The sequence below is a fragment of the Phyllobates terribilis genome, unplaced genomic scaffold (genome assembly GCF_046119375.1).
Source record: "Phyllobates terribilis strain yellow unplaced genomic scaffold, ASM4611937v1 Scaffold_565__1_contigs__length_1073536, whole genome shotgun sequence".
In the NCBI taxonomy this organism is placed as follows: Eukaryota; Metazoa; Chordata; class Amphibia; order Anura; family Dendrobatidae; genus Phyllobates; species Phyllobates terribilis.
In genome coordinates, this window is record NW_027363325.1 from 892694 (window position 1) to 964782 (window position 72089).

Sequence of the window (72089 nt, forward strand, 5' to 3'; positions counted from 1 at the left end):
GCAATTTTCAAACTTTTAATTCCAGAGAGTTATGTCACACAAAATAGTTAATAAATAACATTTCTCATATGTTTACTTTACATCAGCACAATTTTTAAAACATTTTTTTTGTTAGGAAGTTAGAAGGTTTAAAAGTTGACCAGCGATTTCTAATTTTTCCAACAAAATTTACAGAACCATTTTTTTAGGGACCACATCACATTTGAAGTGACTTTGAGGGGCCTTTATGACAGAAAATACCCAAAAGGAACTAAAGCAATGTGGAAAGAAAAATGAACATTTTACTTTTTTTCACAAAAATTTTGCTATAGCCCCAATTTTTTTATTTTCACAAGGGTAACAAGATAAAATGAACCACAAAATTTGTTGTGTAATTTCTACTGAGCATGTTGATACCCCATATGTGGGGGAAAACTATTGTTTGGGCACATGACAGGGCTCGGAAGGGAAGGAGCACCGTTTCGACTTTTTGAACGCAAAAAAGACTGAATGCCATATCACCATATTAAAATGAATGCCGTAATGCCATTATGAAAACAAAATGCCATATGAAAAAAGTGGATGCCATATCACATTTGGAGAGCCCCTGACATGCGAAAACAGCAGAAACCCCCCACAAGTGATAGCGTGACGTCTCTTACTCGAAAAAGCCCTTTTCTTTACCCTGGGAGATGGGGGACTCGGAGTCGGGTCCTGTGATGGAGAGATGGGGTGCAGCCGTGGCCCGGACCCGACCCGTGCTCAGGGCCGTCACATTAAAAGAGATGGTGTGGGCTTATCCGTTTGAGTGGCTGATTTACGACTACGCCACCTGTGGCACCTGGTGAAGGCCACCAGCGCCGCTGCAGTCCGCTGAGGCATAGTGTTACGGCGGCCAGAGTTATTACTACTCCCCACAGGCGGAGCAAGGCCTCAGGGCAGAGGGACAGGAAGGATGGAGGGGGTAGTAGTGGAGGAAGAAAGGATGCCACGTCGCGCGGTGTAGCGCAGAATAAGCAGTCCGGAGGCCATAGGGGTGAACTTCCAAGGCTTTACTCACATTAGAGATGGCAGAAGGAAGGCGACTCCCTGATCCCCACGGAGTCCTGCAGTCACCAGGGATGGGGGTCCGACAACCTCCGAGCAAGTCCAGCATTCAATCGGGACCCCGCACCAGAGTGTTCCTGAACTACAGACCGTATCCTCTCCTGTCTGTGTGTGTAGATAGGCCGGGTCTCCCTCTGAACTCCTCTCAGAACAAGGGCACGGGTGGCAGCTCCGCTCCTTCCGATACCCGATGGGATCCTCTGGGCCTACCAGGCTTTACCAACCAGGACATGGAGAAGCAAGGTCGGGTGTCGGGGCCGGTACCCCTCTTGCAGCCGGACTCCCTCTGAATATATCAGATGGTGAGGACAGGTGGCGTACACTGCTCCGTCTGCATCCTCCCCGGGATCCATTAGCTGTGGAGCTACACTCTTAAGCTCCGGGCCTTCTTGGTCGTGGTCCTTGACCGGGTTGAGACATTCCTCGTCTGCAACCTGCCCCCCGTCCCAAGGCTGGGGTATGAGGGCTGTGTCTCCATCCACTGCAGGTCCACACAGGATCCACGTTCAGGGTGGGAGATCACAATACCTCACAGTAATTAACAGCACAAAGACCAAAACCAAAGATGGCTTTTTATTAAATATGAAATTTAAAGTGTCACTAAATTGTAAGTCCTCAACCCTCACCCACTAACTGGTTCCCCTCACTCTTGGTTCCCCAGTCTCCCTGTAACCAGGAGGGCAGCACCTGGTGCATACTAGCCCCCCTGGTGGAGAAATGTGGTGTTGGATGCAAAGGTTGGGTCCCGACCATCACGCTGTTCTTACCTCGGAGGAGGAACACTACACTCCATTACAGAAGTGCAGCATCCCTGTGGCGGTCGAACCTTCAGGGGCGCCACAGTTCTACAGTGGGATGTGCTACATAATGAAGTTTCTCTTAAGGGGCACTTGGAAGATGTCCTTATCACCCCGGTCAGTAAAATCTTTATAGTGGTGGCAGGATGAGCCTAACCTATCTCGAGGGGTTCCCTGGGTACTTAGGGTCACTAGAACAATTACCACAGATGCGAGTCCGAGAGGGTGGGGAGCCCATCTGGGAGATATGGTAGCCCAGGGGACCTGGTCAGATATTGAAAAGGGTCTCTCCTCAAAAGAACTTCTGGCGGTAGACAAGGCGGTGAATAATTTCTTACCTTTCCTTCAGGGCCAGAATGTAAAGATCCTCTTGGATAATCTAGTTGCGGTAGCATATGTGAACCACCAGGGGGATATATGGTCAAGATCGCTGATGAGAGTGACAGATCATCTCTTCCAGATTACAGAAAGTCACCTCCTTTCCCTGATTGCCCTCCATATAATGGAAAAAGAAAACATGAGAGCAGATTTCCTAAGCTGCTATCCTCTGATGCAAGGGGAATGGGAACTAAATCAAGGAATTTTTACCCAAATAGCCGAAGATGGGGGGGCCTCCGGTCAGGTAGATCCGTTTGCCACAAAACTAAATCGGAAGACAAAGATCTTGTGTTCCCTAAATCCTCTAGCTGTGGACGCTTTCCTGATACGTTGGTATTTCAGCCTGGCGTATGACTCCTCCCCCCCTGGTTGGCTGTTCTTCTCATGGTAATAAGAAAGATCAGGGAGGAGAAGGCCAGGGTTCTGCTGATCGCACCCTTTTGGCCCAGGAGGCCCTGGTTCTCATGCCTGAGGAACATGTCCATCTCCGATCCTTGGGTTCTTCCAGAGATTCCATATCTCCTTCTCCGGGGTCCGATATTCCATCCTCAAGCAACTGGCCTCCACTTGACGGTGTGGAACTTGAAAGGACACTGCCAAATCAGAAAGGTTTTTCCAAAGGTCTAGTAACCATCCTGCACAGCAGAAAACCTGTTACAACCCAGATTTATGCCACAAGTTGGAGAAAGTTTTTGTCTTTCTCTGGTTCTGGGGTTGATGGGGAAGGGGTGCCAATAGGACAAATCTTTGGAGTTTTTACAAAAAGGTCTTGAACTAGGGTTATCCACCAGCACCCTTAAAGTACAGATTTCTGCCTTGGGTGCCCTATATAGCTGTGATGTAGCTTGTAGCTACTGGGTTTCTCGGTTCATTAAGGCAGCTTTTAGATCTAGACTCATTATTAAAAGCAGCTTGGTTCCCTGGGATTTAAATTTGGTTCTAAAGGCCTTGACTAGCTCGCCGTTTGAGCTAATAGTGAGCAACCCTTAAATCCCTCTCTCTTAAGACCGCTTTAATATCTTTAACCTCGGCCAGGAGCATTAGTGACATCCAGACCCTGTCTATGGCCTCGCCGTTTACTCAAATTCTGGATGATAGGCAGGATCTGGTCTAAAAATCACTCTCTCTCCCTAAGGTAGCTACTCGTTTCCACAGACTTCAGGAAGTCCTCCTACCCTCCTTTTGTCCACATCCTAGTAACCAGAAAGAGGTGGAGTTACATACGTTAGAAGTGAGGAGATGTGTGGTTAGGTACCATTCAGTTACCAAAAGCTTTAGGAAAGATAACTCGTTGTTTATATCCTACCAAGGGGCTAGGAACGGTCTAAGGTCACGATGTCCACCATAGCTAGATGGAATTAGGAGGCCATTTCTCTATCATATACAGTATAGACCAAAAGTTTGGACACACCTTCGCATTTAAAGATTTTTCTGTATTTTCTTAACTATGGAAATTGTACATTCACACTGAAGGCATCAAAACTATGAATTAACACATGTGGAATTATATATTTAACAAAAAAGTGTGAAACAACTGGGTTCAGGTCTGGTGACTGTGAAGGCCAGGTTATCTGGCGTAGCACCCCATCACTCTCCTTCTTGGTCAAATAGCCCTTACACAGCCTGGAGGTGTGTTTGGGGTCATTGTCCTGTTGAAAAATAAATGATGGTCCAACTAAACGCAAACCAGATGGAATAGCATGCCGCTGCAAGATGCTGTGGTAGCCATGCTGGTTCAGTATGCCTTCAATTTTGAATAAATCCCCAACCGTGTCACCAGCAAAGCACCCCCACACCATCACACCTCCTCCTCCATGCTTCACGGTGGGAACCAGGCATGTAGAGTCCATCCGTTCACCTTTTCTGCGTCGCACAAAGACACGGTGGTTGGAACCAAAGATCTCAAATTTGGACTCATCAGACCAAAGCACAGATTTCCACTGGTCTAATGTCCATTCCTTGTGTTCTTTAGCCCAAACAAGTCTCTTCTGCTTGTTGCCCGTCCTTAGCAGTGGTTTCCTAGCAGCTATTTTACCATGAAGGCCTGCTGCACAAAGTCTCCTCTTAACAGTTGTTGAAGAGATGTGTCTGCTGCTAGAACTCTGTGTGGCATTGAACTGGTCTCTAATCTGAGCTGCTGTTAAACTGCGATTTCTGAAGCTGGTGACTCGGATAAACTTATCCTCAGAAGCAGAGGTGACTCTTGGTCTTCCTTTCCTGGGGCGGTCCTCATGTGAGCCAGTTTCTTTGTAGCGCTTGATGGTTTTTGCAACTGCACTTGGGGACACTTTCAAAGTTTTCCCAATTTTTCGGACTGACTGACCTTCATTTCTTAAAGTAATGATGGCCACTCGTTTTTCTTTACTTAGCTGCTTTTTTCTTGCCATAATACAAATTCTAACAGTCTGTTCAGTAGGACTATCAGCTGTGTATCCACCAGACTTCTGCACAACACAACTGATGGTCCCAACCCCATTTATAAGGCAAGAAATCCCACTTATTAAACCTGACAAGGCATACCTGTGAAGTGAAAACAATTTCCGGTGACTACCTCTTGAAGCTCATCAAGAGAATGCTAAGAGTGTGCAAAGCAGTCATCAAAGCAAAAGGTGGCTACTTTGAAGAACCTAGAATATAAGACATATTTTCAGCTGTTTCACACTTTTTTGTTAAGTATATAATTCCACATGTGTTAATTCATAGTTTTGATGTCTTCAGTGTGAATGTACAATTTTCATAGTCATGAAAATACAGAAGAATCTTTAAATGAGAAAATGTGTCCAAACTTTTGGTCTGTACATCTAGCGGCGAGGAAGTGCCAGAAGGGCTGAAGGCTCATCCCACCCCACCCCTCCTGGGCTGAGAAGACAGGTGTCTCGATAGAAGACATATGTAAGGCTGCTACCTGGTCCTGTCCCTCTACATTCCATAGACACGATAGGTTAGATATGGGTGTATCGGCTGACCTCACCTTTGGGAGAAGAGTGTTCCAGGCTGTGGTCCTTCAATAGATTACTTCATCTCTGTAATTCTCTCGTGGTGCTGTCATGGTCGACCGATAAAATCTTAAATTACATACCGGTAATGGAATTTTTCGGAGACCATGACAGCACCCTTATATTTCCTCCTTTCACGTTTGTGGGAACACTCCCCTTTTATTAATTATAATATCACACTCAATAGGTGTCGTCTGGTATGGCAATTTTGTGATTGTTTGCTGTGTTTATTAACCTGGCAGTCCTCTCAATGCTCTGTAATCCCAACTGAGGCGGGAGAGAGGTGGCGCCCTTTTAAGCCTGTAGGTTTCCTCTCCTTGGTGGGCGGATCCCCTCTCTCGTGGTGCTGTCTCTGAAAAATCCCGTTACCGGTAAGTAACTTACGACTATACATTTGATGGAGCAATCAAAAAGTTGTACCCCAAAATGGTATTAAAAACGGTCTTAGAAAATTGAAACACAAGCCAAACAATTTGTTTGCAAAGTTTAGAATTTTTTAAAAGCAGTAAAATGTTTTCGTTTTCTTCTGCACCATTTCACTTTATTTGGAATTCATTGCCCTTTTTTTTCTATATGTTGCACAGTAAAGTGAATGGCGTCTTTCAAAAATGCTGTAATTTTGTCCCACAAAGTACACCTCAACCCTGCTGTATTGAATAGTGTCTGTGTTATTCACTATGTGATATGTGTTTTTTTATTGTATACTAATGTATAGTGACTAGTGATGATTGAGCGTGTTCTATGAACCCATTCAGCGAGCACGCTAACAGCCGTGACACTTGCAGGCATGGCGACCTTAAAAGAAATGCCGAGCATGCCAAAATACTCGGCGAGCACCTGAGCGTGCTCGCCGAAGGGGTTGATAGAACACGCTCGATCATCACTAATAGTGACCAGATGCCTCTAAGGAATCTTTTTTGGCCTCTGTTTTACTGGTGCTTGAAGTGCAAATTTTTGTAGCTCTAATGATTAAGTAATATGCAACTATGTGAACTGCAATTGCCAATTAACAATTTAAGGGTATCCATCAGATATACCCCTCCCTCCAATTCCCATTCATGACCATGCAGGATTTGGAAAGCTAAATCCATCGATTTACATGCTGCATTTCTGAGTGCTCTGGGTGTAACGGAGCACTAACCAAGCCTCAGCCTTCCAAGGTTGCTTCCCTGCCCAGCACCAGCCTCTTTATCTTGATTGATAGCTCACTGTCAGTTTTTTGGGACGTCAGGCACCAAGCAAGGAAAATCAGTGAGCTAGACACTAGCACTGGGAACTTTCCCTCCGTACATAAACAAAACATAAACCAAAAAAAAATCAATTTGGCACGTTACTTAATTTATGTAGATTTATAGAATGAAATGTTGGATTTCGTACGAGCTCGATCCATGTTTTTCACAGAGCTCATATCTATTATAGTCTAGGGCTGTTCACATATTTCTGCGGACCGCGTATTTTTCACCGAAACACGTTGACCTGTCGGACTTTGATCCAAATCAAAGTTTAGAGCTTCTCGGATGCAAAACAAAGCTGATGAAAGTCTGAATGAGGCCTTACTCTATTATTTATTTTTTAAGCAGCGTTCATTCCAGGCTGCTGTACACATGAAGAGGGTTTACACACCTAAAATACATATATAAAACACAGAAACAAGCTACCATTGACAGACTAGTATGGAGGGAGACACTGCCACTACGATCTAACAGTGTGGATTCTGGTGTCTCGCTCCTTCCCTCAGGTTGTATGCCAAAAGCCTCCTCCAATAAGCAAGTTCTGGACAAGCTGCAGGTGGAGAGGGAGTGCGGGATTACGGTGAAGGCCCTGACTGCGTCTCTGTTTTACACTTACGAGGGAAAGAAGTATCTCCTGAACCTGATCAACACTCCGGTGAGTGTGACGTTTCTTCTTGATTTGTTTCTCTGTGGTCTTGTTGCGGATGTTCAACTGGTCACGGCGGTCGCGTGACCTGTCACATAACTAAATGATGTCATGGAAGGTCCTTTCACACCACCGCGAGCCGTACAAGAGACCGGACGCAGTGGAGAAAAGACCGGGGGCCATCAGAAGGTAAGTATAATGTTATTTTCTCCAATCCCCTCCATGACAGCACACCTGGAGGTAGCCTCCCCATCCTAATTAGGGACAGGAAAACAAGAGGTTAAATAGCCCCTTCCCGCTACAATCCCCAGTGTTTTCCTGTCCCTATGGGATGAAGAGGTTACCTGGGGTGCCTGCAGCCGGCAAGCAGGGCCCTATTAAATTTACCTGCCGGGCTGCAGGGAGCGATCGCCTCCGACCTTCCTTCCTTTGCAGCTCCCGTGTCTCCTTGAGAGCGAGACCCCCCACACACACACTCGCCTGCGTGTAAAGCCGAGTAGGGTTTTGGGGGCTGGGGGCCTCCTGTAGCTCCCCGGCCGGAGTCTCCTCTGTCCTCCATGGCGGCGTGCCGGAAGTCAGGCTTTTGGCCAGCGGGACGTCACTTCTGGTGCGTTCCACCGTGGAACGCATGGGGCCGCGGCGGGAAATTCAAAAGGAGAAGCCGCGGTTTGCCCTGAAAATGAGGATCCTTCACCAGATAGGTGAAAATTTGGCACTGGATCTCGGTCTCCCCTATAAAAGACCCAGATGAGAAGACTCCATTAAGGTAGGACAGAATATTCTGCTACTATGGAGGGTGCTGTTCCAAAGCCTGCGTCTGCAGAGCCCAGCGCTAACCCGGCCCCAGTAAGTACTAGGTCCTAGGTTATTCCCCACTCTCTTTTGAGCAGGATCCTAAATATATTTTAAATCTCCCCTTTTTTTATTTTTAATTTAGGGAGACAAGGATCCGGCACCGACAGTGGGAGAAAGCACTACAGTTTGCAAATGTGCCATCTGTATAAAAAAGCTGGCTTCAGGGCATAAGAAACCCCTATGCTGGAAATGCACTGACAACATTGTGAAGGAAGAACAGCCTTCCCTTATGGAAGAAGTCAGGGGAATGGTTCGGCAGGAAATACAATCTTCCCTAGCCTCCTTCTCACAAGCCAGAGCTGAAGGTCCATCTCCCCCCAAAAGGAGAAAATATACGGTTAGGTAGACCTCTGATTCAGAATTAGGGTCTATGGAGGAACCGGAAGAAGGGGTCCTAAGTGAAGATCATGAGGAAGATAGGAAATATTACTTTTCGTCTGAGAATATGGAGGAATTGTTGTCGCAGGTGAGAGACACGATGCAGGTGGAAGAGGAGAAGGAAACCCGTACAGTTCAGGATGAAATGTTTGGCGGTCTGAAATCCAAGAAGAAGGTAGTGTTCCCTGTGCATGACAACATTTGGAGTCTTATTTTGGATGAATGGGAGTCACCTGAGAAAAGGCTTACTATGGCAGGAGAAATGAAGGATAGATTCCCTCTAGATGAAAAGGCGGCTAAGCTATGGATGGAAGTCCCGAAGGTTGATGTACAGGTGGCAAGGGTTGCGAAGAAAACAACCCTTCCCTTTGAAGACTCGTCACAGCTCAAAAATCCTATGGATAGGAAGATGGACAGCCTTCTAAGGAAGGCATGGGAAACATCGGCGGCTTCACTGAAGTCTAATATCGCTTCAACTTGTGTAGCTCGTTCCATGTTCCTCTGGCTCCAACAACTAGAGGAACATCTCTGGAAAGGTACCACTCAAGAGGACCTCCTAGCATCTCTTCCTTTTCTGCAGAAGGCCACTGGATTCCTAGCGGATGCCTTGGCGGAGTCGGTCAAGATTGCGGCAAGATCGGCAGCATTATCAAATTCTATGAGAAGAGCTCTGTGGTTGAAGATGTGGAGTGGGGACAACGCATCAAAATCTAAGCTTTGTTCCATTCCATTTAAAGGAGAGTATATGTTTGGGGCGGTGCTAGACGAGTTGTTGGAGAAAGCATCCCTCAAGAAGAAGTCTCTGCCAGAGCCAAAGAATCCAAAAAGTTTCAGAAAGAGACCATTTCTTCTCCCTCAACAACAACAGCAGCAAGCATTTCAGTACAGAGGCAAGGGTAAAACTGGTCGCTGGAGTTACACAAAAGGGGGAAGAGGTAGGAATATCTTTCAAGGTTCTAGGCAGGACAGACGATGACGCCAAGAAGGTAGGAGGCAGAATTGCGAGCTTCCTTCCTCAATGGCAGCTTATTGATTGGAAAAGGATTTGTCGTGGCAACAGTAGACCAGCCAGAGGCTTACTACCACGTGCCAATTCATCCGGATTACAGAAAATTTCTCAGATTTGCTGTAACTCAGAACCGAGAGGTACTTCATTTTCAATTCAATGTACTCCCCTTCGGCATTTCGTCAGCACCCCGCCTGTTTACAAAGATCATGGCAGAGGTAGTAGGTTTATCTAAGGAAACTGAATATCTGCATCGTCCCATATTTAGACAATTTTTTGGTGATGGTTCCCTCGGTTTCAAGTTTGGAAAGAGACCTCCAGATGACCCTCCAGATCCTGGAATCCTTGGGATGGTTGATAAACTACCAAAAGTCAGATCTGATTCCCTCCACCATGAAGACCTCCTTGGGAATTCGCCTGGATTCTCAGCAACAAGCCTCTTTTCTGCCAAAAGAGAAGCAGATTCAGTTGAGGTCGAAAGTTTATGCACTAAAGAACCAGAGAGGAGTGTCATTAAGATTCGCCATGTCCGTCCTCGGGTCCATGACCTCATTTATTTAGGCGGTACCTTGGGCTCAAGCGCATTCAAGGGTCCTTCAAAACTACATCCTTTCCTGTTGGGACAGATCTCCAAGTTCCCTCTCCAACAGAATTCATCTGCCAGAGAAGGTGAAAGCATCTTTAAATTGGTGGCTCTGTCCAGGAAATCTGGAGAAAAGTTCAGCATGGATTCAACTTCCCTTGTTATCCGTCAAAACAGACGCAAGCAAAAGAGGATGGGGAGCAGTAGTCTCCCACGTGGCCTTCCAAGGGGTCTGGTCGCAAGAAATAGCAGAGCAGTACTCAAACTTAAGAGAAATGAAAGTGGTGGAAGAAACCCTATGGGCAGCCACTACTGTGCTTCAGGGGTCGAATGTCAGAGTCTACTCGGACAATATGACAACTATAGCCCACTTGAGACATCAGGGAAGTACAAGAAACAGGAGGTTACAGATGATCTCCGAAAGGATCTTCCACTGGGCGGAGCATAATCTACTATCCTTATCGGCTCTGCATCTGAGGGGCTCCGACAACTATCATGCAGATCTTCTGAGCAGAAAATACATTCATCCAGGGGAGTGGAGCATGAACTCGAAGATATTTCAGATGATTGTTCAAAAGTGGGAATACCCAGATGTGGACCTGTTTGCGAACCAGGAAAACGCAAAAGTAAGAGCCTTTTTCTCTTTGAAACCCGAGGATTCAGCAACAGGGATAGATGCATTCGCTCACCCTTGGAAAGTTGGGCTCGCTAATGCTTTTCCCCTGATTCTGTTAATACCAAGGACTTTACAAAAAATCAGGTCGGAAGGGCTCAAGACTATCCTAATAGCTCCAATGTGGCCAAAAAGAGCATGGTTCGGAACATTGAGCAGTCTAAGAATGGATGATCCATTGATGCTTCCTCGAATCCACGATCTGCTGCATTAGGGCCAGATTTTCCATCCGGCCCCTCAGAATTTGGCTCTAGCAGCTTGGCTTCTGAGACCACCCTCTGAAAAGCCAGAGGCTTCTCAGTACAGGTGATCCAAATGTGGCGCCCTGCTGTGCAGCCCAGTTATAGTATAACAGAAGGAGGAGGATTGCAGCCCAGTTATAGTATAACAGAAGTAATGTGCATTTTATCCATAGTGGGCATAAACCAAAGTGGGACTAAGTAACCAAAATCATAAGTGCCCACTAGGTACACAATGAGAAAGATCAATCAAATGTGATCAAGTGGAAATGATGGAGATCGGGCAGCCACCCACAGCTTGATGCGTGTTTCACCTATCGCTTCCTCAGGGGGGCGTTGTCATATACTGCAAAACAAAAGCCCAATAATTGCAAAATATCCTACTAATACTTCCATTCTATTAGTCCAAAAAGTAAAAAGCCTATTTGGTACAATACTTCTATTCAACAAACACTCAATCAGGTCAAAGAAGTATAGATGCACAAGTTTGATAAAAAGATTTGGAACTTTTATTGAATTATTTAAAAGAAATTTATAAAACACACATAAAGGGGAAGTGAACCAATGAAGGTGCCTGCAGTGCTAGTAACAAGGGTAGTCAATCATTTATTCTGTTTAACAAGACTTACAAAAGGAGATCATATCAATGAACCCAGTGATAAATACATGAAGAATTAAATAAATAAATAAGTAAAAGGATCAGTATCCAAAATTCATTCATCTAGTAAGCATTAGTGGATAACAAGTACATACCTTAAAGTATCCAGCATAGATAAATGTAGTCAAAATGCCATGAAAGTATATATCTATAAATATGTCAATAGGTCATATAGAGAGAAGCCATAAAGCCCACAAGTGGTAGACAAGTGTCAATATAGGGCAAAGTCAATCATGGCCCACAAAATACAGATGGTATCACCAAGCATAGAGATAAACAGATGGAATCATCAGGCATAGAAATAAACAGAATGTAAATAAAGACAATACAACCTTTCAACTGCAGGTAAGGACAGCTGTATTGTCTTTATTTACATTCTGTTTATCTCTATGCCTGATGATTCCATCTGTTTATTTCTATGCTTGGTGATACCATCTGTATTTTGTGGGCCATGATTGACTTTGCCCTATATTGACACTTGTCTACCACTTGTGGGCTTTATGGCTTCTCTCTATATGACCTATTGACATATTTATAGATATATACTTTCATGGCATTTTGACTACATTTATCTATGCTGGATACTTTAAGGTATGTACTTGTTATCCACTAATGCTTACTAGATGAATGAATTTTGGATACTGATCCTTTTACTTATTTATTTATTTAATTCTTCATGTATTTATCACTGGGTTCATTGATATGATCTCCTTTTGTAAGTCTTGTTAAACAGAATAAATGATTGACTACCCTTGTTACTAGCACTGCAGGCACCTTCATTGGTTCACTTCCCCTTTATGTGTGTTTTATAAATTTCTTTTAAATAATTCAATAAAAGTTCCAAATCTTTTTATCAAACTTGTGCATCTATACTTCTTTGACCTGATTGAGTGTTACTCCCATTCTAGTAGCCACAATAACAACGTACAACTGAAGCAATAAAAAAATGCCTTTATTAAAAATAAATATAAAAACATAACAAAAGTAATTTCTAAAAATACCCATTAAATACCATGGGAAACAATTGAACTCCACAACAATAAATAAAGCTCATAGGATATGATGAAGGAGTCTATATATCATCTGATGTCTATACACATAGTATAGCACCTGCAGTATACAGGATAATATATGACTGGTATATGGTATACAGTGATTACAGAAGTCAGATATCATATACAGGATAATATGTGACTGTTATCTATTGTATAATTCCCAAATTTAACAGAAAGGAAAAAGGGACAAATTATTTGGCTTGCATAGTAGCAGAGTGCTTTGTGGAAAATTAATGACCATGCCTCGAACCATTTATTTCTATACAGATAAATGTACAAGGATGACCTGCATCTTCTAAAGCAGCAGAAGCCAAGGCATCCCGAAACAACTGCTGGGGTATCGGCCTGGGGGACATCCGTATACATAGCTAGTGTGACTGTGGATTAATTGATCTGTGATATACTGCAGTAACTGCACCTTAATCACAACATTTATTTAATCATCACACACTGGAATTACAAACCATGAGGGCTATGTCCTCATTAAAGAATACTGACACCTCGGATTGTTGTTGTTTTTTTTTTTGTTTAATACAAATCACAAATCTACAGAATCCAGAAATGTAAAATCAACTATCTACCTAAGACTAGCATCCTCTGTAATCAAAACCTTCTACCCCCATCTTCAGGACTTCTCTTGTGCTGCAGCAGTTCTCTGGAATGCACTATCCCACAGAATATGGTTAATCTAACTATGCCCTGTTCTCCCTTCCTTAATTTTCTCCAGAATCTGGTCCCTTCACTCATCTGTATCCACAGCCTCCATGCACTCTACAGCTCCTTGTATCTGTACTTATACAGATTCTGGCTGATGACTGGTTCATGTAATGGTATCTGAATTCCCCTGTTTATAATAATCATGGCCGGACCATACATGACAAGCACCTTTTTATCTTTTGTGTCACTCCTATATCTTCATAGACTGTAAGCTTGTTAGCAGGGCCTTCACTCCTCTTAGTATGTCATGAATTATGTGATAATCTGTATTGTCTTATTCAGTTTGTACATGTCTCTACTAAATATAGAAATTAAATAAAAAATATTATTATATATAACTCTCTTTGGCCCCCTGTAGTACAATGTCTCTCTTTTTGGTCCTCATTTAGAATAAAGTCCCCTTCTTTGGCCACCATTTATCATAATGTTCCCCTTTTGCTCCCATGGTATGATGCCCCCCTTTTTAGACAAAATTTACAATAATGTCCCCTCTTGGGGCCCCCATTTAAAATAATGTCCCCCTCCTTGGACCCCAATTAAAATAATGTCTCCCTCTGTGGCCCCTACTTAGGACAATGCCCCCTTCTTTGGCCTTTGGCTCCCATTAGGTGTCAAGTATTATACATATATATATATATATATATGTATATATATATATATATATATATATATATAAAAGTATGTAGACCACTCTTCTTTTGCAAACTGTCCCAGGTCTCCCATATGTGAAGTGTGTCTCCTCCCAAGAGCAATTTTAAGAGCAATTTAGATCCGGACTAAGCAATGAGTCCAGATCTAAATCCACAGGTGTTCAAAAGGATTTAGATCCGGACTCATTGCTGCCACTTCAGAACTCTCCAGCACTTTGTTCCCATCCATTTCTTGGTGCTTCTTGAAATATGTTTGGGGTAATTGTCCTGCTCGAAGTCCCATGACCTAGGACGCAAACCCAGCTTTCTGACAATAGACACTACATTGTGACCCAAAATCCTTTGGTAATCTTCAGATTTCATGATGCTTTGCACGCAGTCAAAGCAATGAGTGCCAGAGGCAACAAAACAACCCCAAAACATCTTTGAACCTCCACCATATATGACTGTAGGTACTGTGTTCTTTTCTTTGCAGTCCTCATTCCATTTTTGGTAAACAGTAGAATGATGTGCTTCACCAAAAAGCTCTATCTTGGTTTCATCTGTCCACAAGATGATTTCCCAAAAGGATTTAGGCTTACTCACGCACATATTAGTAAATTGTAGTCTAGCTTTTTTATGTATCTATGTCAGCAGTGGGGTCCTCCTGGGTCTCCTGCCATGGTGATTCATTTCATTCAAAAGACTACATATAGTTCACGCTGACATTGATGCACCCTGAGCATGCAGGACAGCTTGAATATCTTTGGAACTTGATTGGGGTTGCTTATCCACCATTTGGACTATCCTGCGTTGCAACCTTTCATCAATTTTTCTCGGCTGTCCACATCCAGAGAGATTAGCTACAGTGCCATGGGTTGTAAACTTCTTGATAATGTTGCGCACCATGGACAAAGGAACATCAAGATCTCTGGAGATTAATTTGTAACCTTGAGATTGTTGATATTTTTCAACAATTTTGGTTCTCAACTCCTCAGACAGTTCTCTTCTCCTCTTTGTGTTCTCCATGCTTAGTTTGGCACACACAGTCATACAATGCAAAGAATATGTAAATTTCTCACCTTTTTATCTGGTTTCAGGTATGATTTCATATTGCTCAAACCTGTTACTTGCCACAGGTGAGTTTGAATGAGCATCATATGCTTGAAACAAAGTTGTTTACCTACAACTTTGGAAAAGTGCCAACATTTTGGTTTGGCCCATTTTGGGAGTTTTGTGTGAAATTATGTCCAATTTGCCTTTTTTGTTTGTTTTTTTTGTGTTGTTCCATTACATACAAATGAAATAAACATATCTATACCAACACATGTGTAATTACATTAATTTTCCAGGAGCAATACTTCATTTTCTGGAACAAATTCAAGGGTGAAAAACACTATGAAAAAAGCTTGAAATCTATGACGCTTTTTAACAATGGATAAAAGATGTTAAGTGTGTAAAGTGAGGGATCCTTTAAGCTTGGCCATGGACCCCCCGGGGCTCCCCGGAGCCCCGGGGCCCCGGGCGGTAGCCCAGATTGCCCTCATTATAATCTGCCTATGGTCCTAAGTGTTCCCCGGATAGTGGCCCCGGAGCTGCGCTCACTGAGTGACAGGACACCGCTCCTGAGCTCAGCTTCGGGGCCCGCTCGCCGGAGCGGCTCATTCTCCTCGGCTCCTCAGCGTCAGCGGTCAGAGAATTACAGCTAGGGACACATAGGACATGTGAGTATAAGGATTTTATTATTTTCTTCTTATTTTACAATGGATCCCACTGATTCTGAGATTGTGTTTAGTGACATATTGTACTTCATGATAGTGGTAACCAATTTTGATATGACAATTTGGTGAAAATTTTGATAATTTTGCAATTTTCAAACTTTTAATTCCAGAGAGTTATGTCACACAAAATAGTTAATAAATAACATTTCTCATATGTTTACTTTACATCAGCACAATTTTTAAAACATTTTTTTTGTTAGGAAGTTAGAAGGTTTAAAAGTTGACCAGCGATTTCTAATTTTTCCAACAAAATTTACAGAACCATTTTTTTAGGGACCACATCACATTTGAAGTGACTTTGAGGGGCCTTTATGACAGAAAATACCCAAAAGGAACTAAAGCAATGTGGAAAGAAAAATGAACATTTTACTTTTTTTCACAAAAATTTTACTATAGCCCCAATTTTTTTATTTTCACAAGGGTAACAAGATAAAATGAACCACAAAATTTGTTGTGTAATTTCTACTGAGCATGTTGATACCCCATATGTGGGGGAAAACTATTGTTTGGGCACATGACAGGGCTCGGAAGGGAAGGAGCACCGTTTCGACTTTTTGAACGCAAAAAAGACTGAATGCCATATCACCATATTAAAATGAATGCCGTAATGCCATTATGAAAACAAAATGCCATATGAAAAAAGTGGATGCCATATCACATTTGGAGAGTCCCTGACATGCGAAAACAGCAGAAACCCCCCACAAGTGATAGCGTGACGTCTCTTACTCGAAAAAGCCCTTTTCTTTACCCTGGGAGATGGGGGACTCGGAGTCGGGTCCTGTGATGGAGAGATGGGGTGCAGCCGTGGCCCGGACCCGACCCGTGCTCAGGGCCGTCACATTAAAAGAGATGGTGTGGGCTTATCCGTTTGAGTGGCTGATTTACGACTACGCCACCTGTGGCACCTGGTGAAGGCCACCAGCGCCGCTGCAGTCCGCTGAGGCATAGTGTTACGGCGGCCAGAGTTATTACTACTCCCCACAGGCGGAGCAAGGCCTCAGGGCAGAGGGACAGGAAGGATGGAGGGGGTAGTAGTGGAGGAAGAACGGATGCCACGTCGCGCGGTGTAGCGCAGAATAAACAGTCCGGAGGCCATAGGGGTGAACTTCCAAGGCTTTACTCACATTAGAGATGGCAGAAGGAAGGCGACTCCCTGATCCCCACGGAGTCCTGCAGTCACCAGGGATGGGGGTCCGACAACCTCCGAGCAAGTCCAGCATTCAATCGGGACCCCGCACCAGAGTGTTCCTGAACTACAGACCGTATCCTCTCCTGTCTGTGTGTGTAGATAGGCCGGGTCTCCCTCTGAACTCCTCTCAGAACAAGGGCACGGGTGGCAGCTCCGCTCCTTCCGATACCCGATGGGATCCTCTGGGCCTACCAGGCTTTACCAACCAGGACATGGAGAAGCAAGGTCGGGTGTCGGGGCCGGTACCCCTCTTGCAGCCGGACTCCCTCTGAATATATCAGATGGTGAGGACAGGTGGCGTACACTGCTCCGTCTGCATCCTCCCCGGGATCCATTAGCTGTGGAGCTACACTCTTAAGCTCCGGGCCTTCTTGGTCGTGGTCCTTGACCGGGTTGAGACATTCCTCGTCTGCAACCTGCCCCCCGTCCCAAGGCTGGGGTATGAGGGCTGTGTCTCCATCCACTGCAGGTCCACACAGGATCCACGTTCAGGGTGGGAGATCACAATACCTCACAGTAATTAACAGCACAAAGACCAAAACCAAAGATGGCTTTTTATTAAATATGAAATTTAAAGTGTCACTAAATTGTAAGTCCTCAACCCTCACCCACTAACTGGTTCCCCTCACTCTTGGTTCCCCAGTCTCCCTGTAACCAGGAGGGCAGCACCTGGTGCATACTAGCCCCCCTGGTGGAGAAATGTGGTGTTGGATGCAAAGGTTGGGTCCCGACCATCACGCTGTTCTTACCTCGGAGGAGGAACACTACACTCCATTACAGAAGTGCAACATCCCTGTGGCGGTCGAACCTTCAGGGGCGCCACAGTTCTACAGTGGGATGTGCTACATAATGAAGTTTCTCTTAAGGGGCACTTGGAAGATGTCCTTATCACCCCGGTCAGTAAAATCTTTATAGTGGTGGCAGGATGAGCCTAACCTATCTCGAGGGGTTCCCTGGGTACTTAGGGTCACTAGAACAATTACCACAGATGCGAGTCCGAGAGGGTGGGGAGCCCATCTGGGAGATATGGTAGCCCAGGGGACCTGGTCAGATATTGAAAAGGGTCTCTCCTCAAAAGAACTTCTGGCGGTAGACAAGGCGGTGAATAATTTCTTACCTTTCCTTCAGGGCCAGAATGTAAAGATCCTCTTGGATAATCTAGTTGCGGTAGCATATGTGAACCACCAGGGGGATACATGGTCAAGATCGCTGATGAGAGTGACAGATCATCTCTTCCAGATTACAGAAAGTCACCTCCTTTCCCTGATGGCCCTCCATATAATGGAAAAAGAAAACATGAGAGCAGATTTCCTAAGCTGCTATCCTCTGATGCAAGGGGAATGAGAACTAAATCAAGGAATTTTTACCCAAATAGCCGAAGATGGGGGGGCCTCCGGTCAGGTAGATCCGTTTGCCACAAAACTAAATCGGAAGACAAAGATCTTGTGTTCCCTAAATCCTCTAGCTGTGGACGCTTTCCTGATACGTTGGTATTTCAGCCTGGCGTATGACTCCTCCCCCCCTGGTTGGCTGTTCTTCTCATGGTAATAAGAAAGATCAGGGAGGAGAAGGCCAGGGTTCTGCTGATCGCACCCTTTTGGCCCAGGAGGCCCTGGTTCTCATGCCTGAGGAACATGTCCATCTCCGATCCTTGGGTTCTTCCAGAGATTCCATATCTCCTTCTCCGGGGTCCGATATTCCATCCTCAAGCAACTGGCCTCCACTTGACGGTGTGGAACTTGAAAGGACACTGCCAAATCAGAAAGGTTTTTCCAAAGGTCTAGTAACCATCCTGCACAGCAGAAAACCTGTTACAACCCAGATTTATGCCACAAGTTGGAGAAAGTTTTTGTCTTTCTCTGGTTCTGGGGTTGATGGGGAAGGGGTGCCAATAGGACAAATCTTTGGAGTTTTTACAAAAAGGTCTTGAACTAGGGTTATCCACCAGCACCCTTAAAGTACAGATTTCTGCCTTGGGTGCCCTATATAGCTGTGATGTAGCTTGTAGCTACTGGGTTTCTCGGTTCATTAAGGCAGCTTTTAGATCTAGACTCATTATTAAAAGCAGCTTGGTTCCCTGGGATTTAAATTTGGTTCTAAAGGCCTTGACTAGCTCGCCGTTTGAGCTATTAGTGAGCAACCCTTAAATCCCTCTCTCTTAAGACCGCTTTAATATCTTTAACCTCGGCCAGGAGCATTAGTGACATCCAGACCCTGTCTATGGCCTCGCCGTTTACTCAAATTCTGGATGATAGGCAGGATCTGGTCTAAAAATCACTCTCTCTCCCTAAGGTAGCTACTCGTTTCCACAGACTTCAGGAAGTCCTCCTACCCTCCTTTTGTCCACATCCTAGTAACCAGAAAGAGGTGGAGTTACATACGTTAGAAGTGAGGAGATGTGTGGTTAGGTACCATTCAGTTACCAAAAGCTTTAGGAAAGATAACTCGTTGTTTATATCCTACCAAGGGGCTAGGAACGGTCTAAGGTCACGATGTCCACCATAGCTAGATGGAATTAGGAGGCCATTTCTCTATCATATACAGTATAGACCAAAAGTTTGGACACACCTTCGCATTTAAAGATTTTTCAGTATTTTCTTAACTATGGAAATTGTACATTCACACTGAAGGCATCAAAACTATGAATTAACACATGTGGAATTATATATTTAACAAAAAAGTGTGAAACAACTGGGTTCAGGTCTGGTGACTGTGAAGGCCAGGTTATCTGGCGTAGCACCCCATCACTCTCCTTCTTGGTCAAATAGCCCTTACACAGCCTGGAGGTGTGTTTGGGGTCATTGTCCTGTTGAAAAATAAATGATGGTCCAACTAAACGCAAACCAGATGGAATAGCATGCCGCTGCAAGATGCTGTGGTAGCCATGCTGGTTCAGTATGCCTTCAATTTTGAATAAATCCCCAACCGTGTCACCAGCAAAGCACCCCCACACCATCACACCTCCTCCTCCATGCTTCATGGTGGGAACCAGGCATGTAGAGTCCATCCGTTCACCTTTTCTGCATCGCACAAAGACACGGTGGTTGGAACCAAAGATCTCAAATTTGGACTCATCAGACCAAAGCACAGATTTCCACTGGTCTAATGTCCATTCCTTGTGTTCTTTAGCCCAAACAAGTCTCTTCTGCTTGTTGCCCGTCCTTAGCAGTGGTTTCCTAGCAGCTATTTTACCATGAAGGCCTGCTGCACAAAGTCTCCTCTTAACAGTTGTTGAAGAGATGTGTCTGCTGCTAGAACTCTGTGTGGCATTGAACTGGTCTCTAATCTGAGCTGCTGTTAAACTGCGATTTCTGAAGCTGGTGACTCGGATAAACTTATCCTCAGAAGCAGAGGTGACTCTTGGTCTTCCTTTCCTGGGGCGGTCCTCATGTGAGCCAGTTTCTTTGTAGCGCTTGATGGTTTTTGCAACTGCACTTGGGGACACTTTCAAAGTTTTCCCAATTTTTCGGACTGACTGACCTTCATTTCTTAAAGTAATGATGGCCACTCGTTTTTCTTTACTTAGCTGCTTTTTTCTTGCCATAATACAAATTCTAACAGTCTGTTCAGTAGGACTATCAGCTGTGTACCCACCAGACTTCTGCACAACACAACTGATGGTCCCAACCCCATTTATAAGGCAAGAAATCCCACTTATTAAACCTGACAAGGCATACCTGTGAAGTGAAAACAATTTCCGGTGACTACCTCTTGAAGCTCATCAAGAGAATGCTAAGAGTGTGCAAAGCAGTCATCAAAGCAAAAGGTGGCTACTTTGAAGAACCTAGAATATAAGACATATTTTCAGCTGTTTCACACTTTTTTGTTAAGTATATAATTCCACATGTGTTAATTCATAGTTTTGATGTCTTCAGTGTGAATGTACAATTTTCATAGTCATGAAAATACAGAAGAATCTTTAAATGAGAAGATGTGTCCAAACTTTTGGTCTGTACATCTAGCGGCGAGGAAGTGCCAGAAGGGCTGAAGGCTCATCCCACCCCACCCCTCCTGGGCTGAGAAGACAGGTGTCTCGATAGAAGACATATGTAAGGCTGCTACCTGGTCCTGTCCCTCTACATTCCATAGACACGATAGGTTAGATATGGGTGTATCGGCTGACCTCACCTTTGGGAGAAGAGTGTTCCAGGCTGTGGTCCTTCAATAGATTACTTCATCTCTGTAATTCTCTCGTGGTGCTGTCATGGTCGACCGATAAAATCTTAAATTACATACCGGTAATGGAATTTTTCGGAGACCATGACAGCACCCTTATATTTCCTCCTTTCACGTTTGTGGGAACACTCCCCTTTTATTAATTATAATATCACACTCAATAGGTGTCGTCTGGTATGGCAATTTTGTGATTGTTTGCTGTGTTTATTAACCTGGCAGTCCTCTCAATGCTCTGTAATCCCAACTGAGGCGGGAGAGAGGTGGCGCCCTTTTAAGCCTGTAGGTTTCCTCTCCTTGGTGGGCGGATCCCCTCTCTCGTGGTGCTGTCTCTGAAAAATCCCGTTACCGGTAAGTAACTTACGACTATACATTTGATGGAGCAATCAAAAAGTTGTACCCCAAAATGGTATTAAAAACGGTCTTAGAAAATTGAAACACAAGCCAAACAATTTGTTTGCAAAGTTTAGAATTTTTTAAAAGCAGTAAAATGTTTTCGTTTTCTTCTGCACCATTTCACTTTATTTGGAATTCATTGCCCTTTTTTTTCTATATGTTGCACAGTAAAGTGAATGGCGTCTTTCAAAAATGCTGTAATTTTGTCCCACAAAGTACACCTCAACCCTGCTGTATTGAATAGTGTCTGTGTTATTCACTATGTGATATGTGTTTTTTTATTGTATACTAATGTATAGTGACTAGTGATGATTGAGCGTGTTCTATGAACCCATTCAGCGAGCACGCTAACAGCCGTGACACTTGCAGGCACGGCGACCTTAAAAGAAATGCCGAGCATGCCAAAATACTCGGCGAGCACCTGAGCGTGCTCGCCGAAGGGGTTGATAGAACACGCTCGATCATCACTAATAGTGACCAGATGCCTCTAAGGAATCTTTTTTGGCCTCTGTTTTACTGGTGCTTGAAGTGCAAATTTTTGTAGCTCTAATGATTAAGTAATATGCAACTATGTGAACTGCAATTGCCAATTAACAATTTAAGGGTATCCATCAGATATACCCCTCCCTCCAATTCCCATTCATGACCATGCAGGATTTGGAAAGCTAAATCCATCGATTTACATGCTGCATTTCTGAGTGCTCTGGGTGTAACGGAGCACTAACCAAGCCTCAGCCTTCCAAGGTTGCTTCCCTGCCCAGCACCAGCCTCTTTATCTTGATTGATAGCTCACTGTCAGTTTTTTGGGACGTCAGGCACCAAGCAAGGAAAATCAGTGAGCTAGACACTAGCACTGGGAACTTTCCCTCCGTACATAAACAAAACATAAACCAAAAAAAAATCAATTTGGCACGTTACTTAATTTATGTAGATTTATAGAATGAAATGTTGGATTTCGTACGAGCTCGATCCATGTTTTTCACAGAGCTCATATCTATTATAGTCTAGGGCTGTTCACATATTTCTGCGGACCGCGTATTTTTCACCGAAACACGTTGACCTGTCGGACTTTGATCCAAATCAAAGTTTAGAGCTTCTCGGATGCAAAACAAAGCTGATGAAAGTCTGAATGAGGCCTTACTCTATTATTTATTTTTTAAGCAGCGTTCATTCCAGGCTGCTGTACACATGAAGAGGGTTTACACACCTAAAATACATATATAAAACACAGAAACAAGCTACCATTGACAGACTAGTATGGAGGGAGACACTGCCACTACGAGCTAACAGTGTGGATTCTGGTGTCTCGCTCCTTCCCTCAGGGTGTATTCCAAAAGCCTCCTCCAACAAGCAAGTTCTGGACAAGCTGCAGGTGGAGAGGGAGTGCGGGATTACGGTGAAGGCCCTGACTGCGTCTCTGTTTTATACTTACGAGGGAAAGAAGTATCTCCTGAACCTGATCAACACTCCGGTGAGTGTGACGTTTCTTCTTGATTTGTTTCTCTGTGGTCTTGTTGCGGATGTTCAACTGGTCACGGCGGTCGCGTGACCTGTCACATAACTAAATGATGTCATGGAAGGTCCTTTCACACCACCGCGAGCCGTACAAGAGACCGGACGCAGTGGAGAAAAGACCGGGGGCCATCAGAAGGTAAGTATAATGTTATTTTCTCCAATCCCCTCCATGACAGCACACCTGGAGGTAGCCTCCCCATCCTAATTAGGGACAGGAAAACAAGAGGTTAAATAGCCCCTTCCCGCTACAATCCCAAGTGTTTTCCTGTCCCTATGGGATGAAGAGGTTACCTGGGGTGCCTGCAGCCGGCAAGCAGGGCCCTATTAAATTTACCTGCCGGGCTGCAGGGAGCGATCGCCTCCGACCTTCCTTCCTTTGCAGCTCCCGTGTCTCCTTGAGAGCGGGACCCCCCACACACACACTCGCCTGCGTGTAAAGCCGAGTAGGGTTTTGGGGGCTGGGGGCCTCCTGTAGCTCCCCGGCCGGAGTCTCCTCTGTCCTCCATGGCGGCGTGCCGGAAGTCAGGCTTTTGGCCAGCGGGACGTCACTTCTGGTGCGTTCCACCGTGGAACGCATGGGGCCGCGGCGGGAAATTCAAAAGGAGAAGCCGCGGTTTGCCCTGAAAATGAGGATCCTTCACCAGATAGGTGAAAATTTGGCACTGGATCTCGGTCTCCCCTATAAAAGACCCAGATGAGAAGACTCCATTAAGGTAGGACAGAATATTCTGCTACTATGGAGGGTGCTGTTCCAAAGCCTGCGTCTGCAGAGCCCAGCGCTAACCCGGCCCCAGTAAGTACTAGGTCCTAGGTTATTCCCCACTCTCTTTTGAGCAGGATCCTAAATATATTTTAAATCTCCCCTTTTTTTATTTTTAATTTAGGGAGACAAGGATCCGGCACCGACAGTGGGAGAAAGCACTACAGTTTGCAAATGTGCCATCTGTATAAAAAAGCTGGCTTCAGGGCATAAGAAACCCCTATGCTGGAAATGCACTGACAACATTGTGAAGGAAGAACAGCCTTCCCTTATGGAAGAAGTCAGGGGAATGGTTCGGCAGGAAATACAATCTTCCCTAGCCTCCTTCTCACAAGCCAGAGCTGAAGGTCCATCTCCCCCCAAAAGGAGAAAATATACGGTTAGGGAGACCTCTGATTCAGAATTAGGGTCTATGGAGGAACCGGAAGAAGGGGTCCTAAGTGAAGATCATGAGGAAGATAGGAAATATTACTTTTCGTCTGAGAATATGGAGGAATTGTTGTCGCAGGTGAGAGACACGATGCAGGTGGAAGAGGAGAAGGAAACCCGTACAGTTCAGGATGAAATGTTTGGCGGTCTGAAATCCAAGAAGAAGGTAGTGTTCCCTGTGCATGACAACATTTGGAGTCTTATTTTGGATGAATGGGAGTCACCTGAGAAAAGGCTTACTATGGCAGGAGAAATGAAGGATAGATTCCCTCTAGATGAAAAGGCGGCTAAGCTATGGATGGAAGTCCCGAAGGTTGATGTACAGGTGGCAAGGGTTGCGAAGAAAACAACCCTTCCCTTTGAAGACTCGTCACAGCTCAAAAATCCTATGGATAGGAAGATGGACAGCCTTCTAAGGAAGGCATGGGAAACATCGGCGGCTTCACTGAAGACTAATATCGCTTCAACTTGTGTAGCTCGTTCCATGTTCCTCTGGCTCCAACAACTAGAGGAACATCTCTGGAAAGGTACCACTCAAGAGGACCTCCTAGCATCTCTTCCTTTTCTGCAGAAGGCCACTGGATTCCTAGCGGATGCCTTGGCGGAGTCGGTCAAGATTGCGGCAAGATCGGCAGCATTATCAAATTCTATGAGAAGAGCTCTGTGGTTGAAGATGTGGAGTGGGGACAACGCATTAAAATCTAAGCTTTGTTCCATTCCATTTAAAGGAGAGTATATGTTTGGGGCGGTGCTAGACGAGTTGTTGGAGAAAGCATCCGTCAAGAAGAAGTCTCTGCCAGAGCCAAAGAATCCAAAAAGTTTCAGAAAGAGACCATTTCTTCTCCCTCAACAACAACAGCAGCAAGCATTTCAGTACAGAGGCAAGGGTAAAACTGGTCGCTGGAGTTACACAAAAGGAGGAAGAGGTAGGAATATCTTTCAAGGTTCTAGGCAGGACAGACAATGACGCCAAGAAGGTAGGAGGCAGAATTGCGAGCTTCCTTCCTCAATGGCAGCTTATTGATTGGAAAAGGATTTGTCGTGGCAACAGTAGACCAGCCAGAGGCTTACTACCACGTGCCAATTCATCTGGATTACAGAAAATTTCTCAGATTTGCTGTAACTCAGAACCGAGAGGTACTTCATTTTCAATTCAATGTACTCCCCTTCGGCATTTCGTCAGCACCCCGCCTGTTTACAAAGATCATGGCAGAGGTAGTAGGTTTATCTAAGGAAACTGAATATCTGCATCGTCCCATATTTAGACAATTTTTTGGTGATGGTTCCCTCGGTTTCAAGTTTGGAAAGAGACCTCCAGATGACCCTCCAGATCCTGGAATCCTTGGGATGGTTGATAAACTACCAAAAGTCAGATCTGATTCCCTCCACCATGAAGACCTCCTTGGGAATTCTCCTGGATTCTCAGCAACAAGCCTCTTTTCTGCCAAAAGAGAAGCAGATTCAGTTGAGGTCGAAAGTTTATGCACTAAAGAACCAGAGAGGAGTGTCATTAAGATTCGCCATGTCCGTCCTCGGGTCCATGACCTCATTTATTTAGGCGGTACCTTGGGCTCAAGCGCATTCAAGGGTCCTTCAAAACTACATCCTTTCCTGTTGGGACAGATCTCCAAGTTCTCTCTCCAACAGAATTCATCTGCCAGAGAAGGTGAAAGCATCTTTAAATTGGTGGCTCTGTCCAGGAAATCTGGAGAAAAGTTCAGCATGGATTCAACTTCCCTTGTTATCCGTCAAAACAGACGCAAGCAAAAGAGGATGGGGAGCAGTAGTCTCCCACGTGGCCTTCCAAGGGGTCTGGTCGCAAGAAATAGCAGAGCAGTACTCAAACTTAAGAGAAATGAAAGTGGTGGAAGAAACCCTATGGGCAGCCACTACTGTGCTTCAGGGGTCGAATGTCAGAGTCTACTCGGACAATATGACAACTATAGCCCACTTGAGACATCAGGGAAGTACAAGAAACAGGAGGTTACAGATGATCTCCGAAAGGATCTTCCACTGGGCGGAGCATAATCTACTATCCTTATCGGCTCTGCATCTGAGGGGCTCCGACAACTATCATGCAGATATTCTGAGCAGAAAATACATTCATCCAGGGGAGTGGAGCATGAACTCGAAGATATTTCAGATGATTGTTCAAAAGTGGGAATACCCAGATGTGGACCTGTTTGCGAACCAGGAAAACGCAAAAGTAAGAGCCTTTTTCTCTTTGAAACCCGAGGATTCAGCAACAGGGATAGATGCATTCGCTCACCCTTGGAAAGTTGGGCTCGCTAATGCTTTTCCCCTGATTCTGTTAATACCAAGGACTTTACAAAAAATCAGGTCGGAAGGGCTCAAGACTATCCTAATAGCTCCAATGTGGCCAAAAAGAGCATGGTTCGGAACATTGGGCAGTCTAAGAATGGATGATCCATTGATGCTTCCTCGAATCCACGATCTGCTGCATTAGGGCCAGATTTTCCATCCGGCCCCTCAGAATTTGGCTCTAGCAGCTTGGCTTCTGAGACCACCCTCTGAAAAGCCAGAGGCTTCTCAGTACAGGTGATCCAAATGTGGCGCCCTGCTGTGCATTGGTGCCACAGAACCCAGAAGGGTGCATGGATGGATTTCTCCACAAGAGGCCCTCACTAGATACAAACACCTCTACCTTCCAACTCATACCAGCAGAGGGAGCCCAGATAGGGATATATATAGGGAAGGTGGAGCCAGGCAGCTCAGTTGATTAGTGAGTGCTCAGAGTCAGAGCAGAGCAGGCAGGCTGAGAGAGAGCCTGAGAGCGTGCCGACACTCAGATAGCGGTGAAGACGCAGCACGTCAGCTGCCTAGTAGTGAGGGCCCCGAGTGTGGCCGACGGCAAGGAGAAAAAGGGGAGTGAAACCAAGGGGGCAGAGGAGCACAATAAGCTCACCCCATTATATCTACCGGACACCGGATCCGCGCCTACAGGGACCCTTTACACCCAGTGGGGATAACCGGAATCCCAGGAGGACTACAAGTCCCTGACAAACCTGAAGGCTAGACACACACAGGATCAGGAACCACGAAGGCCCCGACGTCCAGGGAAAGTGGTTACCAACCAGAGGTCCTATTTCTGAGCATCTGGTGAAGTAAAAGCAGGACACATAAGCTAGGCCCAGTTGCAGGCTGGCCAGGAGCATACATAGGGACAGACACGGATCAGGAGGCCCTATACCTGCTCCCTGGGGAGAAGTCCAAAAGTGCGCCCTTCATCTGGAGTACCCTGGACCGTACCTAACAGCTGTACCAGTAAAGGAAATGAAGCAAATCCCCTGTCTCTGTCCGTTACTCCTGCTGTGCCATCGCTTTCCCTGCACCACAATGCTCAGCGCAACCTGCATCATTTATACTGCCCTGAGGCCTGCTCCACCTGTGGGGAGCCGTTCCATCTCAAGCTGTCCTGACATCTGCCTCAGAGGACTGTTGCAGCGCTGGTGATCCTCACCAGACACCACAGGTGGCGTCACAACAAATTCCCTACAAATAATTCCTTTTGGCACTGACCGCCCTGGGCCAGCCACCGCGATAATCCCCGCAGGCAGTCTTAGGCCCGGCTGCCGGGTGCCCCGCGACACCCCTGGGGGCGAGTCACATACACTGCAGAAAAGCAGAAAACCAGTCACAATTTCCATCTATGGAAAAATCTAGAAAGCTTTCAAGCTATGGTATGAGCCTCGTCCATTAGATCCCTTTCGGCCTGACGTGGCCAGAATCTTGGATTTCCTACAGAACGGTCTGTCTAAAGGATTAAGACCAAGCACGCTGAAGGTCCAAGTCTCGCCTTTAAGTTCCTATTTTGATGCTGATTTGGCCCAAAACAGATGGATTAAGAGGTTCATGATAGCTGCTTCTTGGATTAATCCAACAAGAGCTAAAATAGTTCCACCTTGGGATCTCAACGTAGTTCTTAGAGGCCTAACTATGCATCCTTTCGAGCCAATAGCCGAGGCACACATAGACAAATTGTCTTGGAAAGCGGCATTGCTTATAGCTCTGACTACAGCCAGAAGAGTGAGTGAAATCCAAGCCCTGTCTATCAGAGAGACTTATTGTCGTATTTTGGAGGACAGGATCATCCTCCAGTTGGATCCTTCTTTTCTACCTAAAGTGTCGTCTAATTTTCATATGTCTCAGCCAATAATTCTTCCGTCATTCTGTCAAAATCCATCAAATAGCAAGGAAGAAGAATTCCACGCGTTGGATGTAAGAAGGACTATAATCCGCTATTTGAGGCAGACTGAAACCTGGAGGAAGGATCAGAACCTATTTGTCCAATATGGAAGCCCCAATAAAGGAAAGAAAATTGCAAAAATATGCTAGCAAATTGGATTAAGAAAGCAATTTGTGAAACATACATAGTTCAAGATTTGCCTCCTCTGAAATCTTTGAAAGCTCTTTCTACTAGAGCTATGTCGGTCTCCTGGGCGGAAAAAGCTAGTGCATCCATTGAGCAGATTTGCAGGGCAGCTACATGGTCGTCTGTCCATACCTTTGCTAAACATTATAGACTAGATGTAATATCTAATAGAGACTTAGCATTTGGAAGGAAAGTCCTTCAGGCTGTTGTCGCTCCCTAAAATTCATTCTTTGGTAATTCTCCAGGTGTGCTGTCATGGAGGGGATTGGAGAAAATAGAATTAGACTTACCAGTAATTCGGTTTCTAAGACCCTCCACAACAGCATGGGTAGTTCCCTCCATTTCTTTGATTGGAAAAATCCTTAGTGTTAATAAATATTTAGAGCATTCATACTGTGTGGTCCTTTGAAAACACTGGGGATTGTAGCAGGGAGGGGCTATTTAACATCTTGTTTTCCTGTCCCTAATTAGGATGGGGAGGCTACCTCCAGGTGTGCTGTCGTGGAGGGTTTTAGAAACAGAATTACCGGTAAGTGTAATTCTATTTTTTTTTTTTTACCATTTTTATTCTTTTTTTCAACTATTAACTTGTTCACACTATATAAATACATGCCGGTTGCAAGGATTTATATATTGTGACCAAGTTGTCAAGCACTTTCCAAGTGATGCTAAAATCGCTTGGAAAGCGGTTGACAACCCGCATGCGGACATGCATGTGAAAAATGCTTCACTTACGTTTGTCCCTGGCAGGAAAAACGCATGTAAAATCTGCATGCGTTTTTTCTGCCAGGGAGATGCAGAAACACTCAGGAAAAATCCGGAGCATTTCTGCATCGTGGGCATGTGGCGCCCCTGAGGGTTCAGTCGCCACAGAGGTACTGCACCTCACCCAGAGGTGTGGTGTCTCCCTTCACTCAGGTAAGATGGGAGTGCTGCAGAGAACCCCCCAAAACACCTGCATCCAACATTACACTGCTTCAGACCGGCTGGAAGGGCAACATGCAGAGCGCAGCTGCTGAGCCCTGTCCCTGGCTGGAGTGGGGGAAACCCAAAGGTAGGGGGAACCAGTAGTGGGTGTGGGTGGAGGAAGCAGTTAGAAGGAGCACACAGTAGGTATATAATGGGAAGCAATCTTAGGGTGGCAGTTCAGAACAGAATGGTCAGTCAGTACAGTACAGACGGTCAGTGAGGACTGTCTGGGAGCAGAGACTCAGCAGGAGCTCTGCTCCACAAGAAGGGCCCGGGATAGAGGCCCCGGAGGGGAGAAGGGAGTAGGCTCCATTCTAACAAGGGATCCCAGGGGTACGGCGCGTGCAGGACAGCACCCATACGCCCCGCATCTGTCAGAAGACAGAGGGATCGGTTGCCCCATTCTAATCTCCAGGGGGTCAGGTTGGTCCCGGATCCGACGTACAGGAAGGACTTCAGCATACCCGAGCGGGATTGAGAGTGGGCAGCGCAGGGCAGCAGGGAGAAGGACCTAGTGTGAAGACGGTCAAAGTAGGAACACGAGAAAGTGGGGTTCTGCCAAGCATTCCTAAACTTCCTGAGGAAGGATTGAACCCCTGCCAGGGTGAACACGGCGCAACGTGGGAGGCCTTCACCTGTAACTTGCACTTTTGTGTTTCCTGAAGAACTGTGAATTAAAATCTTGGACGACTGCACTGAGTTGCCTCCGTCTATTCCTTCACTGGTGCCATTTCCCTCCCTGCACTACAACGCCCAGCGCACCCTCCATCTATTTACACTGCCCTGAGGCCCGCTCCACCTGTGGGGAGCCGTTCCATCTCTAGCTGCCCTAACATATGCCTCAGAGGACTGTTGCAGCGCTGGTGATCCTCACCAGACACCACAGGTGGCTTCACGACAAATCCTATAAATAATCCCTTTTGCACTGACCGCCCCGGGCCAGCCACCGTGATATTCCCCAAAGCAGCCAAACGGCCCGGCTGCCGTGTGCCCCGCGGCCCAGGGGGCAGCGAGTCACCACTTGGCATCACGAACAGGATACGTGACCAGCCTGCCATCTGCGGGTAATGTGCGCCTAAAGAAGTGTTTTCTGCCTTGAATGTGGCGCCCGCCCCAGAAGAACGGGCGCCATTATATGCGTGCTAAAGAACAACAGAATGGAACCTCCCGTCGTGGGCCGGGTCCCAGAATGGCTCCAAAAGCAGGCCCTGCCCCTTGCAACAGTGACTGTCCGCATAGATGTGTCCGTCAAAGCGGGGAGGCCGACACAGGGAGTGACCGACAGCAAAGTGCCATGGGACCGCCCCCGAAAGAGGAGAGGCGGTGGAGAGAAGCTGCGTAAAGACCGGGAGGTGTCAGGCCGAGCTGACGCAGTCGCGGGAGCAGGTCGGAGTGATGTCCCTGTCCCAAATGCGGCTGGCGCTGCTCCATCCCTGGTCCCCCTGCAGCTTGAGGCTGATGACCAGGCTGGGTCAGCCTGCAGAAACCAGGGGTTCCCCCGGAGGGGGCCCCACTGTTAAACTGTTTTAGTTAACTGGACTGTACATAAGTTGCCCGGAAGGGTGCAGATGACTTCATGTTTGCTACCCAGTTACCCGTCAGGGTACAGAGACTGACAGGCTGAGGACTGTGAGAAGCCGGACGTTGACATTGTACATAGTTTAGCACTTCTTAAAGTGCATCCTATTGGTTTTATAATTACAAATATACCTCAGAACAAAAACCCGTTTGGCGTGGCGGAAGACGAGGTCCAGGATTGGATCGTCTATGCCCTGCAGCCATGCCCAGGGCCTACGTTGAGGGTTTGTGGACGGGTCCCTCATGCTGCTACTGTTGCACCCTGGTGCTGGAACTGTCTTGAAAATTGTTTTATATGACAATACTCTTATGATGTTTTATAATGTAACCAGTAACGTTAAAAGAAATGTGCCTCCCATAAAGGGAAGAAATGTTGTTTTATGGTCAAATATGCTGATGCATCTTAAAAATTTTGCATGTCAGTTATGCCTGGTTTTGCTCTGTTCCAGCCCGCGGACGTGCTGTGTTTTACCGGGGGGGGGGAATGTGGCGCCCCTGAGTGTTCAGTCGCCACAGTGGTACTGCACCTCACCCAGAGGTGTGGTGTCTCCCTTCACTCAGGTAAGATGGGAGTGCTGCACAGAACCCCCCAAAACACCTGCATCCAACATGCAGAGTGCAGCTGCTGAGCCCTGTCCCTGGCTGGAGTGGGGGGAACCCAAAGGTAGGGGGAACCAGTAGTGGGTGTGGGTGGAGGAAGCCGTTAGAGGGAGCACTTATACAGTAGGTATATAATGGGAAGCCATCTTAGGGTGGCAGTTCAGAACAGAATGGTCAGTCAGTCTACCATTGGGCCCTATAAGACGTTCTTCATCTCCCGTTGCAGTGGGGTTTTTATTTGTCAAAAAAAAAGACTGGGGGTTGCGCCCCCGCCTTGATTTTCGCGAGTTTAATCGGATCACGGTCTGGGATGCATATCCTCTCCCTCTCATCCCCGACCTCTTTAGAAAAAAATTTGGCTCCTACGATTTGATTAAACTAGACCTCAGGGGGACTTATAATCTCATTCACATTGAGGAGATGAGTGGAAGATGGCCTTCAATACTCCTGAGGGGCACTATGAAAAGCTTGTGATGGCATTTGGGTTGACTAATGCTCCCGCTTTCTTTCAACACTGTTAGTGACATTTTTAGTCATCTGGCAGGTAGATCACAACAAACCAATCTTGATGACATATTAATTTACTTACCTCCAGTCACATCAGGTACATATCAGGCAGGTCTTACAGATACTCAAAGATAATAAATTATTTGTCAAACCAGAGAAATGTATGTTCTCCATTCAGGGTTAGTTCTTATCATTCACCGTTTTTGCATGGATCTGGCCAAAGTCCGGACGGTACTGGATTGGTATTATATTCAAGACTTAAAGGCATTACAAAGTTTTTTGGGTTTCGCCAGCTACTACTGTAAGTTCATCAAAAACTTTTCGGTAGTGGCCAAACCTCTGATGGACGATTTTGCCAAATAGAAAAAAAAAATTAAGATTTTTTTATTTTACTTTCCATTCTTTTAGCTAAACACAATCCAGCTAAGTTTAAAATTGAAATGAAGCCCCTGTACCCCCCTCTCTAGGTGCTTCTGTACCAAGTCTTCCCTGGTCCAGGATGGTCTCTATATCACAGGCTCCAGCAATAACCTATTGACACATGATTGTGGCAGCCCTCACGTGCTGATATATCACAGTGCCAATAGAAGTGGGAAGCGGCACAGAAATCACAAAATAAAGGCAGTGTTTGTGGTAATGCAAGAATCCAGCAAGCAGAGTAATCCACACGTCATACAACAGCCCAACATGGATGATGAAAAGTTGCGTCTTCAGGCGTCTGTGTAAGAACATCACATTTTTGTTTTCCTTCCAGAATAAGCACCAAATGGAATAGCTGAATGCCAGGATACGGAGACCGGCGGGGGACAGGGAAGCGCTGTCTGCTGGATTTTGTGCTGGTTTCACAAGCGGTCACCCTGCAGTTTTCTCCGGATAATGCTGTGGAGACTTTTCACAACACATCTAATAATTGTGAACCTTCCACTCACATGTTTATTATCTTGTCCGCTGGTCAGACTGGGGGGGATGAAAGCTGGACAAGGGATGAAGAATGATCCTTATTACATATAATGGGTGCACTGAGCGATTGTGAAAAGTCGCAGAGGACTGAGAGCAGAAGGGCAGAGGGTTTCCTCTTCCTCACAGGGACCAGCACAGAAGCCGGAGCAGAAGGGCAGAGGGTTTCCTCTTCCTCACAAGGACCAGCACAGAAGCCGGAGCAGAAGGGGAGACAAGGGCTGAGCCACTTACACAGACAGAAAGCTGAGGAGAGGAGGGCATGTTATTACTCCAGGATCCGCTCCATTCATTCCCTATGTGGCATTCAAGCGCTGAGCTCGGCTTTTCCGGAGCCCCATAGAGAATGAATGGAGCAGCAGTTGATCCCTGACTTTCCACTCCTTCCCGATCAGACGATGGCTCGCAGCGGTCAGACCCCACGATCAGTAAGTGATCACCGAGCCTGTGGATAAGTGATAACTTGTTTTCTACAGACATCCCCTTTAAGTAATGGAGCATGCCAGCAGAGAAGGTGGGAGGAGGCGCTGGTTACAGGGGAAACTTTACCTCTGGAGGCCGCATTTAGGGCATGTGAGGGGCGGACACTTCCCATATTCATCATTACTGAACCCCCGCTCTGTGCGGCTCTTATCTGAGCTGCAGGAGACGCAGCAGTTACTAATCAGCCGCTCTCTGTTCACTTGCAGCCGTCCGAGCTCTGCTGTGCCTGTTAGGGGTGAAGTTCGGGTCCTTCGAGGCATCTACTATGCAGCCTGCACAGCAGATCACAGCCCGAGCACAGCGTCTCCGGGTAAATCTCCACCTTGTGAGTTGCTTCTTGTGCAGCAGCCCCATGCAAGTTGCTCTGCTCTCCTCGGCCAGCTCCTGCTGAATACTGAGCTCCTCTGCCCAATCTAGGAGCTCAATAGCCCTGATCACGTCAGTGGTAGCCCAACGCTGCTGGATCAGATTTACAAATGGCAAACTAATCAGCCCTAGGTATTTCTAATATGTGCAGAGCAGGCGACATAAGTCTGACCGGTGTCCTCATAGACTTTTCCTCAGCCGGGGTCTAATAGGAGCAGTAAAATGGCCGTCATGGGGTCCATTGTTAGATCTCAGCTGCCATAGAAACTCATTGGCACCATGATCATGCCTCCCTCTCCTGTCTAAAGTGCCTAAATGCTGTGGAAGCCCCCTACTGTGTCATACAATGGATTAAGCTGCCAGGATCAAGGTTGGCTCCACTGTGGGCAGCTGAGGCAGGAGCAGGACTGTGTTACACAGCCACACTTCTGCCGCAGATCTTGTAAGGACCTGCCTGATGATAATGTGTCCTATAGAGCAGGTCTTGGTACCGGACTGCCCTGTACATATTTACCACTAGCTGGGAACCAGTTACTTACAAGGTCTAGTTTCGAATGTGTTTCCAGGATCTGTAGTTATCAGCATTTTATCCTTAAGGCCGAGTTATAATATCACTGTAACACTCTCGCCCTGTACCTGTATACCTGCCCTGTGTGCTGCACAAAAGTATATAACAAAATGTGTGTACACAGATATCTACTGAATGGTATTACTGCTAGATCTCCTGTACATAGAAATATGAGGTTCTTAGCGCACATTTTGAGCAAATTGTGCGAGCCCATCTGCCAACGTCAAGGCGACCTCTTCAGATGGGTCCCTACACTAACATTACACTAACTTACTAACTGGGACTAGTTTTTTGTATTATTATTATTACCACCATTTTTACTATTTATTATTATTGCATTAATGCAATTAATTGTAACTGTTATAAAACGAATTAAAAAAATGTAATTCTAATTTTTTTTAATTAACCTTGTGATTCTAATAATGGTATTACTAAAATCCCTATGCCTAAAGCTGTTGATCCAGAAGAAGGCAAAAACCCCAGGACACCTTCAGCCAATTTGTGTCACAGGGGAAAAATTCCTTCTTGACCCCGGGAAAAGGCGATCAGTCCTAGGACCCTGGATCAAACCTAATAATGTTATTACAAGTTATATAATATTACACTAATTATTGTACTACTGGAGTTATTTTAATTTGTTTTTATAAATCTATTTGATATGGTTATTATTACATTGTGCTATCTTATTACAGTATTATTCTTCTTTCCTTTCACTACTAATACTGCCCTATACCTACAGTGTTGATCCAGAAGAAGGCAAAAACCCCAGGACACCTTCAGCCAATTTGTGTCACAGGGGAAAAATTCCTTCTTGACCCCGGGAAAAGGCGATCAGTCCTAGGACCCTGGATCACACTGCTATTCTACCTACTACTATTACTACTGTTATTTTATTACTTTCTTACTATTATCACTAGTATTATTACTCATATTACACTAATACGGATATACTACCACTATATTACTACCATCCCTTTCCCCCTAGGGATCTTAAGGTGCAGTTCTGTCCTCCTCCTCCTATTCTGTCCTCCTCCTCTTCCATCCTCCTCCACTTTCGTCCTCCTCCTCTTCCGTCCTCTTCCTCTTCCGTCCTCCTCCTCTTCTGTCCTCCTCCTCTTCTGTCCTCCTCCTCTTCCGTCCTCCTTCTCTTCCGTCCTCCTCCTCTTCTGTCCTCCGCCTCTTCCGTCCTCCGCCTCTTCTGTCCTCCGCCTCTTCCGTCCTCCGCCTTTTCTGTCCTCCGCCTCTTTCGTCCTCTTCCTCTTCCGTCCTCTTCCTCTTACGTCCTCCTCCTCTTCGGTCCTCCTCATCTTCCATCCTCCTCCTCTTCCGTCCTCCTTCTCTTCCGTCCTCCGCCTCTTCCGTCCTCCGCCTCTTCTGTCCTCTGCCTCTTCCATCCTCCGCCTCTTCCGTCCTCCGCCTCTTCCGTCCTCCTTCTCTTCCATCCTCCTCCTCTTCCGTCCTCCTCCTTTTCCGTCCTCCTCCTCTTCTGTCCTCCTCCTCTTCCGTCCTCCGCCTCTTCCGTCCTCCATCTCTTCCGTCCTCCGCCTCTTCCGTCCTCTTCCTCTTCCGTCCTCCTCCTGAGACGTAATAAATAGCATTAAAGCTGCAGTAATTATTTATATTATATATACACACTGCTCAAAAAAATAAAGGGAACACTCAAATAACACATCCTAGATCTGAATGAATGAAATATTCTCATTGAATACTTTGTTCTGTACAAAGTTGAATGTGTTGACAACAAAATCACACAAAAATCATCAATGGAAATCAAATTTATTAACCAATGGAGGCCTGGATTCGGAGTCACCCTCAAAATTAAAGTGGAAAAACACACTACAGGCTGATCCAACTTTGATGTAATGTCCTTAAACCAAGTCAAAATGAGGCTCAGTATTGTGTGTGGCCTCCACGTGCCTGTATAACCTCCCTAAAATGCCTGGACATGCTCCTGATGAGGTTGCGGATGGTCTCCTGTGGGATCTCCTCCCAGACCTGGACTAAAGCATCCACCAACTCCTGGACAGTCTGTGGTGCTACGTGACATTGGTGGATGGAGTGAGACATGATGTCCCAGATGTGCTCAATGGGATTCAGGTCTGGGGAACGGGCGGGCTAGTCCATAGCTTCAATGCCTTCATCTTGCAGGAACTGCTGACATACTCCAGCCACATGAGGTCTGGCATTGGGCACAACCCCCATCTGTGGACGTCTGGCCCTCATCCCACTCTCATGGAGTCGGTTTCTAACCGTTTATGCAGACACATGCACATTTGTGGCCTGCTGGAGGTCATTTTGCATGGCTCTGGAAGTGCTCCTCCTGTTCCTCCTTGCACAAAGGCAGAGGTAGGGGTCCTGCTGCTGGGTTGTTGCCCTGCTATGGCCCCCTCCACGTCTCCTGGTGTACTGGCCTGTCTCCTGGTAGCGCCTCCAGCCTCTGGACACTACGCTGACAGACGCAGCAAACCTTCTTGCCACAGCTCGCAATGATGTGCCATCCTGGATGAGCTGCACTACCTGAGCAACATCTGTGGGTTGTAGAGTCCGTCTCATGCTACCACGAGTGTGAAAGCACAACCAACATTCAAAAGTGACCAAGACATCAGCCAGAAAGAATTGGTACTGAGATGTGGTCTGTGGTCTCCACCTGCAGAACCACTCCTTTATTGAGTGTGTCTTGATAATTGCCAATAATTTCCATCTATTGTCTTCCATTTGCACAACAGCATGTGAAATTGATTGTCAATCAGTGTTGCTTCCTAAGTGGACAGTTTGATTTCACAGAAGTTTGATTTACTTGGAGTTATATTCTGTTGTTTAAGTGTTCCCTTTATTTTTTTGAGCAGTGTATATTTTCTCATGTCATGTATTTACTACTAAAAGTAATTTTTTACATTTAGGTTTCATTAAGTGTTTTTCACCGGCTATTACAGACTTATTGTTTCCCTGCACATTCAAGTTTTGTGTTTTCTTTGGGCATAGATCAGCTAATAGGCACTCAGGAAAAAAAAACAGGTTAAAGATCTACAAACTCTCCCTTAAGACTAAGGAGCTCACTGATAGATTCTCAGTTAGCTAATTTTGCAGCCAGCAATAGACAGTGCAGCACAGATGCTACAGAAGGCAACATTTTTAATGAAACTCAATTACAGAAATCGATTTTAGCCCCAAATACTTGCATTAAAGTAAAAAAAATGGCCCCAAAGCTGGACAACCGCTTTAACTCCTTACCAACATCTGCCGTACATGTATGGTATAAGTCAGTAGCGGGTGTATGGAGCAGGGTCAGCTCGCCCCGTACATGGCAGATAATGGCTGTGACAAACAACCAGGACCTGCCTCTAACAGCTGCGAGTGGAGCGAAGATCTGCCCACCACTGTTAACCTGTTCAGTGCTGCTGTCAATCTCTAACAGCAGCATTAACAGTGTGCCAGCATTGGGACGCGTCGTTCCATACGCCCACCGGCGCTCCTGTGACGCGATCATAGGGCGCCGATGGACTGCTATGACATCCGGGGGTCTGCTGAAGCCTCCGTGCCTGTCATCATAAAGCTTCATTTGGGCTGTAAAGAAGACCGTGGTTTTGCTATATGGAGCATTACTGTGGTATCGCTGTATATAGCACAAGCAATCAGATGATGTATACAAATACAGTGAAAAAAAGTATATATATATTTATTAAAACCCCACACGTTCAACTCACCTCCCACTAAAAATAAAGATAATAAAAATATACACATTTTGTGGTTTGGTCTCTTTCAGAGAAATACAATCTATCAAAATATAAAAAAAAAAAAACGATCAGTGAACACAGAAAAAAATTCAAAAAGACAAAATTGCATTTTTTTCGTTCGCCTCAATACTGCAGAAAATCCTGTAAGAAGCGATGACCATGACATATGTGTCCCAAAATGTTATCAATAAAGTCCTCTTGCCCTTCAAAAAATAAGTCCCCACACAGCTCCATCAACCTGGAAACTGAAAATGTTTCGGGTCTCAGAAAAAATGGTGACAGCATCAAAAAAAAGTTTTTTTCTTTTGCCAAAACTATTGGAGAAGTTTGGTCTTGCTGTAATCACACTGAGGAGTAGGATCCTATTACCAGGTCATTTTTACCACACAATGTGCGCCGTTAAAACCGTTCCCAGAAAAACAATGTCAGGCTTTTTTTTTCGCACTTTTACTGCACTTGAAATGTTTTTCCCGTTTTCTAGCACTATGTGGTAAATGAATGGTGTCATTTATAAGGACAGCTCATCCTACAAAATAACAAGACCTCACACTATGTGGACAGATATCAAAAAGTTAGAAAAGTTGGAAAAAGCGGAGGAAAGAACAGAAAAAAAACATAAATTGGTTATGTCGGGAAGGGGTAAAGCTGAAGAAACGCATGTAAGAGCAGAATATGGAGGAAGGTCAGATATCACAGACTGGTGGATACTACCTGCTCCATCGCTGGCAGAATACTCCACCCCCATGGTGTCCGCTGATATCTTCTCTTGTAGAAACGTCTCCAAACTCTATAAAACATCGGGAACAGTCAGCAGAGGGTTTGATGATTGGCTCATATTGGCGATATACTCAGGGGCATTACTGGGCCAGGGAAGATTGGGAATGAATAGCGTATTGACTGTTAGAGATGTGATCTCTTCCATTAAAGGGGATGTCTAGTTGGAACAAGTTATCACTGATCTCTGGATAGGTGATGACCTGTCCCAGTGGGAGCACCCCTTTATTATGTGGTATATATGGAGGATGTGATATCATGCAGAGTTCTAGCAGTATTACACTTCGGTCCGTTCTGCGTGCATCTGGGCCATTCCCTATGGAGGAGCGGAGCTGGGGGGAAATATCAGGATCTCGTCGCTGGATCCATCCAGATGGGAGATGTAACGAGTGCGGCGCCCCCCACTGGTGTCTCAGCGTATTATGTGTTGGGGAATAATAACTTATTGTCTGGTAAATGTGCTGATTCCTGTCAGTTGTGGTCGCTGAGTGCGTGTGATGGGATGTGGCTCCGTCCGTTATATTATATCACGTCTTATACCTATAATCTCTCGCTGATCGCAGGTGTCTGTCTTCACACTCAGATGAGAAGGAACAAACTGACGATATAGGACTTTTTTTTTTTTTTCCAAATTCAAACCGAGCAATCCTATTGGCTGAGTATGAATGCAGTTACCATGGTGACAGAAGTAGCAGCAGATTTAAAGGGACAAAACACTAATATTGTACTAAAGTGTATTTTATTATATATTTCACATAACTGACTGGGTACACCTTGGTGCGGGTGGGATGGCTTTTTTTAAATCAAAAACCATGTTTACTAAGTACCCTATATTATATATATTCACTATTGCTTTTTACTTACTTATAGCAGGGTATATGCTCATATTGTTTCTATCCTAAGTTTATCTATTTTCTAATAGAGACATGACCAGTCCTCTTTAGAATTTTATAGTGACCCCATTGAGGTCATGGACTGATATTGGGGATTGCAGAGTTGGGGCAAGGTGACAGGTGACAGTAAGTGACATTGTGGCACCCCAGGGGTCTGGTTTTCCACAGTAATGTAATGTTATGTCTGAGAGCAGGTGGGAGGTCCTTTGGTCAGGGATCCTGTGCATGCCACACCTCCTGCCCAGTCTTGGGAGGGGAAGAACTTCCCCTGTATAAACCCTGGGCTGAGGCAGGGTTAGTCAGTCAAGGAGAGTAGAGACAGAGAAGCAGCATAGGAAGAAACAGCAGAAGCTCATTGGGAGCAATACTACTACGAGTCAGGGCTGGCAGCTGCAGAGCTCGCCCTGACTGAGAAGCTTTCTTACCGGACCCGGCGTCCGAGGCTGTGGGGACTAACTCTTACCCAGCAGCAGAAGCCGACCGGCAGGGGATTTCAGGTCCTCAGGCCCAGAAACCCGAAGGCACGGTCACACGTGTGGGACCAGCACCGCCATCGTGGAGCGGAAGCCATTAGAAGGCCCCGAGTCACCGGCCATACGGGTGAGCACCACACGGTACACTCAGGGACGTGGGCTACTTATATCCGCTTCTAGCAAGGTAGCCAGAAGAGTACAGTCAGTTTGGGAGGCCTACAACTCCGCCTGGCCAGGGGAGATCCCATCTGCTCAAGGACTGACCAGGCCCCGTTCACTAGCAAGTACTCCGGGAGGGTCTATCGTTGTTACCAGTAAAGACCCTGAATTACACCGCACCGTCTCTGAGTGGTTCCTGCTACCCCCATCATCCACATCTGCTGCCCTGAGGCCATACCCCTCCCGTTGGGGGTTATACCATCTACGCTGCACCATCCATCCACCGGCCTCAGCGGACTGTCCTGCAGCGGCAGCTCCATAGCTGCATTCAACGGGTGGCGTAGTCGTCCTGCATCTACCGCTGTTACATCGCCGCTCAGTTTGACTCCCTGGGCACGGACCGGGTCACCGCCACGAGACTACAACCCTCAAGAGATCCGGCTCCGGGTAAGCTCCCGCGTGCGCAACGCAGCGCGACACAGGCCCAGGGGCGCGTCAACTTTGGCGTAGTCGGCAGGATTTCGTGCCCGCAACCACCGGGTACTGCGTGCCTGAAAAAGAGACTTTTCAAACTTACCTGTGGTGAAGATTCCCGCCATCCGGCGCCATCTTCAGCCTTCTTCCCGCCATCGGTGAAGTTTCCCGCCATCCGGCGCCATCTTCTGCCTTCTTCCCGCCATCCGTGGAGTTTTCCCGCCATTGGACGCCATCTTGAGGACGCCGCGCGGGAAGAAGAGGGGCGTGGACTCCGAAAGCGCGCGAGAACTGAAGCCCCGCCCCACGTCCGGACGTTGCGTAAGGTCCTGGAAGGAGCCCAGCAGACGCCGACGTCACAGGAGCGCGACGGAAGGTCCTCAACCCTGACGATCCACTGCGGAGCCGCGGCCTACGGAACAGGATCATCGCAAGGTAGGCCACGGTCCACTAGGGGGGAGGAAGATGTCGGATACGGAGGAGAGCTTCACTGCCTCAACCCCCGCCAGTGCTACCGCTGCTGCAGTTATGCCCTTCACCATGCCCTATATCCCGGGAGCAGCTTGGCTACCCCAGTACTCAGGGGAGTCACATACCCTGCATGACTTTAGAGAAAAGCTGGATAGCCTCTTCCAGGTGTACCCCCTCACAGAAGAGCAAAAAGTGAGCATCCTGGTGGCCCAACTAACCGGGGCAGCCAAAAGGGAAGTAAAATCCTGGCCACCTGGGAGGAAGACTGTCGCAGGGATACTAACCCGGCTGAAGGACACCTTTGATACCCGCACCTTAGCCGAGATTAAGCTTAGATTCTACGGGTGCAAGCAGCGAGCGCATGAGAGTATAAGGGACTATGCACTAAACCTACAAGAGGCCCTGAGGGCCATTAAGCAGACCGACCCTGATGGAGTGGGAAACGAGGACAGGCTGTTGACCGAACAGTTTATAGAGGGACTGTATTGTAATACCCACCGAACCCAGTTGCGGGCAATGGCCTTACAGGATCCCCATCTGGGCTTTGCACAGTTCAAGGACAGAGCCATCCGGGTGCTCCGAGAACCGGCACCGGGTGGCGTTGTGACCCACAAGCGCCCTGCTATCACTTACCACCAGGAGGCGGCGCCCTTGTCGGCAGGGCCTGTGGGAGCTGATGCGCAGGCTTTGGACAATGACCCGGCTCCAGACCTACACCATCAGGTCCAAGAGCTAGCTAAGAGCGTTGCTGCGCTAACCCGAACTGTGCAGTCTTTACAGGCTTCCACCCCAGGGAAGATCCAGCTGGCATCCGGACCGGAGGACATCCCGTGGCGTCGACCAAGGAGGACCCCACCGGCCAGAGGAAGACCCAGTGACCGATACAGCGAGGACGGACGACCCATCTGCCGCCGCTGCAATCAACCTGGACATATGGCAAGGTACTGTTCTTTAAACGGGCACAACCTGGGGTAGAGGGCCAACCCCCAGGAAAAAGATCACCAGGCCCATCGAACTGGCGCGACAGATATGTGGGAGGACGTCCAGTCTTGCCTGTGGTACTGGATGGCATTCCCATGAGTGCCCTACTGGACACCGGGTCACAGGTCACCACCATCCCGTACGTGCTCTTTAAGCAGTACTGGAATGACTCGGATATTACCCGCTACCCTGACGACGACTTGAGTATCATCGCCAGCAATGGCCAGCCCGTGCCACAGATCGGATTTAAAGAGGTGACCATCAAAATCGGTAGAGTCGAACTGGCAGCACAGGGACTGATCATTGTAGATATTGACAAACATGAGAGTCACCCAAAAATAACTCTAGGAACTAATGTAATTGAAAATTGTCTTGCAGAGGTGATTTTCCTTTTACAGCAGGTTGCCAAGAACGCCAGCTCCGGCGAGCAGCGGGTGCTCCAGAAAGAGATCCGGGCACTGATGCGACAGCAACAGGTGGAACTCTCCGGCGGTGAGATTGGTAGCGTAAGAATGTGTGACCCTTTTCCTATTGCCATGCCCCCAAAAAGTGAAATGATGATTTGGTGCCGGGCAGCTATTGGTCTGAGAGGTAGAGATTACCAGGCAATGGTAGAACCAGTTTACTCGGACAGTAGGCCCACCATTTTGACAGCACGGGGGGTGGTTGATGTACGCCATGGGAGGGTGCCCGTTCGCATAATAAATATCGGGGAGAGGGAAGTGTACCTGCCCCGGTATGCCACGCTAGCCAAATTATATACCATTAACCAAAATTCTATGCAATCTGTGGAATCCTTGCCTCCATCTCACCCGGAGGAAGGTAACGGCTCTAAGAAAAACATGGAGGACTGGTGTCAGCAACTACATCTGGGTACTGACTCCACTCCCGCACACCAGAAACAAGGAGTCTATCGGGTGGTTCAGGAGTACGAGAGAGTGTTCAGTAAACACCCGTTAGACTTCGGGCGAGTCAAGGGGGTAGAACACCACATCCCCACGGGAGACCATCCTCCTATAAAAGAGAGGTATCGACCCGTACCCCCTGCCCACTACCAACACGCCAAGGGGATGCTTAGAGACATGAAGGAGGCTGGGGTGATCAGGGATAGCTGTAGCCCCTGGGCAGCTCCACTAGTCTTAGTCCGAAAGAAAGACAACACCATGAGGATGTGTGTAGATTACCGGAAAATCAATCGTATCACACACAAGGATGCGTACCCCTTACCAAGGATAGAGGAGTCATTGGCTGCTTTAAGATCTGCTAACTTCTTCTCTACCTTGGATCTCACTAGCGGGTACTGGCAGGTTCCTGTAGCAGAGGCGAACCGGGAGAAGACCGCATTCACCACCCCGATGGGACTTAGCGAGTTCACCTGCATGCCGTTCGGACTCTGCAACGCACCGGGAACCTTCCAACGACTAATGGAGTGTTGTCTGGGCCACAGAAACTTCGAGACGGTCCTGTTGTACCTGGACGATGTCATCGTATATTCCAAGACGTATGAGGACCACCTGAAACACCTGGCGGAAGTGTTCGAAGTTCTGGCAAGTTACGGCCTAAAGGTGAAACCCTCCAAGTGTCACCTCCTGAAACCAAAGGTGCAGTACCTGGGACACGTGGTGAGCGCTGACGGAGTGGCTCCCGACCCTGATAAGATCACCGCAATTAAGGAATGGCCAAGCCCCTCCAGCGTAAAAGAAGTGCGGCAGTTCCTCGGGTTGGTAGGCTACTACCGAAGGTTTATTCCCGGTTTCACCAAAAAGGCAGCACCTATGCAGGACCTCCTGATAGGCCAGTCCCGGAAGGCAAAGAACCAGAAGCCGCCCTTCAAATGGGAGGAGCTGGAAGAAGAGTCCTTCCGCCAGCTGAAGATGGCCCTCACGGGGGACGAAATCCTGGCGTACCCGGATTATAGCCAGCCCTTTATCCTCTACACCGACGCCAGTAACATCGGGCTAGGAGCCGTACTGTCCCAGATCCAGCAGGGGAAGGAACGAGTAATCGCCTACGCCAGCCGAAAACTGCGACCCACCGAAAGGAACCCCGAGAATTACAGCTCATTTAAGTTAGAGTTCCTGGCCGTAGTATGGGCAGTCACCGAGCACTTTAAGCATTACCTCGCTTCTTCTCGGTTCACCGTGTACACGGATAACAACCCGTTGACACACCTGGACACGGCAAGACTCGGTGCCCTGGAGCAGAGGTGGATGGCCCGTCTGTCCAACTACGAGTTCACAATCAAATACCGGGCAGGACGCTCCAATACCAACGCGGACGCCCTGTCCAGGATGCCCAACCTGCCGGACGGAGGAGAAGATCCGGAGGGACTGGAAGAAGTTGAACTCCCTGCATTCCACCGTCATGGGACTATCCAGTATTCCCACCGGGTAAGGAGTAAGCAGGCTGCTACGTTGAACCCCTTACCCCACTACAACTGGGCGGAAACGCAAGACAGCGACCCTGCCGTCCGACTGGTGAAGGAGATGCTGACTCGGCCGGAGGCTCGCCTTGAACCAGACGCTCCGGAGGAAGCCAAACAACTATGGGCAGAGAAGAGTCGACTGTTCCTTTACAAAGGGAAGTTGTGCCGCAGAATGGTTAACTCCCGGACGCATGAATTACTCTGGCAAGTAGTGGTGCCACGAAGAGACGCAGCCATGGTGATGGAGGCATACCACGACGGAGCTGGACACTTCGGGTGGAAGAAGCTGGAGTTCCTGCTGCGCGAGCGGTTCCACTGGGTAGGCATGAGGGGAACCATCGAGAAGTGGTGCAGAGACTGTGGCCCGTGCAACCTGAGAAGGAAGGACCGTGCCAGCCAGAAGACTCCCCTGCAGTCCATCGTCACCCGGCAACCGTTGGAACTGGTAGCCTTGGATCATGTAAAACTGACCCCAAGCAGAAGTGGCTACGTCTACGCGTTAACCATCGTGGATCATTACTCCCGGTTTCTGGTTGTCGTCCCCGTCAAGGACTTAACGGCTCAAACAGCAGCTAGAGCCTTCCAGCAGCACTTTTGCCGTCCACACGGGTACCCGGACCAAGTGCTGACGGACCAGGGACCTGCCTTTGAAGCGGAGGTCTTCCAGGAATTCTGCAATCTGTATGGCTGCCGGAAGATAAGGACGACACCCTACCATCCGCAAACTAATGGACTTTGTGAGAAAATGAACCAGGTGGTAATGGATCTTCTAAAAACGTTGCCCCTGGAAGAACGCAGTCTGTGGCCTGAGAAGTTGCCCGATCTGGTGGACCTATACAACCACATCCCGGTAGGTTCCACCAACTGTACCCCGGCTTACCTAATGAGGGCAAGACCTGGTAAGTTACCTGTTGACCTGGAAATGGGAGTCCTGACACCCGAGGACACTTCACCAGAAACAGACTGGGACACAGAGAGGCAGCAGCAGTACCGGAGAGTACAGGAGAGCGTGGAGCGAAGTCTCTGTCAGGCTAGGGAAAGACAAGAGAAAACTTACAACCAGTATGCTCCCGCTGTTCCCCTGGTACCCGGAGAGCAGGTCTTGAAGAGGAAGAGACGGCTCCACAAGTTGGATGACCAGTGGGAGAAGGACCCGTACACCGTACTGCCCTCAAGCCACGAGAACCCGAAGGTTTGTACCATCAGTAAAGACGGAGGGGAAACCACAGCCATTGTATCCCGGGACCACCTGAAGAAGTGTCCCGAACAACTGAGGAACCCTGAAGAGGAACAAGAAGACCATCGACCCGTAGAGGAAAGGGAAGATATGGTTAGTACTGTGCTCGGGGACTTCCCTCGGTCTTGGACTCAAGTCAATGGTGCAGTTGTGGTACCCGTACTCACCTTCCTCCAACCAGCATCCCAAGCACCTACGGAGCAACAGGTAGAGCTGGAAGAACAGCCGGTCCAGGAGGCAGAAGACTCCACACAAGCAGAACAGGAGGATCAACCCTCTGCTTATAGTGAGCCTGCCGTACCCCTAGTGAGACAAAGAGCCGGTAGACAGCTGCCCAGTTTACCCTTGACAGCTCCTACACCCTGTAGTTCAGGGCCAGACAGTCAGCTCCGTAGGTCCACTAGGGCCACTAGAGGCCAGTTACCCGCACGCTGGAGGATTTGAAGTGTATAAATTGTTTTATTTATGTTTATCTGTGTATTGGTGCTTGTGTATAATTTTGTGTTTCCAGTTATTTTTAGGAATCCTTGGTGGATTTACCGGGAATCCTTGTACATAGTTGGAGCGTAACCCAGGATGGACTAGAGACTGTTAAGGACTCGGGGTAGGACAGACCCCTACCTGGTTACGTCTCCCTGTTTTGGTGAAATGGACACCTTGCTTTTCTTCAAAGACTGCACCCGGTTACGGACATGCCGTGACCACCTTTATGTGTTTCTTCTTATTGTACTGTTATTGTTGTTATATCTTGTTATGTTTTTCTAAAATATGTTTAGTCCCGGAGTACTAAATTTCACTAGGGGAAAATGTGGCACCCCAGGGGTCTGGTTTTCCACAGTAATGTAATGTTATGTCTGAAAGCAGGTGGGAGGTCCTTTGTTCAGGGATCCTGTGCATGCCACACCTCCTGCCCAGTCTTGGGAGGGGAAGAACTTCCCCTGTATAAACCCTGGGCTGAGGCAGGGTTAGTCAGTCAAGGAGAGTAGAGACAGAGAAGCAGCATAGGAAGAAACAGCAGAAGCTCATTGGGAGCAATATTACTACGAGTCAGGGGCTGGCAGCTGCAGAGCTCGCCCTGACTGAGAAGCTTTCTTACCGGACCCGGCGTCCGAGGCTGTGGGGACTAACTCTTACCCAGCAGCAGAAGCCGACCGGCAGGGGATTTCAGGTCCTCAGGCCCAGAAACCCGAAGGCACGGTCACACGTGTGGGACCAGCACCGCCATCGTGGAGCGGAAGCCATTAGAAGGCCCCGAGTCACCGGCCATACGGGTGAGCACCACACGGTACACTCAGGGACGTGGGCTACTTATATCCGCTTCTAGCAAGGTAGCCAGAAGAGTACAGTCAGTTTGGGAGGCCTACAACTCCGCCTGGCCAGGGGAGATCCCATCTGCTCAAGGACTGACCAGGCCCCGTTCACTAGCAAGTACTCCGGGAGGGTCTATCGTTGTTACCAGTAAAGACCCTGAATTACACCGCACCGTCTCTGAGTGGTTCCTGCTACCCCCATCATCCACATCTGCTGCCCTGAGGCCATACCCCTCCCGTTGGGGGTTATACCATCTACGCTGCACCATCCATCCACCGGCCTCAGCGGACTATCCTGCAGCGGCAGCTCCATAGCTGCATTCAACGGGTGGCGTAGTCGTCCTGCATCTACCGCTGTTACATCGCCGCTCAGTTTGACTCCCTGGGCACGGACCGGGTCACCGCCACGAGACTACAACCCTCAAGAGATCCGGCTCCGGGTAAGCTCCCGCGTGCGCAACGCAGCGCGACACAGGCCCAGGGGCGCGTCAACATCAAATGAAGGCTATGGTGCATACACAGGAAATCAGTCGTGTTATTCCACAGAAATGCTGTTCTATAAGGCTGTGTGCCCACGTAGCATTTTTCAAGCGTTTATGCTGCGGAATTTCCGCAGCGGAAACGCTTGTAAAACGCTAGGTAATCCGCCCCCCATGGTCCCCAAGGGGATTCCGCATGTTCTATGCACATGCTGCAGATTTTTCCGCAGCGTTTATGCTGCGTACAAAAATCCGCAGCATGTCATTTAATTTTGCGGAAGTGCAGCGGAATTCCCGCCATTGACTTGCATTGAGACGCACAGAAACCGCGACTGTACATTTTTACAAGCGGCTTCTATGCGTCTCTATGTGCGGATGGTACCCAGTTCTGGAGGAGAGGAGACTCTGATCCAGACCTGGGTACCATTGTACCTGTAAAAAAAAGAATAAAATAACAAATAAAGTTTATATTCACCTGTCCGGCGTCTTCTCTCTGAATGCCAGCAGCGCTGAAGGAACTTCGGTGACGTCACAGTCATGTGACCGCAGGCCCTTCACCGCTCTGTCTCGCGATATGCCGGCAGCCGGGAACCAGCCAGGAAGCAGAGCTGGAGCCACGCCGGGGCCTCGGGGGTGAGTATAGCTTTATTTGTTTTAATTTTTGCGGTTCACACTGTATAAATCCATGCTGTTTCCATGGATTTATACAGTGTGACCTAGTTGTCAAGCACTTTCCAAGTGATGCTAATCGCCTGGAAAGTGCTTGTCAATCTGCATGCGGAAATGCATGTGAATCCGCATGTGGATCCGCATGTATTCTGCAGGAAAAACGCATGCACAATCTGCATGCGTTTTTTTCTGCCAGGGAGATGCAGAAATGCTGCAGAAATTTTCTGCTTCATTTCTGCATCGTGGGCACATAGCCTAAAACACAAAATATCTTCATATGGTGAGGAGTTGTGTTGTGTTTTCATCATTTACATTCTAGCGTGGTGATCACATAAAATGTAAAATTCCTATTAAATAATTACTGAATGACAGTAGCCTGTATCCCTGGAGGACAAGTCATTTACCGCTTCACCAGGTTTGATGTTCTAATGCATTTAGATGTTTCAGTATTTGTATATATGTATATATATTTTTTTCCCCCCTTAAGGGTATTCAAGCGCAGACAGTGACCAACTTCTTCCTCGCCTTTGAAGCACAGCTTTCAATTATTCCTGTCGTAAACAAGGTAAAAAGCTTAGAGCCGAACACTATCAGACTCCTTCAGTCCCGCAGCAGGTAAATCTGTGAGCATCGCCGGCACTGCTGCTGTTCCTAGTACCGATCCCTCTATGAGCGGCTGTGCAGTAATGAAGGCAGGATTCACCCCAAACTTGCTCGTCTTTTTTTTCGATTTCCAGTTCTGGTAATTAGTTATACACATGTATATATCCAGTGGTCAACTCACAACCTGTGTATGGAAAATGAATTGTTTGCTGTAGGCATCGCATTTGTAGGATGCACACTGTTCATTTCATTATGGAGCGGAGTAGGAGGAGACTTTCATTACTGTTCCCTTTACTTCCTCCCTGCTGATAGGAAATGCCATGCTGTTTGCTTGTGTCCTGTGATTACAGCAGCCTGCAACAGTTTTCAAGCGTGCACTTCCCGGCTCAGGCATCAAGCAGTAAATGATAAAATTAAAACGCTGCTATCCCTTTGTTAGTCACTTTTTTATCTTCTTCCCCCTTCTACGAATGCTGTAGTCCGTTATTCTAGAACTGCTCTGAAAATGGTTCTCTCTGGAGTGTTGGGATTTGGGTTTAGGGTGGGTTAGGGAATTGAAGTTCAGATACTTTGTTCATGTTTTATACTATGGAATTACTATGTCATGTATGTTATTTGAAAGATGGAAAATTTGTATTTGGAGTTTTTCAATAAAAATTATTTGATTAAAAAAAAATCATGAAATTAAAATTCCTCCCGTTCTTGAGAAAGAATAGGATTTTTACTAAGAGGTAAATTGCACGTTCCTTGTTTTACAGGCACTTTACATTTTTGCTAGTTTTGTGCGATTACACAATCCCTTTTAAAGGCCAGTGCCAGTTGTACATCTCTCCCTAAACTCTTGCTCAGCACTATATTTTATGCCAGTTTTATTATATGGTTTCTAGATTTTGTCCAGCTTTGATAAATAATTAGTATTTATACTTTTGCTTTTAGGCTGCGTGCCCACGTTGCGGATAACAAGCGTTTTTGATGCGGAATTTCCGCAGCGGAAATGCTTGTAAAACGCATGGTAATCCGCACCCCATGGTCCCCAAGGGGATTCCGCAAGTTCTATGCACATGCTGCGGATTTTTCCGCAGCTTTTATGCTGCGTTCAAAAATCCGCAGCATGTCAATTAATTTTGCGTTTCCGCAAGCTGAATTGCCTTGTGCGATGCATTAAAAACGCAAGACAATTCCGCATGTGGAAAACGCGAAATAAACGCATGAAAACGCGCGATAAATGCGTGCGGAATTCCGCATGCGTTTTTCCGGGAGAGGACTTGCAGAAATGAAGCAGAAATTTTCTGCTTCATTTCTGCAACGTGGGCACATAGCCTGAGGCTGAGTTCACACGATGCGTTTTTCATGCGTTTCCGCGGCGTTTTTGCAGTTGCAGAAACGCCGCGGAAACGCATGAAAAACGCATGGTAGAAGGGCAGCAATGTTCCCCAATTGAAATCCGCATGTGCAGGTTTGCCTTGGTTAAAACTGCACAATCCTTTACTGGACTGGTCTACTAATGAGATTAAGTCTTGGAGTCCTAAGTGCTATGATAAATGTTGTAATGGTCGCATTGCGGCTGTGGAAAAAGGGGAATTACCTGTACCTATTCAGGATTTTTGGAAGGTTTTTTCAGAGGAGGAGTCGCAAGTTTTACCTCCTCATAGGGACTATGATTGCACCATTGAGTTTGTTTCTGGAGCTACTCTTCCCAAGAGTCGCTTATTAAATCTGACTATCCCTGAAAGAAAGGCCTTGGAGGAATACATACAGACGAGCTTGGCTGCTGGTCACATTAGACCTTCTAAGTCGCCTGTGGCCGTTGGATTTTTCTTTGTTAAAAAAAAAGACGGTGGTTTACGTCCATGTCTGGACTTTCATGAAATTAATAAGATTACCATACGCAATTCCTACCCATTGCCGTTAATTCCAGACTTGTTTAACCAGTTAGTGGGGACCAAGTGGTTCTATAAAATTGATCTCCGGGGGGCATACAATTTGTTACGAATGAAGGAGGGTGATGAATGGAAAACTGCTTTTAACACTCCGGTAGGTCATTTTGTGAATCTGGTGATGCCCTTCGGTCTTACCAATGCACCCGCGTTTTTTCAGAACCTTATTAATGACATCCTGAGACCTTTGATTGGCAAGAATGTGGTTGTGTATTTGGATGACATTCTGATTTATTCACCAGATCTGGATTCCCATTGGCAGAGCGTACGTGAGGTGTTGTAGTTATTGAGTGATAATTCGCTTTTTGCTAAGCTGGAGAAATGTGAGTTCGCTGTGCAGAGAATTAGTTTTTTGGGCTACATTATCTCCAGCGAGGGCTTTGAGATGGACCCGGTGAAAGTTCAGGCTGTGCAGGAATGGCCTAGGCCTATTGGTTTGAAATAGATACAGAGATTTTTGGGTTTCGCCAATTATTACAGGAAATTCATTAAGAATTTTTCTATAATTGTTAAGCCACTGACTGATCTCACCAGGAAAGGTGCGAATACGGTCCAGTGGACTACTGAGGCCATTGAAGCTTTTGTGTATCTCAAGGAGAGGTTCAGTTCTGCCCCTATCCTTATGCAGCCTGATGAGACCAAGCCTTTTTTGGTCGAGGTTGATGCTTCTTCGGTGGGGGTCGGTACAGTTTTGTCTCAGGAGAACAAGGATGGAGTACATCCCTGTGATTTTTTTTCTAAAAAATTTTCAGAAACCGAACTTAATTACGATGTTGGTAATCGGGAATTGTTGGCTATTAAACTTGCGTTTGAACATTGGCATCATTTCTTGGAAAGTGCTAAATTTCCTGTTCAGGTTTTCACAGATCATAAGAATTTGATCTATCTGGATGCTGCCAAACGCTTGAATGCCCGTCAAGCTAGGTGGGCACTTTTTTTTTCTCGGTTTAATTTTTCTGTTACCTATATCCCTGGTACTAGGAATGTTAAAGCCGATGCTTTATCTCGCAGCTTTTCCCCCATGGTTGGTACCGAGGAGGAGGAGAGCATTTTACAGGAAGGAGTTGTGGTAGCAGCATTAGACTCTGTTTTGGAAGAAGGGATTCTGAAAGCCCAAGAGGATGCCCCATCTAACACTCCTCATGGGAGATTGTTTGTGCCTAGAACCTCTAGGAGAGATTTGTTTGTGGGGTATCATGAGTCTCGGTTGGCAGGTCATCCAGGAATTTCTGGGACTAAGAGACTTATCAGTCGCAGTTTTTGGTGGCCCGGGTGGCAGAAGGAAGTCATCAAGTGGGTGCGTCAGTGTACGGTGTGTGCTAGGTCAAAGGCTTCCCATACCCCTGCTGCGTGGTTGCTTTGACCTCTGGAGGTTCCTAGTGCGCCTTGGACGCATTTGGCAATGGATTTTATTACTGACCTTCCTGTGTCCGAGGGTTTCACTGACATCTGGGTGGTCGTGGACCGTTTTAGCAAGATGTGTCATTTGGTTCCATTCATTAAGCTACCCTGCGCTAAGACACTCGCTAAGGCGTTTATTAAGGAAATTGTCAGGCACCATGGCGTTCCCACCAACATTGTTTCTGATAGGAGACCTCAGTTTGTGGCTCGCTTTTGGCGTGCTTTTTGTGACAGGTTGGGAGTCCATTTGTCATTTTCGTCTGGTTATCATCCTGAGTCTAATGGACAGACTGAAAGAAAGAACCAGGATGTGGAACAGTTTTTGCGTTGATTTGTGGCAGACAATCAAGAGGGGTGGTCTGAGTTTCTGCCACTCGCAGAATTTGCTCTTAACAACCATACATCCTCCTCTGCTGGGTGTTCTTTTTTTGTTGTACTGGGAGACATCCGTCTTTTGGTTCGTTCTCCAAATTGCGGTCGGCGGTGCCGGAGGAGTAGAATTTTTCCGGTGACTTGGAGAGAGTTTGGACTAATGTACGTTGTAACCTTCAAGAGGCTAACAAAAAGTCCAAGAAGTATTTTAACAGGAAATGTAAAGAGGTTTTGTTTACTGTGGGTGACATGGTTTGGTTGTCCTCAAAGAATCTGCGATTGAGGATTTCCTCTAAAAAATTGGGTCCGAAGTTTGTGGGGCCTTTTAAGGTGCTTCAGGTGGTTAACCAGTCTGCTGTTAGGTTGGAGGTTCCCTCCTCCTGGAAGATTAATCCTGTGTTTCATGTTTCCTTGTTGAAAAAGGCTGATGTATCGGATAGGGAGGCCACTGTCACAGTTCCTCCGGTGGTGGAAGACGGCGAATATGAAATTTCTCGTATCCTGAATTCCAGAGAGCATAGAGGGAGATTGCAGTATCTCGTCGCTTGGAAAGGTTTCGGTCCCGAGGAATAACTCCTGGGTTAAGGCGGATGATGTCTCTGCCCCTAGACTTGTCAGAGCTTTCCACAGGAGATTTCCAGATAGGCCTGGGCCTGGAGGATCCGGAGGATCCTCATAAAAGAGGGGGTACTGTTAGAACCCTCCTGTTTGTTTTTGTTTCTATCTTGTGTTTTGCGGTCACGTGACCATCTTCCTATTTATTCCAGCTCCACCCTTCTGGCCTTGCTAGACTTCAGTGTTGTTTAGACTGTCTTTCTAGCCAGGTGCTTTTGTGCCTATCTATCTCTAGTTTGCTTGGTCCTCTGGACCTCTAGTACTTTTGTCAGTTTTTCTTTTGCTCTGCAACAACTTCTGTTAGGAGGTGTCCCATTTTTGTCCCAGTCCTTAGTTCTTTTAGGGACCCCTTCCTTTCTCTATAGGTCTCCGTTCAGACTAGCCGAGGACGAAGGCGGGTCTGTTCACAAGGAACAGGTTGCCTGCTACAACGTAGGGACTCAGCTTAGTCTTACTGTGGGGACAGCTCTCCCCTTCTTTCCCTAGTTTATGTTGCAGATCATAATAATCTTGGATCTACTCATACTTAACAGACAGAACCTTCAGTGTTTCTCACTCACACACCACCTCCTCATCTCGCATCCTATCTGTCAGTGTTCCCCAAGGTTAAGTCATAGGACCCCTGCTCTTCTCCATCTACACCTTCGGCCTGGGACAGCTCATAGAGTCCCACGGCTTTCAGTATCATCTCTATGCTAACGACACACAGATTTACCTCTCTGGACCTGATATCACCTCCTTACTAACCAGAACCCCAAAATGTCTGTTCGCTATCTCATCCTTCTTCTCTGCTAGATTTCTAAAACTTAACATGGATAAAACAGAATTCATCATCTTTCCCTCATTTCACTCAGCCTCCCCATCTGACCTATCCATCAAAATCAATGGCTGTCCACTTTCCCCAGTCCCACAAGCTCGCTGCATCAGAGTAACCCTGGACTCTAACCTCTCCTTCAAGCCACATATCAAAGCCCTTTCCTCCTCCTGCCGACTCCAACTCAAAAACATGGATCCGCATATTCCTCAACCATGAATCTGCAAAAACACTAGTGCACGCCCTCATCATCTCCCGCCTCGACTACTACAACCTCCTGCTCTGTGGCCTCCCCGCTAACACTCCCGTACCCCTCCAATCTATCCTAAACTCTGCTGCCCGACTAATCCACCTGCCTTCCGCCTACTCCCCGGCCTCTCCTCTCTGTCAAATGCTTCACTGACTCCCCATTGCCCAGAGACTCCAGTTCAAAACCCTAACCGTGGCATACCAAGCCATCCACTACCTGTCTCCTCCATACATCTGTGACCTAGTCTCCCGGTACACACCTACACGCAACCTACGATCCTCACAAGATCTCCTTCTCTACTCCCCTCTTATCGTTTCTTCTCACAATTGCATACAAGATTTCTCCCGTGCATCCCCCCTACTCTAGAACTCTCTACCCCAAAACATCAGACTCTCGCCTACCGTGGAAACCTTCTAAAGGAACTTGAAAACCCACCTCTTCCGAAAAGCCTACAACCTGCAGTAATCATTGCTCCACCACACCGCTGCATGACCAGCTCTACCCTCACCTACTGTATCCTCACCCATCCCTTGAAGATTGTGAGACATCGCAGGTAGGGTTCTCTCTCCTCCAGTACCAGTTTGCCATTGCGTTTTTGTTCAAGATTTTTGCAATTGTGTTTGCTATGTATACCCCCTTTTTCACATGTAAAGCACCATGGAATAAATGGAGCTAGAATAATAAATAATAATAATAATAAAGTGCCACACACAGTGTCCTGGTATCTCATCCATGCTCTTTCTATTTTATCTATCATTTGCAGAGATATTAGCAATGAAAGTATTTGGCGCCTAATGAGTTAAAAAAAATTAAGTCCAAGTAGATGTTATCAGAGTTTTCACTGGGGGTGCGAAATTCTTCTCCCTGCATGATGCTGACCAATTATAAGCAGACGACAACACTGAAAAGAAAGATGATCACATCCCCACCATAGCTTAGAGCAGATTTCTCAGTGTCTAAGATGTAAGGATACAGACCTGGTCTCCTGGGCTAACCTCCTGCATGATTAGAGCACACAACTGACTAATACCTTTCAGTTAAGGTCTCTGTGGGTGAAGGGGCAGCACAAGAGAGTTTAGTTGTGCAACATTACAAACCTTTCTAACAGCTTTCCTCCTCTTATGGCACTCTCACCTCTGCTGTTCTGCGCCTATCCCAAACTGCCTGTCCAGAAATGAGAGCACAGTGTCAGTATCACACTTAGATCCGTTGTGCTCAACTTGTACTCATTCTGCAGTGAGATTAGAGCAGACTGTCATTGCATTTCACCATAGAAGTAACCCAGAACACACTGCTCCTGTGTGAGGTGTAATAACAGCCTAATATCACTGCAGAAAGAATACAAGTTGCTTGAGCACAGAAGACATAAGTGTGATACTGGCACACTCCATAATCAGGAGAGTCAATAAAAGGGTTTGTAATGTGACACAGAGAAACTCAGCTGTGCGGCTCCTTCCTTGTCTAAGAGCTGTTACCTCTGCTTTCTAATCATGCAGAAGGTTAGACCAGGAGATCAGGACTCTCCATCATTACACATCTTAGGCTAGGTTCCCACGATGAGCTTTTGGTGAGTTTTTGATGTTGCAGAATTTCTGCACCCATTAAGATAGGTTACTTGCATTATTTCTAAAATATGCAGCGTAAAAACTCACTAAAAACTCATAGTGAGAACGTAGCTTTATACCCTAAGAAACCCGCTTTGAGCTATGGTGGGGGCGTGTTCTTCTTTTCTTTGAGTGTTGCTGCTTGCTTATGATTGGTCAGCATCATACAGGAGAAATCTGCTGCATATTTAAGGATTTCTCACAAGCCTCATTCGGGTAAGGCTGAGTGCCCACGTAGCGTTTTTCAAGCGTTTATGCTGCGGAATTTCCGCAGCATAAACGCTTGTGAAACGCTAGGTAATCCGCACCCCATGGTCCCCAAGGGGATTCCGCATGTTCTATGCACATGCTGCGGATTTTTCCGCAGCGTTTATGCTGCGTACAAAAATCCGCAGCATGTCATTTAATTTTGCAGAAGCGCAGCGGAACTCCCGCCATTGACTTGCATTGAGACGCATAGAAACCGCGACTGTACATTTTTACAAGCGGCTTCTATGCGTCTCTATGTGCAGATGGTACCCAGTTCTGGAGGAGAGGAGACTCTCATCCAGACCTGGGTACCATTGTACCTGTAAAAAAAGAATAAAAAAACAAATAAAGTTTATATTCACCTGTCCGGCGGCTTCTCTCTGAATGCCGGCATCGCTTGAGGACCTGCGGTGACGTCACAGTCATGTGACCACAGACCCTTCACCGCTCTGTCTCGCGATATGCCGGCATCCAGGAACCAGACAGGAACGAGCGCTGCAGCCACGTCGGGCATCAGGGGTGAGTATAGCTTTATTTGTTTTCATTTTTACGGTTCACACTGTATAAATCCATGCTGTTTCCATGGATTTATACAGTGTAACCTAGTTGTCAAGCACTTTCCAAGTGATGCTAAAATCGCCTGGAAAGTGCTTGTCAATCTGCATGCGTTTTTTCTGCCAGGGAGATACAGAAATGCTGCAGAAATTTTCTGCTTCATTTCTGCATCGTGGGCACATAGCCTAAATGCAAAAAGGTAAATAAAATTACCAAAATTTCCACAACAAAAGTGTAGCTCTACCTACAGCGTATTCACACCCAGACTATAAGATTATGGCCGGTCTCTGGGTGGGTGTTTTTTTACACAGTAGTCAAAACCTACAACATTGTGGTGCCGTGCATTACATGAGCTATACTAAGGGAGCGCCTGTCAGCATAGAGCGAATACGTCCATATACCGACCAGCAGAAAGTGTAAGAGAAGAACTATAGAAGGATGGACCATAGTGGAGCATTCCGGACTGGAGCAACATAAGGAGCCAGAAGGCTTCCCCCCGGTATTCCATGCTATGTGCTCCTTATAAAGAGACATCTCTCCATAGACCCCTCTGTGAAGACCACCCCCTTATCCAGATGATACATTCTCACTTCCACCATATATAATGCAGACTGGCCATTTTATTTTTTTTCAGAATATCCCCAATTTTGGGTCGTCAGCTGTAAAAGAAGAAATGCTTTACACCAGTGCTGGGAACCTATGGCAGCGTGCAGAGGGGGCAGCAGAGCCCTCCTGGGGGGCACCATGGCCGCAGCACTAGCGCTACTGGATCGGGCCGGCGGGGAGAACTCTGAGCCGCCGAGTGCCGGCACCAGCTCCGCTACTGCAGCTAGATGTGCGATCTCTCTCGGATGGAAACACATCGAGCTGAAGTGTATTGCAGCGCACGAACTAGCCAGGCCCATGCGCTGCAATACACGCTGCCGGCCAATCAGAGGCCAGGATGACGTCGGCCGGTCAATCAGAGGCCAGCATGAATTCGGCCGGACAATCAGAGGCTAGCGGCTTCCGGACAATCAGAAGCGGCTGCCGGCCAATCAGAGGCCAGCATGACGTCGACCGGTCAATCAGAGGCCAGCGTCTGCCGGCCAATCAGAGGCCAGAAAGACGTCAGCCGGCCAATCAGAGGCCAGCGGCTTCCTTCCAATCAGAGGCCAGCATGAATTCGGCCGGCCAATCAGAGGTCTGCGGCTTCTGGCCAATCAGAGACCAGCATGACGTTGGCCGGCCAATCAGAGGCTAGCGACTTCCGGACAATCAGAAGCGGCTGCTGGCAAATCAGAGGCCAGCATGACGTCGGCTGGCCAATCAGAGGCCAGCGGCCGCTGTCCTCTGATTGGCCGGCAGCGTGTACTGCAGCGCGCACGGGCCTGGCTAGTACGTGCGGCAATACACTTCAGCTAGATGTGCCGACTACAGGAGAGGACGGTGCGCGGGAGAAGAAGGAAGGTGAGGAGGAGGGTTTATTATGTTTTTTTTTTTTTTTTTTTTATTATGGGATGCACAATGGCTGGGGGGGGGGGGGAGAGGAGCATATATACCAGGATTGAGGGGAGGGCCAGCATATATACCAGGATTGAGGGGAGGGCCAGCATATATACCAGGATTGAGAGGAGGGCCAGCATATATACCAGGATTGAGGGGAAGGCGAGCATATATACCAGGATTGAGGGGAGGACCAGCATATATACCAGGATTGAGGGGAGGGCCAGCATATATACCAGGATTGAGGGGAGGGCCTGCATATATACCAGGATTGAGGGGAGGGCAGCATATATACCAGGATTGAGGGGAGGGCCAGCATATATACGAGGATTGAGGGGAGGGCCAGCATATATACCAGGATTGAGGGGAGGGCCAGCATATATACCAGTATTGAGGGGAGGGCCAGCATATATACCAGGATTGAGGGGAGGGCCAGCATATATATCAGTATTGAGGGGAGGGCCAGCATATATACCAGGATTGAGGGGAGGGCCAGCATATATACCAGGATTGAGGGGAGGGCCAGCATATATACCAGTATTGAGGGGAGGGCCAGCATATATACCAGGATTGAGGGGAGGGCCAGCATATATACCAGTATTGAGGGGAGGGCCAGCATATATACCAGTATTGAGGGGAGGGCCAGCATATATACCAGGATTGAGGGGAGGGCCAGCATATATACGAGGATTGAGGGGAGGGCAGCATATATACCAGGATTGAGGGGAGGGCCAGCATATATACCAGGATTGAGGGGAGGGCCAGCATATATACCAGGATTGAGGGGAGGGCAGCATATATACCAGGATTGAGGGGAGGGCCAGCATATATACGAGGATTGAGGGGAGGGCCAGCATATATACCAGGATTGAGGGGAGGGCCAGCATATATACCAGTATTGAGGGGAGGGCCAGCATATATACCAGGATTGAGGGGAGGGCCAGCATATATACCAGGATTGAGGGGAGGGCCAGCATATATACAGGATTGAGGGGAGGGCAGCATATATACCAGGATTGAGGGGAGGGCCAGCATTTATACCAGGATTGAGGGGAGGGCCAGCATATATACCAGGATTGAGGGGAGGGCCAGCATATATACCAGGATTGAGGGGAGGGCCAGCATATGTACCAGGATTGAGGAGAGGGCCAGCATATATACCAGGATTGAAGGGAGGGCCAGCATATACACCAGGATTGAGGGGAGGGCCAGCATATACACCAGGATTGAGGGGAGGGCCAGCATATACACCAGGATTGAGGGGAGGGCCAGCATATATACCAGGATTGAGGGGAGGGCAGCATATATACCAGGATTGAGGGGAGGGCCAGCATATATACCAGGATTGAGGGGAGGGCCAGCATATATACCAGGATTGAGGGGAGGGCAGCATATATACCAGGATTGAGGGGAGGGCCAGCATTTATACCAGGATTGAGGGGAGGGCCAACATATATACCAGGATTGAGGGGAGGGCCAGCATATATACCAGGATTAAGGAGAGGGCCAGCATATATACCAGGATTGAAGAGAGGGCCAGCATATATACCAGGATTGAAGGGAGGGCCAGCATATATACCAGGATTGAGGGGAGGGCCAGCATATATACCAGGATTGAAGGGAGGGCCAGCATATATACCAGGATTGAGGGGAGGGCCAGCATATATACCAGGATTGAGGGGAGGGCCAGCATATATACCAGGATTGAAGGGAGGGCCAGCATATATACCAGGATTGAGGGGAGGCCCACCATATATACCAGGATTGAGGGGAGGGCCAGCATATATACCAGGATTGAGGGGGGCAGCATATATACCAGGATTGAGGGGAGGGGCAGCATATATACCAGGATTGAGGAGAGGGCCAGCATATATACCAGGATTGAAGAGAGGGCCAGCATATATACCAGGATTGAAGGGAGGGCCAGAATATATATACCAGGATTGAGGGGAGGGCCAGCATATATACCAGGATTGAAGGGAGGGCCAGCATATATACCAGGTTTCAGGGGAGGGCCAGCATATATACCAGGATTGAGGGGAGGGCCAGCATATATACCAGGATTGAAGGGAGGGCCAGCATATATACCAGGATTGAGGGGAGGCCCACCATATATACCAGGATTGAGGGGAGGGCCAGCATATATACCAGGATTGAGGGGGGGCAGCATATATACCAGGATTGAGGGGAGGGGCAGCATATATACCAGGATTGAGGGGAGGGGCAACATATATACCAGGATTGAAGGGAGGGCCAGCATATATACCAGGATTGAGGGGAGGGCCAGCATATATACCAGGATTGAGGGGAGGGCCAGCATATACACCAGGATTGAGGGGAGGGCCAGCATATATACCAGAATTGAGGGGAGGGCAGCATATATACCAGGATTGAGGGGAGGGCCAGCATATATACCAGGATTGAGGGGAGGGCCAGCATATATACCAGGATTGAAGGGAGGGCCAGCATATATACCAGGATTGAGGGGAGGCCCACCATATATACCAGGATTGAGGGGAGGGCCAGCATATATACCAGGATTGAGGGGGGGCAGCATATATACCAGGATTGAGGGGAGGGGCAGCATATATACCAGGATTGAGGGGAGGGGCAACATATATACCAGGATTGAAGGGAGGGCCAGCATATATACCAGGATTGAGGGGAGGGCCAGCATATATACCAGGATTGAGGGGAGGGCCAGCATATACACCAGGATTGAGGGGAGGGCCAGCATATATACCAGGATTGAGAGGAGGGCAGCATATATACCAGGATTGAGGGGAGGGCCAGCATATATACCAGGATTGAGGGGAGGGCCAGCATATATACCAGGATTGAGGGGAGGGCAGCATATATACCAGGATTGAGGGGAGGGCCAGCATTTATACCAGGATTGAGGGGAGGGCCAGCATATATACCAGGATTGAGGGGAGGGCCAGCATATATACCAGGATTGAGGAGAGGGCCAGCATATATACCAGGATTGAGGAGAGGGCCAGCATATATACCAGGATTGAAGGGAGGGCCAGCATATATACCAGGATTGAGGGGAGGGCCAGCATATATACCAAGATTGAAGGGAGGGCCAGCATATATACCAGGATTCAGGGGAGTGCCAGCATATATACCAGGATTGAGGGGGGGCAGCATATATACCAGGATTGAGGGGAGGGCCAGCATATATACCAGGATTGAGGGGAGGGCCAGCATATATACCAGGATTGAGGGGAGGGCCAGCATATATACCAGGATTGAGGGGAGGGCCAGCATATATACCAGGGTTGAGGGGAGGGCCAGCATATATACCAGGATTCAGGGGAGGGCCAGCATATATACCAGGATTGAGGGGGGGGCCAGCATATATACCAGGATTGAAGGGAGGGCCAGCATATATACCAGGATTGAGGGGAGGGCCAGCATATATACCAGGATTGAGGGGGGGGGCAGCATATATACCAGGATTGAGGGGAGGGCCAGCACATATACCAGGATTGAGGGGAGGGCCAGCATATATACCAGGATTGAGGGGAGGGCCAGCATATATACCAGGATGTGGGTCAGCACATTCTTTATTTCTGCAGTCTCTTACCCCTGCTCCTGTCTGTGGCTGCTCTATGCTGCCCTCGCCTGCTCTTTGTATCAGTTGTTTGTATCAGTAAAACCTCAATATTTAGGATAAATTGCCGTGTTGGCACTTGGCGATAAATAAGTGGGTTTTGGATTGCAGTTTGGGCACTCGGTCTCTAAAAGATTCGCCATCACTGTTTTAAACCAATCAATGTGCAAATATCAACATTTTTGAGAAAATACAATACATTTGATCAGATGTCAAAAAATATTCCAGAAAAAAAAAATTGTGATCAGAAATCATAAAGAAAAATTAACTCTTTAATACCATTTTTACCAAAAATACATTGTAAAAAAAAAAGAAGTGTAATTTTCTACAGTACAATATTTATTTCTATTTTTCTCAAATGAATTTTCATTTTAGGCCCCCCAAAAATTGAAAATCAATGTAAAAAGTGTATTTTAATACAATAAAAAAAATCAGGGTAATTGTTCAGTTGTATTGCCAGTTTTACAGCATGACCCGTAGCGATTTACGATCCCACAGGCCGATGAGCTACAATCTTCCTGAGAAAGGATTCATCAATGTATCAGATGCTTTCTTGCATGTTTCTACATGGAGCAATACACATATGTTCCATGTCCCTTCCTCTAAGAAACCTTCAATGAACCCTGATAGGATCTACAGAGAATAGACAAGACGTCCTTTACAGTGTTACTCACTTACTCGATACTCAGTCTAATTTCATCATTCATTTTACTTTCTGCTTATAAATGCATTCATTAAAATAATGAATATCTGCATTGAGGACAGTAGAAGAACTAGTTTGTGTTTGTTCATCAAGATGCATTATCTTGGTCTCGTCTTGGCACTGTTAACTGTTGGTAGGTAGGCAGAGTACTGGAGAGGTTGCTCCCGTTGTTCAGAGAGTTGCTCCGGTGCGGTGTTCTGTTGGTAGACTGACCGCTTTGTTGGTTTGCTATCAGGTGGTGAATCATATCGGTTATGAGATTGAGTTTATGATCCATTTGAGTTACCTACAAATATATAAAAAAAAATTCAAACAAAGAAAATAGCATAGATACAGACCACACTCCATACACATTTCACACTACCCGTGAGCGCTGCCTGATATTGTAGCTTATCCCTAACCAAATCAATGGGGCACTGAGTTGCAATACCAGACACACCCCATGGACAAGAGAGGCACAGTTTTGGGGAGAAATAAAGTAGATAGATCCTTTAATGCAATATTGGTTAGCCATTTAGACATTGTTGTTTTAATTGAAAACTATAGTTGGTGCGATTCTTTTCGCAGCACTGGGTCCATCAGCCATGTCAGTAATCTTTGGATGCTGGACAGGAGCCTCAAGACCTGCCTTCTACCTTCCAAGATTCCCTGCTTCTCTTCTGATTAGCTGCATCTTTATGGTTACAGCATGATGCATATGTGACATTGCATCAGGCCGGCTAATCAGTAGAACAGCTGTGGATGCCGGGATGTAGGAGGTGGTTCTCAGGGCTCCGATGCAGCGGTCACAGATTATGGATGTGGCTGATGCACTGGGTCCTGCGAATTGACTCGCACCAACTCTATTGGAAACCTTTGTCAGATTGAACTACTTAATGAACTCAGAAAGAGCTTTCTGTCCACATCCATGAAAGTAGTAGCCAACACTTAAAGGGGTTTTCTACTACTCGGACATCTCCTTCTCCATAAATATATTTTTGCCCTCAGTAAAATAATAACACCTATACTCCCCTCCAGTGTTCCAGCCGTGTCGGCATTGGCTCTCCTTGGGATCACGTGACATTGTTATGTCAAGTGATCCCTGCTGCCAATCAGCGCTGGCTTCACTCTCCCTGCCTCCAGTTATAGCACATATCTGTACATCCGGAGGAAGTAAGAGCAGCAACAGCTCTCACTTCCTCTGGATGTATGCAAGTTGGCCAAAGGTGGGGAGAGTAAAGTCAGCGCTGATTGCCCCTAGGAATCATGAGATATAATGTCATGCTGTCACATAAGGTGTGGGAAAGACTAAGTGCAACACAAAGGGAAAAGGGAAAGGGAACCCAGACTAGGGAAAGTGGGGAGTGGAGAACTCCTAGACTGATCTAGTGTCACCCTGTCTCCACTAATGTCCCTTTATTGGTTCTTCACCAATCGCCGCACGCGTACCTCGGCCTGTCTTTCCCTGCCATTAGGCTCAGGCTAGGGAACAGAAAGGATGAGCACTAGTTGATCCCCACTGAACACTAAAGACAACAAGGGGGGACAAACAAGGGAAAATCGCTTAGCTTTAGTCGACTCCAGACAAATGCGCACACGTTCTCTAGCACCGTAGAGGAAGAAGTACTGCTCTTGCTCAAGCCTTCACAAGGGGTAATGAATATCGCCGGCACCTCCCTCTGGCTCACAACAGGTATTTATACATCCAGGCCAGGGTGTTAATAAGCTAGAAGGAAGCTAGCCGCTGGGTCCTAGAGATACATATTCTAAGAAGTTGTCTGTAAGGCCAAATGAAGAGATCTCCTGCAACCAACTGCAGGATGACTGTCTGTCACTTCTGACACACCCATGACACACGCAATCCCCAGGATAGCCAGTGCAGATACCGCTGGAATAGTGCTGGCACTGGAGGTGAGTATAGGTGTTATTATTTTACTGTGGGACACACATATGGATTGAGAAGGAGTTGTCTGAGTAATGGAAAACCCTTTTAAGCCTCCATACACAATAGACTAAGCTAATAGTCTAAGGGGACATCCAGACTCTTCCCTGACAGATGAGGTCAGAGGAGGTAAAATTCAAACTGCCTGACCCTTAATGCCTGACCCTTTTGTTATTCAGGTGATAAGCTGCTGCCAGAGCCGTTTGGCAGTGATTTTCACAGTTCTCCACTTTGAAAACGCATGAATATTTAACCAAGCCAAACCTTCTCGTGTATGAGAGTTGGGAGAGGTAGTGGACGGCCGAACTAGCAATCAACTTTCAGTTATTGTGTGTGGCCACCTTAACTTGTTGTTTCCCAAATTTTTTGTGTTAAGTATATAATTCCACCTGTGTTAATTCATAGTTTTGATGCCTTCAGTGTGAATGTACAATTTTCATAGTCATGAAAATACAGAAAAATCTTTAAATGAGAAGGTGTGTCCAAACTTTTGGTCTGTACTATATATATATATATATATATATATATATATATATATATATATTATTTAGAATCATTTATTTTTATTTCAGACATGTAGTTCATACACATTCTAAAATATGTAGATCTATATTCTTTCTATTTGAACAAAGGAAATGTTTGATGCCTAAAAGGAGTTTTCATAAGTGATCTCTTGAGCAGCTCAGAGCTGTGCAGTCTCCTTACTTCCTGATTTCTGGCAGGACGGGCTCTTCTCCCTGAGTGATAGCTCTGATGAGCAGCAGAGCTGTAGTATTATTAGAACTATAAAGCTCAGCACAAGTTCTGCTGTAACACATTCAGCCATCAGTGGTTGGTTCTGGAATGTACTCTTTCACTATCACTATTTTTACACATAGAGACAACAGGGTATTTGAGCAAGCACACAGCCACAGACAGTGAGAGCCTAGATACTGGGTGCAGGAATTGTGATTCTACAGGATGGATAAGAGCATCTCGTCAAAAGCCTAAAGGGAGAAGGCAGGGAGCAGCTAACTGGTGTATAGAAATGAATGGGCTGGACAGAGATAATGGTATGTTAGGAGTTAACTTTTCTCCTGGAATGTGACTACTGCACACTCTCTACCAAGGTCTGCTAGTGGCTGAACTCCATGGAAATGAGCTTTACACTATGTAAGATAAAAGGTCTCATTGCAGGAGAATGACAGCAGATAGAAAAAGCAAGTCAGTGGCAAACTTGCATATTTTCATGCTGTTTAACTAATTAAAGCAACTTAGTAATTTGAGAATACCTGTTTATTGACAAAGGTGTTATGAGACTTAATGAGGTTGTCTGGTTTAGAAACCACTTGCACATACTTGGGGCACTATACAGGTTAATAGTGGGGATTCTCCGTTGTAAACCTGAACCCATTTTATGCAGACTAGAGAGCAGTTACATGGAGTCATTCCCACTTTGAAGGTCCCAGTACTTCATTCATTACATAGTCAGCTTATTGATTTCACTGGATACTGTGCAGTACCTCCTGTTTCCTTTGGTGGCAGTGCAGGAGAATTAAATGCTTGTTGCCAGATTTTTCAACAAATGGCTTATCGCTGAGATTGCCAGCAACAGATCATCCTTTAGTCAGCATATTGGGGCCCTTCTAACAAAAAGACATTAACTAATGCAGACATTCCTTTTAAGTACAAAGCATATGCCAGTATACTATCTGCAAAGTAAAAAATAAATACATTCTTAAGTGCTTAAAAGGAACGTGTCCTCTGTTGTTTAACCCCTATCTGCCCTACATGTATAGTGCATGTTGGGTGCGAGTGTGTGGAGTGGACTCTGCAACTCCACCCGCAATACACCTGCAGATTCCAGCTGTGTTATACTGCCGGTATTTGTCTGTAAAAGCCGCTATTAGAGCAGCTCTGGTTGCTGCTGTTAACCCCTTAGATGATGCAGTAAATCCCTGACCGTGGTAGTTAAGGTGCGATGTCCCAGAGGTTCACCATTTTGGATGCCCATGGGATGTTGCCTTCCACCCCCTTCACTAAGTGAAAGTGCTGCTTATGGATTTCAGTGGCAACCATGAGCCTGCTGACCACCCCCATGGCTGCCATGTTGGTACATGAAAAAGTGGGATTGAAACATCGTATATAACCCAAAAAATGTTATTAATGAAAACCTCAGCAATTAACAAGCCCTCATAAAGCTCTATCGACCGAATCTCTGAAATATTTTCACCATCAAAATAAAACTATACAAGTTTAATATCTGGTTTTTCAAGTTTGCTCGACGTGAAGAATCATGTTCACAGGTCATTTTCACTGCACAATGAAACCTTAGAAACAAAACCCAAATACAATGAAAAACGCAATCCCATTTAACTTCACTTGGAATTTTTGTTCCAGTTTTCCAGTATATTGTAGGGTAAAAAAAAACCAGCCCTCATACAGCTATGTCACACGAAAGGGGAGAAAGAAGGAGAGGAACAAAGAAAAAGCCCAAAAACTAAAACTGTCCATGGTGAGAAGGGATTACATTCAATTTACTTTAAATGTCATTTTTTTTAGATTTTCACTTTTTAACATCACAATCAAAAAAAACCAATCCTGGAGTCTTACAATTTTCACACTGGCCACTAGTCCTAAGAATAGACTCATTGTGAAGGAAGGGTGAGGAGGTGAGCTGTGACTATCATTTCTTGTGAATGGTGGCTACTTTATCTGCTTTATATAGAGGTGTCATCTTTCATTGTCATTTTCAGTCATGATAATAAAACTGCTGAAAAATCTTCTGCATACAACAGGAAATATGAAACTAATTTTGGCCAGGGTGATAATTGCAGGATCTGTGGGTGTGTTTTTTTAGTTTAGATGGTTACTATAGTGAAAAAAAAGAAAAAATACATTTCATAGAATCATAGAATGGTAGAGTTGGAAGGGACCTCCTGGGTCATCTGGTCCAACCCCCTGCTCAAAGCAGGATTCACTAGATCATCTCAGACAGATGTCTGTCCAGCCTCTGTTTGAAGACGTCCATTGAAGGGGAACTCACCACCTCTCGTGGCAGCCTGTTCCACTCATTAATCACCCTAACTGTCAAAAAGTTTTTTCTAATATCTAATCTGTCTCCTCCCATTGCTTCTAGTCTTTCCTTGTGCAAATGAGAATAAAGATGATCCTTCTACAATGTGACAGCCCTTGACATATTTGTAGACAGCTATTAAGTCTCCTCTCAGTCTTCTTTTTTGCAAGCTAAACATTCCCAAATCCTGCAACCGTTCCTCATAGGACATGGTTTGCAGACCAGTCACCATTCTGGTCGCTCTTCTCTGAACTTGCTCCAGTTTGTCTATGTCTTTTTTAAAATGTGGTGCCCAAAACTGTACACAGTATTCCAGATGAGGTCTGACCAAAGAGGAGTAAAGACCGATAATGACTTCACGTGATCTAGACTGTATGCTTCTGTTAATACATCCCAGAATTGTATTTGCCTTTTTTCCTGCTGCATCACACTGTTGACTCATGTTCAGTCTATGATCTATTAGTATACCTAAGTCTTTTTCACATGTACTGTTGCTTAGCTCTATTCCTCCCATTCTGTATATGCTTTTTTCATTTTTATTGCCCAGATGTAGTACTTTGCATTTTTCCCTGTTAAAAACCATTCTGTTGGTTGCTGTCCACTGCTCCAGTTTATTTAGGTCTTTTTGAATCCTCTCTCTCTCTTCTCTAGTATTAGCTATCCCTCCTAGCTTTGTGTCATCAGCAAATTTAATCAGTTTACCCTCAATTCCTTCATCTAAATCATTGATAAAGATGTTGAACAATACAGGTCCCAGGACGGAGCCCTGTGGTACCCCACTTGAGACATTCATCCAGCTGGATGTGAAGCCATTTACAACCACCCTTTGAGTCCGATCACTAAGCCAGTTATGAATCCACCTAACAGTTGCCTGGTCCATTGCATACTTGGTCATTTTTTCAATAAGGATGGTGTGAGATACTTTGTCAAATGCTTTGCTGAAGTCAAGATATACTATATCTACAGCATTTCCCTGATCCACCCAGTCAGTGATTCTGTCATAGAAGGAAATTAAGTTAGTCTGACATGACTTGTTAGTTACAAACCCATGCTGACTCTGGTTAATCACTTCATTCTTATCCATATACTTACATACATGTTGTTTAATAATTTGTTCAAAGATCTTTCCTGGTATAGAAGTCAGACTCACCGGCCTATAGTTCCCTGGGTCCACCTTCTTCCCCTTTTTGAAGATAGGAACAACATTTGCTCTTCTCCAGTCTTCTGGGACTTCTCCTGTTCTCCAAGAATTTTCAAAGATTATGGAGAGTGGTTCTAAAATTTCTTCTACGATCTCCTTCAGTACTCTGGGGTGTAATTCATCTGGACCTGGAGACTTGAACTCATTTATGTTAGCTAAATATTCCCTCACAATCTTTCTGTTTACAGATAACTTGGATTCCTCTATTCCTTTAAAAGGACAGTGAAGATCAGTTGATGTTACATTTTCTTTCTGAGAGAAAACAGATGCAAAATAGGAATTAAAAAGTTCGGCCTTCTCAACATCCTCTCTTACCATTTCTCCATTTTCATCCTGTAAAAATCCTATAGCATCTTTGACTTTTCTTTTACTTTTGACATACCCCCAAAATCCTTTTTTATTGCTTTTGACATCTCTTGCAAGCCTTAATTCATTGTCAGCTTTAGCTAACCTGATACGTACCCTGCAGGATCTGCAGACTGCATTATAATCTTCTTTAGATATGCCTCCCTCTTTCCATTTAATAAACATTTCTTTCTTTCTTTTTAGCATGTGTTTAAGTTCTGTGTTCATCCATCCTGGTTTCCTTAAATGCTTCCCATTCTTCCTACTTTTCGGGATTGTTAACGATTGTGCTTTGAGAATCTCATTTTTAAAAATTTCCCATCCTTCCTGGACATTTTTGTCCTTAAGGACATCCAGCCATTGGATCCCTCCTATTCTCTTTCTGAGTCTCTTAAAATCTGCCTTTCTCTAGTTATCCAAAATTCTATAATAGCATGATCGCTGCCTCCTAGGGTCCCAGCCACCTTTACCTCCTCAACCATTTCCTCCCTGTTTATAAGGATTAGATCCAAAGTAGCAGATCCCCTTGTTTTCTCCCCTACCTTTTGGAAGATAAAGTTGTCAGCAAGAGACGATAAGAATTTGCTTGACCTGTTAGTTTTACTTGAGAGAGATTCCCAACAAATGTCTGGATAGTTGAAATCTCCCATGACCACTACGTCATATTTTTTGGAGAACTTGGTCATTTGATACATAAAGAGTTCATCCATATCTTCAGCTTGCCAAGGTGGCCTGTAGTAAATGCCTACAATGGTGTCCTTTCCGTTGTTCTCTCCTTGTATTCTTACCCAAACAGTTTCCACAGAACTCCCAGTCTCTGAAGCTTCAATCTCTGTGCAGATATACGCTTTTCTAACATACAATGCAACACCTCCTCCTCGTTTATCAAGTCTGTTTCTTGCAAATAAGTTGTATCCTTTTAGCCTTTTATTCCAATCATGTGTATCGTCCCACCAAGTTTCAGTGATTCCAATGACATCATATTCCTTTTCCTGCATTAGTAGTTCCAATTCTCCTTGTTTGTTGCCCATGCTTTGTGCATTTGTATAAAAACATTTTAGTTTGTGATTGGTTTCTCTTCCTCCCATATTTTTATTTAAATTGTTTTGTCTTTGTTCTTCCTTTCCACTTCCAGTAGCAGAGATCTCAATAGTATTTGTCAGCTGTATGGCTTTTTCTGGCCTTTTGCTTCCCTTCCCACATTGTTCTAGTTTAAAGCTCTTCTGATGAGTGTAGCAAGGCGACTTCCAAATACATGTTTTCCAGTCTTCGTAAGGTGCACCCCATCTCTAGCAAGTAGTCCATCGTATAGGTAATTCATTCCGTGATCCAGAAATCCAAATTCTTGTTGACGGCACCATCGACGTAGCCAGTTGTTCACCTGTAGAATCTTATTCCACCTCATTGTTCCATGGCCATCCACTGGGAGGATGGATGAGAAGACCACCTGCGCTCCCAATTCTTTCACTTTCTTGCCTAAGTCTTCAAAGTCACTGCAGATGGTTTCCAGGTCCTTTCTTGCGGTGTCATTTGTCCCCACATGTATTAGCAGGAATGGGTAGTGATCTGTAGGTCTGAAGAGTCTTGATATCCTGTCAGACACATCTTTAATTTTTGCTCCTGGAAGACAGCACATTTCTCTTGAGGTTATGTCTGGTCTGCAGATAGCGGCCTCTGTTCCTCTTAACAGGGAATCCCCCATGACCACCACTCTCCGTTTTTTCTTCACAACATTCTTCTTTCTCCATCCAGGAGGATTCTGAAGGCTTACAAGGTTATTCATTGCTGGCAAAGTCTTATTTTGCTGTATTTCTTCATGGTTCTCCTGCGTGAGAGCCTGGTACTGGTTCCTGAGCAGTATGGGTGCTGACTGCCTCTCGATCCTCCTGCTTCTGTGGGTCACATGCTTCCATTCCTCTGTTTCCTCAGGTGCAGTTCGAATTTCTTCTCTTTCTGAATCATGAAGAGATAATTCTGCTCTGTCTAAGAACTCTTCACCTTCCTTAATGATTTTCAAGGTAGTTAACCTCTCTTCTAGATTTCGCAACTTTTCCTCCAACAGGGACACAAGCTTGCATTTCTGGCATGTGAAGTTTGGCTTTTCCACTGGCAAGTCTGTGAACATGTAGCAGGATATGCAGCTCACCAAATGGCTCCTGGACTCTTCCATGTTCTTATTGTTAATGTTCTGAAAACAGTGAAAAAAGCTTAAAAAAAAGGCTTCAAAATGCAACTTCAACTCCTCCCCTGGTTTACCGATGTCCTCTTTTCAGCTCCAACAGCCAAAATCCAGTGTTCTTTGAGCTCGCGGAGACTCTTCACTTACCCCAAAATGCAGTGGGAATATGCAAATTATCTCCTCAGGACTCCTCCCCTGGTTTACCGATGTCCTCTTTTCAGCTCCAACAGCCAAAATCCAGTGTTCTTTGAGCTCGCGGAGACTCTTCACTTACCCCAAAATGCAGTGGGAATATGCAAATTATCTCCTCAGGACTCCTCCCCTGGTTTACCGATGTCCTCTTTTCAGCTCCAACAGCCAAAATCCAGTGTTCTTTGAGCTCGCGGAGACTCTTCACTTACCCCAAAATGCAGTGGGAATATGCAAATTATCTCCTCAGGACTCCTCCCCTGGTTTACCGATGTCCTCTTTTCAGCTCCAACAGCCAAAATCCAGTGTTCTTTGAGCTCG